The sequence below is a fragment of the Papaver somniferum genome, chromosome 1 (genome assembly GCF_003573695.1).
Source record: "Papaver somniferum cultivar HN1 chromosome 1, ASM357369v1, whole genome shotgun sequence".
Taxonomy (NCBI): Eukaryota; Viridiplantae; Streptophyta; class Magnoliopsida; order Ranunculales; family Papaveraceae; genus Papaver; species Papaver somniferum.
Window position 1 is genome coordinate 234,465,207 of NC_039358.1, and position 72,089 is coordinate 234,537,295.

General features: G+C 37.2%; 3 protein-coding genes across 3 annotated transcripts in view; all 3 read right to left on the reverse strand.

The window, feature by feature from the left end:
* The window catches only part of LOC113319421 (ankyrin repeat and SOCS box protein 2-like), a 5,371-nt gene extending 4,175 nt beyond the window's left edge, over positions 1 to 1,196 (reverse strand). The window contains exons 1-5 of the mRNA XM_026567679.1: positions 1,144 to 1,196; positions 978 to 1,028; positions 695 to 879; positions 131 to 262; positions 1 to 30 (exon numbers count right to left, since the gene is read on the reverse strand). The exon at positions 1 to 30 is cut by the window's left edge and continues 110 nt beyond it. Coding sequence (XP_026423464.1) covers positions 1 to 30; positions 131 to 262; positions 695 to 728 — 196 coding nt within the window. The 5' untranslated portion in view covers positions 729 to 879; positions 978 to 1,028; positions 1,144 to 1,196. The remainder of the gene's footprint in view (positions 31 to 130; positions 263 to 694; positions 880 to 977; positions 1,029 to 1,143) is intronic.
* A 26,930-nt stretch (positions 1,197 to 28,126) lies between these two features.
* Positions 28,127 to 30,216, reverse strand: LOC113272772. The gene is made up of 8 exons (XM_026522571.1): positions 30,162 to 30,216; positions 29,863 to 30,094; positions 29,530 to 29,626; positions 29,104 to 29,451; positions 28,953 to 29,023; positions 28,772 to 28,862; positions 28,510 to 28,624; positions 28,127 to 28,461 (listed from the first exon to the last, which is right to left on the reverse strand). The coding sequence occupies exons 1-8, from the start codon at positions 30,214 to 30,216 to the stop codon at positions 28,127 to 28,129; spliced, it is 1,344 nt and encodes a 447-aa protein (XP_026378356.1).
* A 16,850-nt stretch (positions 30,217 to 47,066) lies between these two features.
* On the reverse strand, positions 47,067 to 48,500 carry LOC113272775 (aspartic proteinase CDR1-like). Its single transcript, XM_026522576.1, has one exon. It carries the CDS (start codon positions 48,498 to 48,500, stop codon positions 47,067 to 47,069), a length of 1,434 nt encoding a protein of 477 aa, XP_026378361.1.
* Between the last annotated feature and the right edge of the window lie 23,589 nt (positions 48,501 to 72,089).

Sequence of the window (72,089 nt, forward strand, 5' to 3'; positions counted from 1 at the left end):
AAAGTAACAAGGGTATGACATCTGTATGTCCTGGAACACGAAAGAAAAAGCATCACGATCTTATTTACGCACTCTAAGATGTCCAACTAATACATTGAAAAGTTACCACATCAATTGGCATGCAACTTACCTCTCCCAGCGACATAATGCAAAGGACTTCTATTTGAATCATCCAGTACTTCAGGATTGGCACCCATTGCAAGAAGATATTCTACAGCGTCCAAACGCCTTTCCATAGCTGCATGGAATAGGGGAGTTTTACCTGCGACTCACCGCAAATTGCAGAATTACTCACACTTGTATTAACATATTTTAAGAATATCAACCTCAACTTCAATTGTTAGAATTTAGAACTACTCCACAAGTTATTATGGTCATATACCGCCTTTTCTTACCATTCAGTTACAGTAATCCACTCCTCCTCATACTCAAATTTAAGCTTATCAACAAAGAACATTCACCCAAACATTGATTTCTTTGTAAACATAATAAAAATAATTCTTAGAAAACTGAAACTAAAAACACCCACACATTTACATCACAGTTATAAAAGAAAACTGAACACAAAACAGAAGAAAGATTGTTGAACATCATGCAATAGTCATTTCAGAAAACCCCTAAACGTTACAGCTACATGAACCAAAAAGAACAATTTCCAATTCAACTCTTAAATTCCTAAGAGACTATTTTATACCTGATCCATCTTTGACATCAATTTCAGCTTCCATATCTTCAATCAAGTACTTAAGAACGTTCACTCTCCCTCCAGAAGCAAAGCAGCATGATGAATAGCACGTGTACCACCATCAGGATCCTTAGTATTGTTAACTATTCCTGGAATTCCATCTTTAACAAATTGATCTATCACTGCTGCAATTGCTGATCCAAAACAAAATTATCAACAAAACAAAAATTAATAAATAAAGATCATCAAAAACAAATAAGAAATATTTTAAAATAAATAAATTGATGTTTACTTTTGAATCGATCGAGTTCGCCAACATGAGCAGCAAGTAGTAGCATCTTAGCTGTAAAAACAAAGAAGAAACAAATGGATTTAGTAAAGAGGTAACTGAAAAAAATGAAGAGAGAAAAAAGTGTGAAACAAAAATAACTCTGATTAGGGTTATAGATGGTACGGACGTGCAGCTTGAATATACTCCATGTCTGAGACAAGAAACAGGAAGATGAAGAAGAAGCAGCAGCAGCAAGGAGATGGTTTTACTTTACTTCCGGAAATGAAGAGAGAAGAAGAAAAGGGTTTTTCATGAAAAGGCGCGCCAAGTCTTTGCTTACCCCTAGTTAGTAAGTTCGCGAATCATTCGCGAATTTTTCCGTATCACGAATTTTACCGTCTTATTCACGTACGTTTGCAACTCCGAACCCAAATCGCGTATTATGTGGCATTCCCGGATTATTCGCGAATCGTTCACGAATTTTATGTATCCCGAATGATACGTCCGCTTAATTCGCCATAAATTCTTTAGCTTTTACTTTTCAAAGACTCCATTTTTTGGGCTTTACTGCCTCCCGAACATACACGACCAAATATTAGACGTGTTGTAATTTTTATGAAACAAAAACGACTGAAGAGATTTGAAGGTGAAGGTGAGAGAGATCTCAAACTCACTAACCAAGCATCTAAACCACCATACGACGTCCTCTTGGATAACTAATGTTGTATATATTATTAATATCATCATATTGAGTTTATTTTTTCCTTAAATAACTCACACATATGCATAAAAATTGGTCTATGACCTTATAAATACAAATTATTTATTATATATAGATACCGAATTTTCAGAGCCGAACTCACATTTATAAATCGAATTATACACGTACGTATGCCGTTCCGAATTAATAACGAATCACGTCCCGTTGACCGAATTTTGGACCGAATCTGGATTTTACAAAACCGTATAATACTCGTACGTTTGTCGTTCCGTACATTTGCCGAATCCCGAATTGCTAACTAGGTGCTTACCTAGACGGTCTACTACGACAAGTCTTTACGGAAGAGGGTGGTTGGGTTTCGTCACAGGAATACGTAACGTGGGAATATTTTTTATTCTTCTGTTAGGCCTATTCCTATGAGTAAGTCAAACACTGATTTTTGGCGTACAATAGAACCTCTATAAATTAATACTCGTTAAAATAATAATTTCGTTAAAATAATAATAATTTTTGGTTTCTTTTTGGGCCTATAATGCTAATATAATAATTCGATAATATAATAATTTAATACGTTTCAAAAATTTCCTTTAACTATTTATATGTCCCAAATATTATATAAATTAATAATTACTAGTAAGAAAATTGATAAGTTTTTTATATACATCAAACTTTAGGAAAATATGAATCAATAGTTGCTTGTTTTTTTTTGAAGTTCAAATCCAATTTTATTTCATCCTTAATTACGGTGATTGACCGACCAACAATGTAAATGGTTTAATTACGGTTAATGACCAACAATTTCCAATGGATGAATGTCTAGTTTTCTGTTGTCATTAGTCAATAGTAGAATACTTCAAATTCCAAGTCGTTCAGATTAAATGAGGCAAATTCAATTTTTGACGTTATCAGTACGAAATATTCTCTAAATTAATATATTATTAATTTATCCTTAAAATAATAAATTATTAATTTATGATAATTTAATATCTCTTTAAATTAATAAAATTTAGTAGCCCCAAGGCTATTAAATTATAGAGGTTTAACTGTATATGCATCCACTATGGGTATGCCAAACTGCCAAACTCATATGTCTATATGTCACGAATAACATATAGGCATACACGACAGAATCCAGCGAGCGATAAAGTGTCCATCGCTTGATGGTCAATCCAGCGCTAGCGTTAGTCAAGCTGTCGCTCGCTAGTCTGATCAACGCCTATCAGATCTTCATCCAACGGCTACCATTTCCCCCTCTATAAGTACATAACTTCTACCCATTTCAACCCAACTTTAAATTCAAATTCATTTCAATATGCCTAGTGCTCGCATAACCAAAGTGGATTTTACTCCAGAAAAAGATGTTTTCTAATTCGAAGTTGGGTTTCAGTTGCAAGTGATAGAGATTTCAACTTAGAGACTTTTAACTTATGGGAAACTGTGTTTCGAAGGTTCGCGACGTTAAGTCATGTAAATCCAAGAAGAACAAATGAGTGTCTTCAAAATCGTTATTGTTCCATCAATAACAATGTTAGAAAATTTCAGCAAATTATGTGGTTGATAAAAGGGGATAATCTTAGATTGTCAAATGAAGAACTAAAAATTAGAACTCATACCAAATTTGCCGAAGACAACGGAAGATGGTTTAGTCACGACGAATGTTATGAACTTTACAATGTTCATGTGTAGGGATTCAAATTATAAGTTTGTATTTACAATCCAACAAGATGATAATTGAAACTCAATATTTGATTCTCATTCATTCTGGCCTACCAAAATCTGACGTGGAATACACTAGTGAGAGTGTTATGAAATAAAGCTCACACATTCATTCTCGCTCCGAGAGCAGTTACACTTTCAACTTATTTTGCGCAGTGCCTTCCAAAATTTTTTTTAACCCCCACTTACTCGATCCATCCCGAGACGATGATCAAAACTAATCCCCACTTCTGTCCCGAACAAAGAAGCCTCTGATCAAAACTAATCCCACTGCTTTTTTCCGGTGTTTTCTTCTTCATAATTTTATTTATTTATTATTATTTTTATAAATTGGCAGTATTTAGCAGGGGGTCTTTCCATTTGAAAGGGTATTGGCAGATCTCGATTCTCTTTTATCAAGTTCACACCATTCATTAACTAAACAAAACCCATCTTTGTTAAATTCATTAACTGAAAGTGTTAGAGTTTTTGGTATAATGCCTTACCCTCTTTTGAGAGATAATGGCCATATATATTATTATTATTTTGGTCAATTAAGGAGAATATCCTGTGACCGTAAATAAGGTAGAGTATCTTCTATTACACCCCCTTAGTCTGAGCGGGAGAGGAACAAACGTTAAGACTAAAACGAAAATTAATAAACAATTGTCTTGGAAGACCCTTGGTGAAGATATCAGCGTATTGATGTTCGGAAGGAATGTGTAAGACACGAATATCACCAATACGAACCCGTTCACGAACAAAATGGATGTCAATATCCACATGTTTTGTACGTTGATGTTGGACCGGATCACCAGACATGTAGACAGCACTCACATTGTCACAATACACTAGAGTGGCCCGTTGTAATGGCATATGTAACTCAAGAAGTAAATTCCGGAGCCAGGTCGTTTCAGCCACAGCATTAGCGACACCCCTGTATTCTGCTTCAGCACTGGAGCGAGACACCGTTGCTTGACGTTTGGAAGACCAAGAGACAAGATTGTCTCCAAGAAAATGCAGTAACCAGATGTTGATCGGCGTGAGTCAGGACAACCCGCCCAATCAGCATCAGAATAGGCGGTGAGGCCAGAGTTCGAAACCGAGAGAGACAAACCATGATCAATAGTGCCCTGTAGGTATCGAATAATGCGCTTAATGGCTTGCATGTGTGGCTCCCGAGGGTCATGCATAAATAAACATACCTGCTGAACCGCATAAGAGATATCCGGTCGAGTGAAAGTGAGTATTGTAACGCTCCGGCCAGACTACGATATAAAGTAGGATCCGAAAGTGCTGGTCCAGAAGTAGCACTGAGCTTAGAGTGCGTGTCAACCGGAGTTGCTACTGGTTTGCAGTTCGTCATGGATGCACGAGCAATGATGTCCTTTGTGTAGAGTGACTGAGATAAAAACAACCCTGAGGAAGAACGAGAAGCAGTAATACCCAAAAAATGATGTAACGGGCCAAGATCAGTCATAGAAAATTCCAGTTTCATCAGGTCGATAAACGGGCTAGGAGAGCATCAGTAGAGGCAGTGAGTATGATATCATCAACATATAGTAATAAGTATGCAGTTTCCCGGCCGGACCGGTAAATAAATAGAGATGGATCACAAACACTACCCCGAAAACCACAACCTGTGATGAAAGTCGCAAACCTCTGGAACCACGCCCGAGGCGCCTGTTTGAGACCATAAAGAGAACGCGAAGACGACAAACATAATCAGGTCGAGCAGGGTCAACAAATCCCGGAGGTTGATGCATATAAACTGTCTCAGATAAGTCCCCATGTAGGAAAGCATTCTTAACGTCCAATTGGTGAATCGGCCAAGATTTGATGTGGCAATGCTGAGAACGGTACGAATGGTGGCAGGCTTAACAACCGGACTGAAAGTCTCAAAACAATCAACCCCAACCTGTTGAGATTTACCATTGGCAACAAGACGGGCTTTGTATCGCTGCAATGTACCATCTGCATTAAACTTGTGACGAAATAACCACATGGAACGAATAACATGAGATCCAATAGGTCGTGGTACTAGATCCCAAGTGTTAGTTTTTAACATAGCAATAAACTCATCTAGCATGGCCTTGGTCCAGTTGGGATCCCTAAGAGCATAAAGGTGAGATTTTGGCAAGTTGGAGATGTGCTGTTGTGTCTGAACATTGAGTTCAATCTGTGAATGGGACGGAAGATTCCACGAGATGCACGAGTGACAGGACGAGAGGAGTTGGCTGAAGTGCCAGGCTGAGCAGAAGATGAAGGCGTGACGCCTGGATAGTGCAGTCAGGCGCTGAAGTGGTGCAGTCAGGCGCTGTTGCAGGTGTTGAAGAGGTCAGCAGGCGCTGTTGCAGGTGCTGAAGTGTTGCTGTCAGGAGCTGTGGGAGCTGACTGCTGCTGTGGGGGAATGTGGAGGTGAGGTGCTGTAGTGGAACGACGATGAGGAGGTGTGTAGGCTGTATTGCAGGAGACGGAGTATGTGCAGTGGCGGAAGATGGTGGAGCAACGTCAGGGCTGCTGTGCAGTAGAGGAAGGAACTGATGTAGCGGAAGGAGGCTGGACAGTAGGATTAGGAGATGTTGGGTAACAGAAACGAAAGGGAAGGAGAGTGGAAGATGGTGTAGGGAGAGTCTTGACAGTTTGATGAAGTAGAGACAGTGTTCTTGAATGGAAACACGTTTTCATCAAAGGTCACATGACGAGACAAGATGATTTTGTTAGTGGCTAAGTCGAGACATCGATAGCCACGGTGATGGTTGGAAACCAAGAAAAACACACTTAGTGGAACGAGGAGAAAGCTTATGAGTAGTGGTAGCGGAAAGATTGGGTAGCAAAGACAACCAAAAGTACGATATGAGAGTAGGTTGGTTGACGTTGATAGAGAATGGACACCGGAGAAGAGAAATTTAGGATTTTGGAAGGAAGAATGTTGTGGAGGTAGACGGCCATGTGTAAGGAGTCGGCCCAATATTTGGGAGGGATAGATGCATGAGACATAAGTGTGCGAGTGATGTCATTGACACGACGAATCATTCGCTCAGCTTTGCCGTTTTGAGAGGAGGTATGAGGGCATGAGAAACGGAAAACTAACCCATGTTTGTGAGCAAATTCATGAAACGATGAGTTGTCGAATTCACGACCCATGTCACATTGAAAAGATTTGATTTCACGTTCGAACTGAGTTTTACGAAGGAACGAAATTCCAAGAACTTGGTATAAACTTGGGATTTTAATTTGAGAGGAAAGATCCATAGATAATTTGTGAAGTCATCTAACAAGATAAGATAGTAATTAAAACCAGTCTCAACATGTAATGGTGAGGTCCATAAGTCGCTATGAATGATATCAAAAGGAGCAAAAGTAACAGAATTTGATTCAAAAAATGGCAGACGAACATGTTTACTAACTTGACAAGAATGACAAAGTTTGGTAGACTGAGTTTTATTACATTGAATGAAGAGTTTGCACGTAAATTATCTAAGATAGCTTTCCCTGGGTGGCCAAGACGGCTGTGCCAAATGTCATGAGAGCACACGGCAAGGGATATAGGATGAGACAGAGACGATGTTGAAGGTGATACGGCAGAGGCAGTAGTAATAGGATAAAGCTCCCCGGAACTGTTACATCGAAGGAGAATCTTCCTCGAATTCAAATCCTTCACAGAAAAACCAGACGGATCAAATTCAACAGACACATGATTATCAGTGGTGAATTTACGAACAGAAACCAAGTTTTTGATTATGTCGGGAGCAACAAGAGTATCTTTGAGTTTTAGGGTGCGGGACGGAATATCTATGAACTTGGTACCGGAGGCAGTGACTGGAATACTGTGACCATTGCCAACTAAGATGGAATGAATATTACTAGTGTTAAAAACAGTATTCAAAGTACCTGAATCCGCAGTGAGATGCGATGTAGCACCGGTATCCATATAGACAGCATCGTCAGGTGAGTATAAACTCATGGAGCTGTATGCTTCGGCAATGTCGCTTGGTTGAAGATATTCCGTGGATGGAGTAAGGTATGCCTGTGCACGTCCAACGCCAGATGTTCGACCGCGTGACTGACCAGAACGGCCACGGCCGTGGAAGGAACCGCGGCTGGAAGGTTGCTGCCAATGTGTTGCCGGAGGTGCTGTAGGATATGGACAAGGTGGTACTGCCCATTGTGGTGGACAGTGGAGGTTGTACGTAGGATGAGGTGCACCGTAGAGCTGATAAGGGGACGGAGGTGTTGGCAGCAAGGGTGGTTCGGTGGCTGGAGCAGATGAACGATGACCACCACGTCTGGCATGACCACCACGCTGTGAGCGCTGGTTGTTGCGATCTTTGGTTGGATCTGCAGCTGCAAGAGCCGTAGGTGCAGACTGTGATTGCTGTTGGGAGCGTCGAATCTCTTCGGTACGCAGCTGGGATCGAGCGGCATCAAACGTCGGCATTGATTGTTGGATAAAAGAGGCTACCGTGTTGTATTCCTCCGGAAGGCCGTTGACAAGTTGGATCACAAGGCGTTTGTCATCCATGGGAAAGTCAAGATCAAGTAATCGATCGGACAGGGATTTTAGCTTATCGCAGTAATCATCAATACTATTGCTATCAATAAACTTAAGATTGACAAACTTACGTTCAAGAGTCGCAGCGCGGTTACCTTTGTTGTCTTGAAATAGTTTCTTAAGATGATCCCAAAGCTCTTTAGCAGTTTTGCCAGATTTGAGGACGGTAAGCATTAAATCCTTGGCCATGGTGGAGAACATCCACTGTCGACAGAGAGCGTCGAGTTGGAGCACGGTGTCGGCGTCAACATCTGCAGGGGGTTTGTCTTCATTGATGAGAAAAAGAAGGCGATGAGCTTGAAGATGGAGTTCAAACAGAAAAACCCAAGATGAGTATTCATCCTGTTTGATGTCTAGGATAATAGGGATTAGGGTTTTGATGTTGTTGATAGCAAACGCCGGATGGATTGTCTTTTTATCTCCTGCCATTGTTGATTTTGGTGAAGTAGGTGAAGAAGAAGAAGAAGAGGATCGGCTATTAGGTCGATACCATGTTAGAGTTTTTGGTATAATGCCTTACCCTCTTTTGAGAGATAATGGCCATATATATTATTATTATTTTGGTCAATTAAGGAGAATATCCTGTGACCGTAAATAAGGTAGAGTATCTTCTATTAGAAAGTTTGGGTTTTTTTGTTTTTAGTTTAAAGTTAAACTATCATTGTTGTAGGATAAATGCTTCAGATGGTATTGCCAGTTTGGTTGGATGAGTTGTTTTCTTACGACATCTAATATACTTCAGGGACATATCACTCTTGATTCACTCGTTTAATCTTCAATTAGAATTCTCAAAGCATTTGTTGGTTATTTGCAGGGAGCAAACCTCTAATGCACGCTAATTGTTTGTAGAAACTCCAAGCAGAAATTCATCAAGAAAATTTGATCTTCAACTGAGGCTATGGTTAAGGTTTTTTTTTTTTTTCTTTTCTTTTCCTCTTAGTTATTGTTTTGATTTATGGTTTCAGTTGCAGAGTTTGATTTTGTGATTTTCGTTTCTTTGCTGCTAATACCTAGACTATGAGTAACTGTGAGTCCATTCCTTTCAAGAAATAATCAGTTACTTTTAGTCTTAATATCCTTACTTGAACAAATATGGTTTGCAGAATCTTTTAGTCCAATTTGTTGTTTGATAATATAATAATATATTAGATATTGGTTTATGCATGTGGTGATGAAAATGAAAGAGAAATCCTGAATTATAATCTTTCAGTTGTGCATTGTACCCACTTGCTAATGTCATTTCTGTTTATTGGTGTCATAGTTCTTTAACCAGGACAACCCAGCAACATTGAGAAGTTAGAACTACGGTGTCGGAAAACAAGAAACGATATCACGTAAAATCCACTACTATAATTTTATCATTAAAACTGTCGTTGTTGTGGTTCATACAATTTTGGACTGTAATTCAGTACAAGTGAGTTTTTGGTGCTGAGTGGCTCGGAAACAGTCCACCATTAACGTTTTTTTTATGTCTTATTTATCATTCTGTCACCATCAAATCAATGAATCAAGTGATGGATTGTGTGTTACTGTCTTATAAAGTTATCAGGTTGGAGTATTGTAACGTGTAGTGGGTGATGCCCTGGACTTAACATGGTGATTTGGGAGGTTGTTTGGTATCTCAAACACACGTATGGTTTCACAAGAATATTAAGAATAAAGGTAAAATTATGGCATTATTTTGTAAGTGGGAAAGAAAACATTACTCATCTTGATGTCATCAGTAACTCTGTATTATATTAATGGGTATGACTGGCTAAGCATTTAAGGTTGTGCATGATTTTAATAGAATCGCCAATTGATAAGGAATCTGCTTATGTAGGGTAGATACATGAGTTTTTGTTTTTGTTTTGTGATTTTCAGTTACAGGGGTTGATTTTGTGGTATTCTTTTAGTGTTGAGTATATTTTTCTTTTTCTTTGATCATCGCAATGCCTAATAGGTGTTCCGTTTTAATGGAATTTCAGGCACCTACTAAAACGAATTATTGGTTTCAGACAACCAAAACTTAAATTCATCTGTTTGGAAACTTCTTTAATTCTCATGAAAGTCCACATATATGTAGTCTCTCTTTCCATAAATTTTATAGCATGGGCAATTATAATAGTTGGTCCTGCTCTTGCAGATTTCCTTGCACATCTTAAAACAAATATTTCTTCTCAAAGGAACTGCAATCATGGGTCTCTTCTGGCGTTCGTAGATTATGGAGTTCAGAGATATCAAGAAACTCCTAAAAAGAAGGTAATGATTTGACAATCGGGTTAATTGCAATGGAGGCAAAGGAAGACTCTTCTACACAACAACTGCAGATGGCCGATGGGTGTGAAATATGGGAGTCCAGTGGAAGATGTGATGACCAAATTAGCAATACAATGTAGGGGATGGGAGTCGGTGTATAGTGAGTTGCGTTTGCATATGGCTATAGAGAGCTTACCGCAAGGTACTGTCCCTTCAACATAAGATATGGTCTAAACGTTTATTTCAGATTTTCTCTCAAAGTACCCTTCACATATGGGCTATGAAATCTTGCGGAAAGGTACCATCACAACCAGGTAATACAGGCTGTAATTGGACCCTAGATTTTTTTTAGTTCTATTGGATTGTGATATTCCTAATGTTTATGTATTATTTGTTGGACGAAATGTGCATGAAAGATATGTATTTTCACAAATTATACAACCAGATATTCATGTAAATGCAAAAAACGAACTGCTCATTTTGGCACAATACATGGATACACAGGACTCCATCCACTGCACAGATGCCTACTGAAACTTGCCATAACTTTGATACACGATCACCAGTCATTTATATAACATCATCATGATTCTGAACATAGTCCTTCACAAAGTTGTGAAAGGTAATAACACAATGTTGTACTGTATGGATTCTGTCCCTCTTTGTTGTTCTGGAGTTTCGCCAATTTTTGCTATCAACTCCGACCACAGTCCTTCACCTACAGTGTAATTGGTTTGTGCTGCACTGATAGGATTTATATCTGGCATGTGAAGTTCCACTAACTTTTGTGAATTTTTGCTATCAACTTCGTCTCTTTTTTTTCCGGTTTTGAGCTGTACTAATAGGACAAACTAAACCATATGCTGATAAGTGACAACCAATTATTTTCGCCTTACATCATACTGTATGTGTTAGATTTCTCGATGTGACGTTACAACAACATAACAAGACATATCAAAGTTGCGATAGAAAGCAATGGTGCTTACAGGGGTACCAATTTGCATGGGGTAATACCAAAATGTAAGAGTTCCTAGAAAATTTGGTACCCGTATCAGCAGACATGAAAGAAGAGCCGTAACCGAGCTAAAATGGGAGAAGGGAGGGGTAAAAAGTAAAATGAATGCAGAGACAAAAGAATTGTAACCGGGGGTGGACGGGTGCAAAATATTCAACAACAGGCCTGGTGCGTAGCACAGGTTACTTTATAGTCTTAATTTATAATGAAATGTAAAACTAGTTTGTAATTGAATATTAACCTAAAAAAAAAGTTTCAATTAATTTTAAAAAAATAATTATATTTCAACTAAATTGCTTATATTTCAACTAAAAGATTACATTTAAACCGCTCATTACCTTGTCTATTTCCTCCCTGACCAAATATCCAATTGCCCGCGTTTTGTGGATCAAGAGTGTTGTTTAACATATCAGTTAGCGAGCCGGTTTGAGACTCACTTGGTGCTTGAGTCTCATCAGAATCACCATAACCTTGATAAGCAATGGGTTCAGGGCGCATGGGAACACGATACAAATCTTGAAACACGTGTTGTTGATATTCTTGAGGAATTTGCTGCAATGGCTGTTGGAATGGTTGAAATGCTAATGAGGTTGAGGCAATTGGGGGTATACAGAGTCGATTGTCTAATTACTTCCATGTTCACACCACCACCTGAAGTCATTACGTCAGCTAGCATATGACTAAACATACGTGCAGGAGTTGTATCCAAGCCAATGTTTTCTTCACCACCACGTACTACTTGACTATCTTACACAATATTTGGAGTAGAACTTTCTGGTAACTCCTTCATAGAATGATGTCTCATTCTTCTTTCACTTCCACGACTTTGCTGACTTTCAGTTGGACTCATTCCTCCACCACTGGGACTCAAATGAGTCATTCCTCCACCACTGGGACTCAAATGAGCCATTCCTCTAATAGCTCTACCACTGGGACTCATTCCTTTAACATCTCTACCACTGGGACTCATTCCTCTAATATTGGGACTCATTCCCCTATTACTACCTGAACCATCATTACTAACAAATCCTTGACTCATGTCAAACATCATGTTGTCCCTTAGTTTTTGCAACTCATCCAAGTGCAATTTCTGGAATCCCTGAAGTAGGAAATGATAATCGTTCAACTGGGTCTGATACTGCAACTATGTAGCATTGATCCCCAAGTACGGATAAGTCTGATCAAGTGCACTAGAAAAAATTGGATAAGTAACAACCTCTCCAGATGTGCTGGATATAATTTGTACCTCCTAAGAAAATGGTGGCATGTTTGACGATGAACTATGAGAAGGATATGCAAATGCGGCACCTGTCTCTGGTGGAGGTTGGTAAGGAAGAAATTCATCGGCAAGTGGCATCCTACCTAAAGCTGGGAAATCCATCCGACCCAAACTTTGCGGTTGCATATCAATATTGGGATTGAAAATAGTGTTATACCAAGATAGGTAGTCATTTCTGTCCATTGGCTCCTGGATCAATTGATCATCTTCTTGCCAATGATGACCTTCCCTTATCAATTTGAAGTAATCGTCTCCTGAAACATCTGAACTGGGATAAGGGTTGACGGCTATCACTGATCTTCTTTGCAACTGAAGAAGTTTTCTATCAGCATAATACCAAACACCCTTTTCAGAAACATGGCTGTATAACTGAAAAAGCGGGGGTACAATAATCACACCCAACAATTCGTTTGGGAATCTGTATGGACTAACTCCAATATACTATCAAGAGAATCAACTACACAGTCAGACTCAATCTTGAGAAAAGTATATCAAAGGGTTATATCTCTATTTCTTAATTCAATCTGCAACCATACAAATAGGAATTTGCGAGCCTGATTGAATATAAGAAATAACTTGGACGGTATCAAAAACCAATATCCAAGTGTCAATAAATTTAATCAACAACCAAGGGTTGGATTCCCAATTGATTGAACTTACGTAAAACATGTGATATTTCAATTATAAAGATAAACAATATAATGCCGAAAAAAATAACACAGACACCAGAAATTTTGTTAATGAAGAAACCGCAAATGCAGAAAAACCCAGGGACCTAGTCCAGAATAAACACACACTGATTTTAAGATGTTACACCAAATTCCTACTACCTATTCGGACTAGATGTAATACCTACTTCAGCACAAATAGAAGTCCTAACACAACGTTTGTCTTTAGGAATTTTTCTCGTAAATCTTCTAGCAGAACCCAAGGCTCTCTTTAGAAGATACTACAACACGATTGATGCAATTAGATATTTTGTTTGCACAAAATACCGGTTTGATTTCCCTTTAGATATGAATCAAGGTTTTGGAAATCTTGTGTTTATTTTGATAAAAACAATACTAGGTGAAAGTAATATCAAAACAAAATTGTAGATTAGGGTTTTAACTAACAATCAGTATGCGTACACACAAGGAGTTTGTGAGCCTGATTTTTGTGAGTGAACTTGGGTGATTCCAAAGATCAATTTCCAAGTTAAGAAAACCCTAATAAATCTACAACAAGAAAAACTAAAATAAATCTAGAGATATCCATTTTAAAACTTCTTAAGGATTTTTACGAGATACCTTACTCGAAGTTTTCTTTCTAGCTTCCGATTTCGACTAACAAGTGTTGGTATACGATCGGAAACTGAAATCTATCAAAACCTAGGGTTTATGATCAACAACTCTTAAATGGTTTCATATCATAAGATAAAACCTTAGAATAGACAAGAGGTAAAAAACCTAGATTACAAGTTGTATAACCAATCACGAAGATGAATCCAACTCGGCTTTGTGATCCAATACAAAGACTTTTATCTCACTCTTGTTCACGAAGAACATAAGACATGGAAAACAACCTTATGAGATTTCACCAATTTTCCAAAGGGGATACAAACGTGTAGCACTCACGAACCCTTTATTTATAGTGAAAGGTAGCTTGAAAGCTAAGCATAGCTATTTTCCTTTTTCAAGACTCACTAGTTAAGTTTCATTAAAGGAAGACAAATTCTTGATGGAGTATTGATAGCAAAAGAATGTGTGGATTCTAGACTTGATCTTCTCAAGTCAAGTTAGGTGCATTTTCCTATGGGTATGCCAAAAAAAATGTTGTTTGGCATTCCAGGTGGCATGGCAAACCATTTGTGCCACTATGGGAAAACCAGTGATCGACCTACTTTCTAGCGAGCGTATTGTCAATATCGCCAGCGATGAAGTCTTTATCGATGGCGATATTAGCAATAACGCTCGATTAACTCCAGCACTAGCGTTATAATCAATTTCGCCAATGTTTGACCTTCTGACTCCTATGAATACCGCATGCACCTTATTCTCTACTCTTCTCAAGTCTTCTCAATTCTTCTTCTCAAATCTTTTGATTTTCTTGAACTGCTGTTCTTTAAACTTAAACAATTTCTTTTGATTTTCTTAAACAAATATGGAGAGAAGAAAAAGAAATAGAAAAAAAAAGAACGTACGAGTACCCCAGCTAGTGGAAAAAGTTTTGTTGTTGATACAAATTATGATTTTGGTCAGACAAGCAGCCGGTGAAGGTATGTATATTCTATAATCACATATATCTGATCATGAGGAGCGAGCTAATTCGGTAAATCTAAGAGGTGGATGGACTGAGTTACATACGATTTTTCAATTACTTCGCCATGTTGTTCAAGAGAGAGTTAGAAGGTATCCTTGGCGATATCTATATCAAATACAACCTAGAAACCACAGGACTCAAGGAGTTCAAGTTATATTAGAATGATGGTGGATATTCTCAAGAACTAGTAATTCACATTATCAAACGCCAAGGATACCTTTTAACTCTCTCTTGAACAACATGGGGAAGTAATTGAAAAATCGTACTTTTGGAGTAAAAAAGAACGTGTTTGTATCAAACGCCTTAAGAATGGAGTTAAAAATCGTAAGTTATATACTTGCAATACACGTGTTTGTAAAAAACTGCAAAGGAACTTTTTTTACATGGGGAAGTTAAAAAAGAACATGTTTGTAGTCTTAGAAGATTACATGAATTGCAAGTTTCTTTGAGATGTAAATTCTTTTTTGAGAAGATCACTGTCAAATTGGATCTTCTCAAGAACTAGGTGACTTGAGAAGATCTCAAGTCAAAAGAAAATGCACCTAGCTTGAGATCTTTTAGTTTCCAAAATGCACTCTTGATTTAGTATACGAAAGATAGTTTCGGACTAGATTAGGTCTAAGATGAACTACTCTTAAGGATGAAGACTGAAGATTACAAGAAGACATCGACAAGGACTTCATCAACAAAGGTATGTGGTAATTGATTTCATTTGGATTCCTGTTCAATTCTACCTTTCTAATCTATCAATACAAAAATTCTCACTCTATGGAACAATTCCTATGACGGTTAATGTACATTTATGTATATATACTCGAGGTTATTTGAGCCACGACTTTTGTGACAATAACCTTTATCCCTGGAAAGGTTCTCATGTTATAGTGAATGAGCTTACGAATTCAACGAACCAAGAATCACTCAATTCCGAGTTATAATGATGAAGTTATGAGTGATTTATTAAAGTAACAATTATAAGTGTTCACTACACCATTTTCCCCGAATTGCAACTAAATTTTGTAACGGCCCAACATCCGTTACAAACCTTTATGTTACAAATGGCCGTTACAGCCTAGACGTAACAGGGAGGAGCCGTTACGAAATTTTTTCCAGATTCGTAACAAGGGGAAACTGTTACGAATAGTAACATGCTAATTTTTTACGTGTGTCAGTCACACGCTTGGTGACACTAGAGCCGATAACAGATATTATTGCGCGTGTGCCATTCAGCCGTGTGCCCCCTTTTTCCACCCAAGTTCACTAAGCTAGAGTATTATTCCTCCCCTGAAGAGATAAGCTCGTGAAGAGATAAGGGTTTCATCGAGTACACTCATTACATTTTTTTTCACTTTCTCTTTCTCTCTTCGTTTCTCATCTCGTCGCCTCCGCAGAAGATACCAGAAATTTATCAAAGACATTTTTCGATCTGTTATTTCAATCGTAAGTTTCAAATCAGTTAGTATTCAAATTTCTCGATCTGTTATTTCAATCGTAAGTTTTTCTTTTTTTATTATTCATTCAATCATCGTCTGTTTTTTTCATTGGGGTTTTTAATTTTAGGGTTTTTCCATCTGATAAATCTATTGTGATTTCTATTTTTGATTTCGTTTTAGGTTTATTTTTATCTGATATAAATCTGATACGATTTCTTTCTTTTATTTCAGGGTTTTATCTGTGGAAGAGCTGAAGAACTTTGAAGGTATTTGTTTTATCATCTGTTAAATAAAGTTTTAGGATTTGAAGAATATATACAAACTGATATAATCAACTCTTAAGATTAGGGTGTTTTATTTGTTTGTTTCTATAAACTAGCATGTTTATATTTTTGATTTGTTGAAGTTACATTGGTGATACAGTAGTTGAATGGTTCTGGAAATGACCTAGTTTTTCCAGTGAAAAGTACTAAATGTCCATCTGTAGAAACTAAACATATACTTGGTTTGTAATGTAAGGATACCGAAGCAACAATTTTTACTTATTCGACGATTTTGTATTCGCTTTATCTGCAAATATACCATCATTCAAAAACTGTGCTGTGAATTTTCAATCATGATGTTTGTTTATTTACTTCAGCAATTATTCCTTGATTTGTTTGTGAGCTTTGGCTGATTTGATAATCTATAAGATGAGCATTTAAATTCCCTGAAATCATATGCTATCCAAGGAATAATTGTTGATGTAAAGTCTAAAATAAGGTAAGGTAGGAATTTTGGCACATACATGAAAGTCTATCGAAATCGAGAAGTTCCAATGAAAAGAAACTATGAGAAGACTTTACGGATAGAGACTAGATGGCATCTGAAGAGACGCAAAACATAAAATGAGGATACAAATTTAGTAGACATAAAATAGCTTGCATAGCAGCATAAACCATTAATTTTACATCAACAAATAGAACTACTGTATCATGACCAATATTGCCATGCCCTGTTAGTATATATATATATATGTTGAACCTGCCTAACTATGCATGCCTTCCATTAATGAAATGGATTTCAAGGTAGTGTGTCTCATGCCATTACTGGTGCAGAGTGTATAAATCCAGCTCGTTATAGTTGGTAATTTGAACTCTTACTTTTTATATGAAATGGACGAATAGTTTGTTTGCCATTGTTGATGGCTTGTTAGTTCTTATTTAACCATTTTAAAATATTCAACAAGGTGGTCATAGACTTCTGACCCTTTGTGCTGGGATGAGATGGTATTGCTTTGTTTTATCTTGTTTTGGGGTTAGTGTTAATAATCAATGACATGGGTGTATGCAGCTGCTAACTAATTAGTTTGGTTACTTAAATTAATAATAGTGTTGTGTGGTGGTCAGTAATGTTTATTAAGGTCAGATGGTAGTGGACAAAGGATGCATGTTTAGGATCAAGGTTTTACATCCTTACTTCCTCTTTATGTTTATCATTGCGAGACTTGCTAAGAATGAGGTCCACCAACAATTTAACTCCAAGAACTTGTGTGCGGTGGACGGTTATAAGAAAATGTAATGTATATGCTAGATACCTAAAGTTTCTTATGGTTCAATAATGTATATAAGCTTGCAAAAATATCTTGGTTAAACTAAACAGTTATTGTTGTTTCTACTGTTCTTGAGATATCATTGCATTTGCTCAAATATGGTATTTGTTTGACGTATACAACATGGCGTCATCATGGTGAAAGTTCAGTAGAAGCACGGTCAAGACATAGGGATAACACTACATCAGGTATGGATGGTAATGTTACAGTAGGTGTGGATGTGGATGGGAATGTTACATCTGCTATGGATATGGATGTGAATGTCACAACAGGAGTTGATGTGGATGAGAATGTTACAGCAGGTGTGGATGTGGATGAGAATGTTACAACAAATGTGGATGTGGATGAGAATGTTGGGACCAAGGGGTGTTGTAAGAAAAAGTTATCAGTGGCCGAGCGAGCAAGAGTACCATTGTATCCTTCGTGTCCTAAAGGAAAGTCGACATTGTATGTAGCGATAATGGTGAACAACATAAAGACTCAGTATGCGATTTCAGATAATGGTATGACTGCAATGTTAGAATTGATGAAAGAGTTGCTTCCCGAAGAAAACACCCTGCCAAGTAAATTTCCAGATGTCAAGAAGATAATTCAAGAGTTGGGGATGGATTATGTAACCTACGATGCTTGCGTGAATGATTGTATACTCTATTGGAAGGATAAGAGTTCATTGCTGAAGTGCCCTGTATGTCAAGAACCGCGGTATGTAAGAGTTTTCAATGATGAGAGAAAACTTACTCAAGTTGCGCAGAAGACGTTGAGACACTTTCCAATAATTGCAAGGCTGAAAAGATTTTACAGTATACCATGGATAGCAGAGGCGATGCTTTGGCATTTTAGAGCATAGAAAGATATCAATGTAATGCGTCATCCCGTCGATTCTTCAGCTTGGCGTTGTGCGGATAGTTTTTATCCAGAGTTTGCTAAGGAAGCACTGAATGTTACTCTTGGTATAGCAACTGACAGCTTCAACCCCAATGGATGCTTTGGTCTCAATTACAGCTGTTGGCCGGTAATTCTCTGTCCGTATAATCTTCCTCCTTCGATGTGTATGAAGAGGTAGTTTTCTATGTTATGTTTGTTGATATCAGGCCCGAGAGCACCAGGTAAAGATATCGATGTTTACTTACAACCATTGATTGAAGAGTTGAAAGAGTTATGGAATGATGGTGTTATACTTTCGACAGCTTCACCAGTTCTCAATTTCTGATGAGAGCTAGGTTGTTATGGGCAATTCATGATTTTCCAGCATTAGGGACTCTTTCTGGATGTGTAACTCATGGGTATTTTGCTTGTCCAAGTTGTGGAGAAGAAACAGATGTTGAGTGGCTGCCATATAGTAAGAAGTTGTGTTATATGGGACATCGAATATGGCTGCCAACGAAACACAAGTTTAGAGATGATAAAACAAACTTCAGTGGAGGAGTTGAGCATGGTAAAGCTTCATGGCCACTAACAGGATTGCAAGTTCAAGAGATGGTAGCTAATTTGAAAAGCAAACAGGGTAAAGGAAAACCACCATCAAAGAAACGTAAAAGAGGGACTGAAGGGTATGCTGATGAAGAAATTTCCGATCACTCTTTATTTTCTCGAAGGTCTATTCTTTATGATTTGCCGTATTGGGGAGCGAACACAGTTTGTCACTGTACATATGTGATGCATACCGAGAAGAATATAACTGAGCACATTGTTAATACTGTATTGGGAAATAGCAAGTCAAAAGATGGTCTTATTGCACGTAAAGATATGGAAGCTATGGAGATTAAAAAGAGGTTATGGTTGAAAGAGGATGACAACACGGGCAAGACAACAATGGAAGATGGGTCTTTTGCTTTACCAAAGGATGAAAAAGTTGCTTTCTATACAGTTTTGAAGAATTTAAGGGTTCCTTCAAATTTCTGTTCCAATCTTCGCAACAACGTTGGTATAAATCCACCGAAGTTGAAGAATTTAAAGTCTCATGATTACCATGTTATGATGCAGTCTTTGTTTCCACTGCTTGTTCATACTGCAACTTCATTTCCTAAAGATCTGCGAGTTGCTCTTCTCCGGATTATTTTATTTTTCAATATCTTATGTGCGAAGGTTATTAACAGAGAGCATCTTTTACAAGCTAAAGCTAGTTTGGTGGAGGCGATGTGTGTTCTAGAAAAATACTTTCCTCCATCCTTCTTTGTCATTAGTATCCACCTGATGATTCATCTGGCAGATGAACCTTTAATCTGCGGTCCGGTCAGATTTAGGTGGATGTACCCCTTTGAGAGGTAAATTTCCCACTTGACTATTTCCCCTGTTTAGCAATTTTGTTTATTGTGCTGTCATGATTAATTTCTTTTATGCTAGAGTATGACTTTATTTCGTGAATATACTATTTGCGAATCCGTAATGTCCTTATTAGAAATTGCTAGTGTTGTAATTATTTAGTGGAACTCAGTTGTTAAATGCATGATTGGACTAACACAGTAGTATAAAAATCCAATGGTAACCATAAAAAGGAGTGGAACTGTTAGTTCTCATTATTGAAAGGTTGTGTCTTTTAACATCTTACTATGTGTGTTATGCTAGTGCTGATATGGAGGGTACAAACCCTTGCTTTATAGATTAAATTGAATTTGAGAATGTTATATGGAATGTCAGGTGCTGAGTGTAAGATACTTTGATTAAGAAAGTTTATATTTGAAGTTTTTTTCTTCAGAAATTTTATGAAGTTGACAACTTAGTATAAGAATCATGCTTGATAAGGCCTTGACAGCTTCTACACTTTACTATTCTTTGTAGGTTAATGAAAGGCTTTAAAGGGTTGGTGCGCAATAAAAGTTACATTGAGGAATGCATTGCGAGAGGGTATTCGTTGCGAGAAGCTAGCTTATTTTTTATGGATGGCATGTCAGATGATGGTGATGGTACTCATAAACATACTCCAACATGTTTATTTTTTGCGAGAAGCTAGCTTATTTTCATCCCAACTTGTTATGTTTTTGGTTGTGATACTAACTCCAACATGAACTTTTATAGTTAATAGAAGACAAAGAGACTGATTCAACACTTTGGAGACTCGTGCAAGGACCCCTCTTCAAGGCACGATCCTACAGGAAATACCAAGTCAATGGCTTTACTTTTAGCACACTAGGTTGTGAGGCGAAGAATATATCGCAAAACAGTGGCGTATCAATGAAAGCTTTTACAAGAGTGAAAACGAAGTCGGCCGAGGAAGCAGAAATAACTTATTACGGAGTTATTAAAGACATTATCGTCTTGAATTACATGTAATTTGAAGAAACTGTTTTCTGTTGTGATTGGGTTAGTGTTGGAGATAAAAATGCGTGTAAGGTTGATGCAGTTTCAAAGGTTATAAAGGTCAACTTATCCAAGATGAAAAACAAAGTTAGAGTGTCCTATGAGCCGTTTATCCTTGCATCTGAAGCGACTCAAGTGTTCTACTCGAAGGATCTTACAGATGAGGGATGGTCCGTGGTGTTGCACTCACATCAGGGGTTAACTTGTTTAGTAGATAAATTTGAAGTTCATACAGCTTATCAATCAGTTCTTACTGACAATGAGAATTTCAAAAAGTTACTTTCAATTGGTTCTATTTGAAATGAAACTGATGCCACCTTTGCAATGTGTTGCGATTCACGAATATCTATAAAAAGAACGTCTGCCTTTGTTTTTCTCTTGTTTTTCTTTTGTTTTGTTTTATTTGATCGCTTATTATTTGAGAGGTGCTATTTGTTTTATTCGCTTGTTCTGTGATCTGTTTTCTCTTGTGCAATATTTTCTTTCATGATGTTTTTTTTTTCCAGGATATGGCAGCAGTAGTCGTCAATGAGTATGGACAACCAGTTTCCAGGAACTGCACGACAGTTGGTCACCGGAAGGGCTCATTGGTTCGTACACATGTGCCTGTTTCATACAAAAACTGGAAGCTTGTGCCTCAGAAGTATAAGGATGATGTTTGGAATACCCTTAAGGTACAAAACTTACCTTAATGAGGGTTGTATCCTCAGTTGTTGTTCACTCCTTTAACTTCTTTTATAGTGGTTGTATCCTCAGTAAGCCATTAATGAGATCTGACTTTACAGGACGAATTTAATATCCCTGAAACATCGAAGGATATTGTTCATAAGTCCATGGATGGTCCATGGAGGAGATTTAAAACTGAGTTACGTACCAATCATTATGATTTGTACCCTACTCATGAAGAAAGGATTCTACATGTTCCACCAACTGTAAGAGAAGAGGATTGGATAAAATTTTGTGAGAATGAAAAAGAAGAAAAGGCAGACCAAAGTAGAATTCACCATAAGCGGAAAAGACAACAACATGGCTACACACATTGTTCTGGTCGCAAACCTCATTGTTTGGTCAGAGATGAATTGCTACGTAAGTTTTCTCGATCTCTTCTACATTCACAATTTTCCCCATCTGTGTTGTATTTCAATAATGCCTCAAACTCTGATATATTCACAACTTGTCTCGATCTCTGTAAATGTAGGAGGCCGAGAATCCTGATGTAGAGGTCAGTCCTGAGGATGTGTGGCTTAAAGCTCATACACAAGAGAGTGGTTCAATCTTACCTAGTGCCCAGCCATATGCTGTGAGTCAGTTCACTTTTCAGTTATTTCAAGTCTTCTCATTGTTTTTAGTTAAACATATTATAATTTTCTCGATTGTTATGCTTGGCACAACAGGATAAGCTGAAGAAGGCGCAAGAAGAGATCAAAGAAAAACTGGATGCAGGTCTTCCAGTAGAGGAACTTCGTGCACTTGCTGCGGCTTTTGGAAAGGATACTAGAGGACATGCTAGTTCTCTTGGTCTTGTATCTCGTACACAAGTCCAACTTTCTTCTCCTGCGCGTCACAAGGTCAATGAGTTGAAATAGAAGGAGGGTGGTGTTACTCAAATGGTGGAAGAACTAGGTGGAAAGGTGGGGGTTCTAATCTAAGGACTTGGAAAATTATGCCACATAGTTCAAGATATCCAATCTGCAATGCCAGCATCAGTTGGCTCAAACTTGGCCAGCACCTCAAAAGCTCCATCTCCACAGGGTGTTTCTGTTTCACCTCTATCATCTCCACATGGTGTTTCTGCTTAACCTCTATCATCTCCACAAGCTGCGATGAGTTCACCAGCTGTATCAGGAGTACATGACATGCCACGTTGTTCATTACTGAACTTCGAGGGTCAAGTGGTTGCAACTGGTAACATCTGTACTGGTGGTTTAGGAGAAATAATTCACGGAGATCATATACCCTTACATCTTGCCAAGGTGTGTATCTATACTATTTCCAAGCCAGATGCAATAACTGTGAGTGCCAACAAGTATGCAGCGACCTTCAGAGACGTTGGAATTGGAGGATATGTGCTTCATCCAAAGATGTGCCTCTCAAGTTACGACACACCATCTCTTTCTTTTTGATGTGTTAACCTTTTTAAGCATCGCGTAGTATCTGCCTCAACTCATATGGTTCTTTTTGGTCTTTTTATGCAGTTCAAACTTTTTTACGTATGCTCTTATGCTGTGGTGCATAACAAGTTTTTAGGCTTATTTTCCCCTTTTTTTTCCAGTTCACACTTTTGTATGTATGCTGACTGATACGCATACTCTTATGCAGTTGTGCATAAGAATAGATTTACTTGAAGCAACTTCTGCAGTGTTGCATAACAAGTATTTAGGCTTATTTCCCCCTTTTTTTTTGCAGTTCACACTTTTGTATGTATGCTGACTCATACACATACTCTTATGCAGCTGTGCATAAGAATAGCTTTACTTGAAGCAACTTTTTTTGTCCGATGTAACTTTTCCTGAATTATGTGAACACAAACCGTATTATGAATGGATATGCACTTTCAGTTCATCATTTATTTGTATATGTATGGGTGGCTTTTGTTCTGTTATATGTGAATGCACATGAGACTTCTCGCAAGGTTAGCTGAAGCAGCAGTAGCCAGCTGGGGAAATATCAATCCCTGGTAAGTACTTCACTTGGTTATATTTGTACTATAAAGTTTAAGAGGCGTGGTTTCTGACCTTCAATTTATACTTGCGAGGTATTATGCTGGTGGGAAGTGAACTACAGCTAGATTGGCATCAACTTGTGTACCTGCTAGAATACCGGGTAAGTACTTAACTTGTATATTTATAGATTCCATGTTTCTTACGGGACTTTTGTTTGTTGCGCTTGCGATAGAGCTTATGGACTTTGGTTTGTTTCAGGACCAATTGCAATGATGGCCTAGATCAGTGGTTGCATTTTCAGTTGAAGCTCTTGATGACTAAATCATGGGCTTGTTCTTATTACAAAACCACAGTAAGTATTTCTCATTTTTCTTCTCCCCAATTTATATTTTTTTGAAGTTTTGTCTGCTTTTAACATAGGTTGGTATATATGCCTAGGAAGTTTAAACTTAGCAGATACTTTTCATCTATAACTTTATGCATGGATTTCGAACTTGAAGTCTTAAAATTTGCAGCTTCAAGTTGGTTTATCAGCTCTAGCTGTGAACATAAAAAATTTGCAGTAAGTTTCTATGTACGGTCTAAGTTATATAAATTTGTGAACATAGGAATTTCTATGAACTGGTACTTATGGGAATTTGTATACATTCCCCTACTATTTGATACTTAGAAGAATTTAAGTTCTATTTTGTATGAATCCATTTGAATGTGATAAGAATTGATTGAATGGACATGAATTTGATTGAAAAAAATATTGTTGATTGTGAAGGATAAATGAAAGGTGTATGCAGGTGGTTATTTTGAATTCCGGTGTATTCCGGCCGAGAATGAGCTGCCGGTCAACCTTGACCTGGTCAAAATTGGTCATTGCTGACTGATTTTGACCAGGTCAAGGTTGACCGGCAATAATTTTTTTACTGCTGCAAAAAATTCGTAACGACTCCAGCTTGTTACAACGTTCTGTTACTAAATAAATTCGTAACGGCTCTCGCATGTTACGACAGTGGCACGTAGTAACGGCTTTTCGCTGTTACAAGCGCCGTTACAAAAAAAAATCGTAACGGCTACTGTGTCGTTACAAAAAAGTTCTAGCACCCCTTTTCGTAACGTTCCGGAACAGTTACAACGCCTATTCGTAACGCTCAATAACCGTTTCGAATCGGAAAAAATGGTGTAGTGGTTGCTATAACTGTTACAGTTCGTTAGTAGGAAACAATCCATGGACTGCTTGTAATGGTTCACGGACTTGGGCCCAATTACGTGACTAAAATGCATTTTTGTTCAAGTTGGTGATGTTTCCTTATCTAGGCAAGATGACTATTAATCCAAACATATTTTATTACCATACTAAAGTGTTTGTGATAACTTTTAATTCCTGTCTAAGTTAAAATGTGATTTATTCACATAAATACAATATTTGCTAATTAATTATTTATTTAATTATTTTGGTAAGAGTTGTAACTTGGGAAGATGGATAATTGTAATCCAATTTTAACACCAATAGAAGAAAGATTAAAGTTGACAAAAGATGGAACAGGAGAGCTAGCGAATTCAACAGATATCTAACTGCTACAAGACCTGATATCATGTATGCAGTTGGATTTGTTAGTAGATATTTGAACTTTTCTTACTTAAAGAACTCAGTTCAACCTTAACACATTAACTTAAAGAACTCAGCAATGTGTTAGTCATGGATTAAGAAAAAAAAAGTTGCCTGCAATAGAAGCTTCACCATCTATTCCTCGGTCGCCCCTTAGGGCACCACCTGTAACATGTAACCGATCACCAAAGAAGACCTGCAATTATCAATGTAAAAGGCATCAACTGAAAATCTTAGAAGGATGATGGAAGAACGACAGTCAGTAGGAAAAAATTATGGTTCAAACGAACAAACCTTGGTCTTGAAAATCTTGCTTACCGCTGAGTGTTGATACCTTGGGAAAGGAGACACGGCACCCAGGTGCAAGAGTCCATTCCCATTGACCATTCCCATGCATGAAAAGCCCATACACATCGGACAGCGGCTGTATATACATTCAAATAATTAATGAGATCTCTTCCACCGCAGAGAAAACACATGCCATCAAAGCGGACACTAGCTGTCACATTCCTAGAAACGAGGTGTAAAATGAACACAATTAAACATAAAACCTCAAAAGGTATAACTAAAATTGGAGAGCATCATCCAATTAAAAGACGCAATCTGACTCCAAGAACTACTTAGCCTGAGTTTCTTATAAGACCCTCAGTAACCAGCATACACGCTTACTTGTGAGCAAACAAAAGCATTAACAGACTTGTGAAGAAACAAGAGACTAACTATTGCCTCAAAAGCATTACTTGCAAAATCTATTTCTACTATCTCCTATATTGAGACGTAAGTCGTGTTACGATATAATTTTCTCTATACACATTGGAGATTTTGAGCTCAGTATATCTTGCTTACATGTTTCTCGAAATATGTGTTGGTAAGCTTTCGCTTCGATCAAATTCATCTTATATCATGATAAAATTGTCGAGTAACATCTTACATGGTTTGTATGATGCAATCATTTGATGTAGGCTAGGAATGTTTAGATAATGATTATTTCAATATATCTTGAAAATTGCTTAGATGCATCTTATATCATGATAAAAATTCCTTCTGCTTTGATATAAGAAGATCCAAAGTTAGGTGACTTGATTACAAATCTTCCAATGCTTTTACGCAGCTAAAGCAATAATCTTCCAATGCTTTTTTACTATAGACTATATTACTCTGCTGGCGTTCAACTTTTTTCCAGTAGTTTTCATATACTTCAGCACTTTTTGTCCATTTGTTCTTTAACTTTACAATCAATACAAACATAACTCTGACCCTCTAGATATCGAGTTTAAGAATCAAATAAATTTGCATATGTGTTTCAATAATAAGAAAATGGGAATAAACTACGATAACCCAAATCCTAGAGGCATTTGCAACGACTTATTAACAAAATAATCATTAGTTTATTAAATTCCAAAATAAAATGATCAACATGGATGTTTATTCTTGATCAGCGGAACACTAATTAATTAAAATCCAGGCCTTAGATTGAGATTTCATCATAAACCTATTTATCATATCTCATCAGCAAATGAGAGTGCCATATCCATATTATTAAGTAAAATCCTCTTATTAACTTGTTGCACTGCTCCTAAAATGAAACTTGGCGATTTCGTTCGAGTGATATATAAACAAACATGGGGAAATTAATAAAATGCCCATGAGGGGAAATCTAATTAAAAAAATGCCCATGAGTTGACCTTTTCCGTCCCATTTTTTCAAAAAAACGGCTAACGGACGTTACATGACATGTGGCACTAAATCTGCTATGTCAAATGACATTGTAACCCCTAAATCAGCTGGATTGGCCCGCGTTGGAACTCTGACTCAGCACGAACTCGACTCATGAGTGACAACACGTTATCTACACGTGCGAACTTCAGTAACGGTCGGCTAACACGTGTCACTATCTTGTAGTAAACAATGAATGTCCCAGATTTAATCCCCTTTTGTAACGGTCATATCCTCTTTCAGCCTGTATAAAAACCAATGATCATACCCAAGTTCACCCAAATCATCAAAAAGAAACCAACTACACACATAGTCATGAGCAAAAGTATGATACATTCTCCTAGTAGTAGTAGAAACAACAACATCAAGGCTAGTGAAGAGAACCAACCAAATCTATGTTCAATCTGTGATGTAGGAAGCCATGAATCAAAGGTTTGTCCTTGGATGTATTCTAGGTGTAAACACATACCTTGTAATGGCATAAGGCAATTACTCAGATCAAAGACAACTGAAACAGAAGGTGAAATATTTTTCAAGTGCTCAAATCCTACCTGCACATACTTTGAATGGTTTTCTTTAGCCATTCATGCAGTCAGATGTGTTGATATCAAGCTTCCATTTAAGATTTGTTGCTTTGCTTGTGGAGAAGCTGGTCACTCCTACAACAAATGTCCACTGCACAATCTACAATGCTTCAAAGATCACTGCAAATCAGAAATGAAACTGAAATTATGTAAGAATAATCACAACTTCAACATAGCTTATCTTACCTGCACATATTGGGAAGCTTTCAGATGGGTTTCTGATCACATAGTCATTGCTGCAAGAGAAAGTGTTATGCATTCAAGTATTCATGTCAAAGAAATATGTAAGGAAGTGAACAAAAAGCTTACAATGTAATCTGAAGTACTTTAAACTAATAAACTTGATTAATATGAAAAAGTACTTCAAATCCATATTGTTTTGTCATCCATAAACAAGTTCAGACACCTAAAAGCAGTTGAAACAAAAGACAAACACTGCAAGAAAGGATCACAGATCCAACAAAAAAGCAAAATAGACACACACATTACTTCTTCTTTGCATTTTTCTTTCCCTGCTTTCCCTTACCCTGTGTAACAGTAGCAATATTCTGAGCCACATATCCAATACCAGCAAAAGCTTGACTGAAACTTTGTGTGTTACTAGGCCCTGCAGATCTTTGAGTGTTTGGTACTGGAGGTGGTTTTCCATGTGAGGATGTTCTTGCAGAGGACTCACCAACATATGATGATTTACCTTTATTCTTTGCTTTTCCCCTTGCAGTGCTAGTTTCAGCTCCATCTATGTTTGTGAAAGTGAAGTTTGTAGCATCACACTCAGTTCTTGGCCTATATCCAGTTTGATTCTTACCAACATCACCACCTTTACAAGTTCTCTTGTTGTGACCTTATGTAGATCCACACTGAGTACACTTCCTTTTCTTCTTCTCAGTTTGAGGTTCATCATAACTTCTTCTCCTCTTTGAATGAGGTCTGCCAGGCTTTCTTTGGCTGGGAGGGTGTAGTATCTTGTTTTCCATTGGTGGCTGCAACAAGAAACAAAGAAAAGAAAAGTTCAGAGAAGAAAGAAGAGATGAGATGAGAACTGATGAAACCCTAAAGTGTTTTTAAATAGAAAATAAAGTTAAAGTTTAAAGTAACTGCACAACAACCCATAAAGTATATAATAGTACCTCTGGATAGTCAGAAATGTCTTCCAATGGAAAAACATTTGGAGCATATATGGTCCTATAATAATCCACTGAATAGTAAGGAGAGCAATAACTGTCAAAAAAAATGTAAATAATATTGTTAGAATATTCCCTTTAATGTTAAATGCCACAATAAATGCTAAGATGAAGACATAATACATACTCAGCCCAATTTGGTGAGAATGTCTTCAATGAAGACACAACATGTTGACAGGGGAATCCCCTAAACTGCCACTGCAAACAAGTGCAATTCTTCTCTATAAAATTCACTGTGAATATTTTTTTCTGGTGGACCTGTTGGTGACCAAATAAACCTCCCCAACCACACTAGCCTGAACATGAAATTTTTCACTAATGGCAAGCATTTTTTTGATAAGGTCCTTAGCTTTAGGAACCAAATCTCCAGATTTCCACTTTGTACATTGTTCCCTTCTCTTTGTAAACATTTTCATCACCAACTCACCATACAACATGCCAAGAATAACTATAGGTTTATCTCTCAGTTCAGTAGCCATTGAATTAAAAGATTCAGAAAAAATTTTATTGAGATGCTCACAACAACTAATGGGATCAAAAAAATCCCTAGCCCAATTCTGGTAACCTTGTTTCATAAGATACTCTGCAGCTTTAGCATTTTCTTGGTACATAACAGTCATATGTTCCTACATTACCCATTTGTAAATTAGTATGTATTTACATTACCCTAGAAATGAATACAAGCAAATTTAAAAGAAACAAACCTCAAAATGCTTTATCTTGTAGGCTTTGGAAGCATTCCACATTGAGCTGTGCAATGTGGGGGACTTATAAGTTTTCTTGAAATTCTTGTAATTGTGCCTGCAACATAATTCACACACAGACAAAATGTAAAATTAATCATTGTAAATAAAGAAGTTATTATACAACAACAAATTTAAAAGTAAGATAATTACCTCCAACAATATCTATGGGGCATACCAGGAAACACCTATGCAACTGCTTCCATCAAACCTTTCTGCTGATCTGATATGAAAGTGACTTTTCCAGAATGATGAGCTAAGATTCCTGGTGCCAAATCTTTGAGGAATATTAACCAGTTTTCTTTGGTTTCACTTCTAGCCACTCCAATACCTAGAGGCACTAATCTATTCTCACCATCAAGTGTTGTTGCAGCCATTAAGACACCACCCCACTTGCCAGTAAGATGGCATGCCTCAAACCCTACAACACATCTGCAAGACTCCTGAAAGGCTTTCATTGGTGCAACAAATGATATTGTCATAGTCTCAAACTTGAAATATGCATATGCAGGTTTCAACATCAGTTCTTTCACAAAAAAAAAGTACCAATACAAAATAAAGAAGAATACAAAACTGAAATTAAAAGAACCTACCTTTTCTTCCATATGTAAACTTGGCAACAGATCCTGGGTTAGTTTTGGCCACCATTGAACAGAACTTAGGTACATCAGCATAACTTTCTTTATAATCTCCAAAAAATTCCTCTAGAACCAGATTCCTAGCTTTCCATGCACAAATATAGGGAATGTTGATGTTGTGAGTACCTGCGAAGTTTTCTTGAATATTCTTGGGCTTTGGTATGAAAGCCCCGGAACTTTCTTTCAAACTTTCAAGTACAACATCTTTTACAGTTTCTGGATCAGCACTCCTATTCCTACCTTTCTTATCCCCAACACATGTGTGTTCCAAGTTAACACTTCTAACAACAAAAGTTGACTCATTTTTTACTTTACTAGCATAAACAAACCATTTACAGTCATATTCATCCTTAAACCTACACAGATCCCTAACTTGCATAGAACAACTTTTTTTACATTTGAACTGCCAATTATGAATGACACAAAACTTTTTAAGATGATTTTTAAAATGTTGCTTGTTATGAAAAGCATACTTTACCAACATCTTACTAGGGTCCACTGGTGGTATTACATCTTCTTCAGGGAATAGATTTGGATCATCTTCCTCAGCAATGTTGTTGATATTTGGTTGGTATTTGTTGTACCAATCAGGTTTTGCCACTAACTTTATTAATCACTACTTTAGGGCCACCATCATCTTTATCTTCATCTTCAAGACCACTACCATCTTCATCTGAAAAGTACAAACCTTAGAGTTATTATACTTACATAAATTAACATTTATTACTATTACTATTCAAGATTTAGCACTTTTCATACATTCACTGCTACTTGATTCCTCATTGTGAGCTAGGACTTTATATGTCTTTAAATAATCAGCATAATCCTTCTCATCATCTTCATCACTATCAAATATTAGAGGGGCATCTGGATCTTCAACTGGGTTACACTCATCTAATTCAGTGTTCTCTAGCTGCACATTTTCCTCATCTTCAGATTGATTCTCATCATTGTACACAGTGCTTCCTTGTGTTACATTAAACCAATAATCATGGTTAAAGCTCTTTTGGCTTGGTTGATCAATCTTCTCTTGACATGGTTGAATTCTACCCTGTGTTGTATTAGTTCCAACTCTACTGGCTTGACTCAAACATGACATACTCTGAACTTCATTCAATAAATCCACAAAACATAATTTTCTAGATGCTCCTCCTTGTTGATCAAAGTTCTGCACTTCAGGTGGCTTAGTCTTTTCCTTTGAAACAGGCTTCTTATTTATCTTCCAAGTCTTCTTTGGTGTCTCATCATTTGTTATCACTGGAAGCTCCATTGCAGCATTCAAGAAGTCATCATCTCCAAATTCAGAATTGGTTATAGACAACTGAAGATGTATAAAATCAGCTTCATCAGATATATAAGTGTCCCAGAACTTTAAGAAGTCATCATTTGTTAACAAAGATTCAGGGTAACATGGATCATCAGGTGTGTAATACAAGTGAACTATTTCTTCTTTTTTCCAGACCCAACCTAAGATGCACCATTTTCTCAAACTTCTTCAAATCTATTTCTTTTCTGTCTATGTGAGGGAAATCCACTCTCAACTTACTCATGTGAACATACACACTAATGTTCATGTATGGATAATAAACATATCCCCTGCAACAGAACACCAATTACCACAAAATTAGTAATTGAAATTTCAATTACTGAACAAACTATTTGAATTGCAATTTCAAATTGAAACCCTAATCCCTTACAAAAATCAACAAATTAAAACACTGAAACCCTAATTAAATCAGATACCCAAATCAAAGTCAAACCCTAATTACATATAAAATGGAGAAAATATTTAAAAAACAAAATCAAATATTTGTTTTTTCTTGTCGGGATTACTGATTTTGTTTTTAAACAAAAAAATAAAAGAAAAAACCCATTAAATATCAATCTTCACAGCACCCATGATAGATTTGATTCCATTTTCAAGTAAAACCAAAGAAATCTAAACAAATAAAACGAACAGAAAAAACAAAGTTAGGGTTTATGTAAAAAAACTTACGGCTTTAAGGACATCGGCTTCTCTTTTTTTCTCTTCATCGTCACGGTTACAGAAACAAAGATATAAAAAACCTTATCTACCAATACGAAGAACAAATCATCGATTTCAATCACTCATCTCTTGTTTTTCTGCTTTCTTCAAACTTAGAGAGACAGATAGAGAGGCGGAGAAAACTGAGTGCAAATGAAAAACCCTAACTCGTGTTTTGTTCTCATTCTTATCCCCTAAACACGTGTTGGCTTCTGCTGGTTTTAGTGTTTTACCCATCGATTAACATCACGCGTGTACGGTGAAAGATTAAGACAGAGATTTTAGATCTTTAGCCGTCAATTGAGATGAGCGGTGGAAGATTAAATTTATATTCGTCTGGCCAATGGGTATATTTGTCATTACGCCCACCATTTTCTCATCTCGTGTGGTGATAAATTGACTAAGTAAACGTTTTTTTACCAAGATTATGGGGCCAGACGGAAAACCAAACGTCATGCGCATTTTTTTAATTTTAAAAAAAACGTGGCTATTTTCTTAATTAGATTTCCCCTCATGGGCATTTTCTTAATTTTCCCAACAAACATTTCCACCTATTTGTGCAAAACCAGTCTCTGAAACAACAAAATCGGCCTTGTTTTGATAATGAAATGTAAACCCTTCTTTCGGTATAGAAAAACAAATGCCATCTACCGTGGGTGCCGCAACAGGAATTCCAATCTTTTGAAAATATGCCACTACCAATGCTGCAACTCTATCAAAGTGATCTTTATACATTATGCTATACGGAGACCCGTATCTATGGCACAACCGTCGCATCCATCATATTTAAGATCAAAATCTGTTCTAGCAAAACCAACCTTCTGTTTACCTACACTGGTATCCTCTAGACTTAAGTAATAAAGTGATGTCTGGAGCAGAAAGTGGGGTTTTACTATGGGAGTTATATGAACTTGTTGACCACCCCCTCCAATTATCGCATCTTCACCAAATCTTATATATGCATCTCCTTCATTAGGCTTGTTAGATCTCTCCAAGCAGTAGAAAAATTTACGTTGTCCATCAACAACTAATTTATTCAGAAAAGACATTGGTCCTCTTGCCAAACCAAGCATTCCAGCAATAAGATCAGGCTTTCCGATTTTATCGTTATTACCTAAGTGATCAAAATTTTCTTGGTGGAAACCACCATGAGTAGTTGAAGACTTTCAAGGCCATCACCAGTATCTGAGTTCATAGTGAATGTTACAAATAACTGTAACATCAATGGATGAGCGTTTCAAAACTAAGAACCTCGAAAAGGAGAATCAGAATTCATCATGTGTAATTCCCGGCGATATCATAATATCTGATATCCTAACAAGATTTCCACCGAAGAATTTGGTCCGATTCAGGTGCGTATGCAAGTCATGGTCCAAATTATTCTTCAATAACCCATTATTCGTCAAACTACATTGTCAAAGGAATGATGATAAATCATATTCATCGGGTTTTAAAGATGCTTAGCATCAAGATGATCCAATTAGCCATGAATATACATCTAGTCTCGTCTTTATAAATCACACAGAGAAGGAGGATCATACCATTTAACTTATCCAGTTCATTGTTCAGTATAAAAGTCCATATTCTGCACTCTTTAAATAGTGTCTTGCTTTTATGTTTTGACCATGATGATTCTCGCAAGTACTATGTTTATAATCTGATCACGTGTTTTTCAACCATCATACCCTTACCAATCAATGATCTTCCACCCGGTGAAAGACATTGCTTTTGTTTGTGCTATGACCCGTTAATTGAAAAACACAAGGTGGTGTTCTGTGGAACTTACAAGAGCAAAGAATCATCTTTATGGAAGATCAGAATTCTCACGGTTGGAGATGGGTTAAGGGACGGTGGTGATCCGTGGAGAGATATAGTTGTTCTGGAGTTTGAGCATGAGATGGGTGATATTGCTGAGTTGTTACAAGTGTTAGGTGTGGTTACATCTCATTCTGATGAAATTATTGAAGATTGCAGGAAATGGCAGTTTGATCCGGAGTTTTCAGTGAAAAACTGTTATGCTTCCCTAGATGTGGATGGCTTGCTAGTCTTCCATCCACAGCAGGTATGGAACCCAAGAGTACCTTTAAAATTCGTTTTTTTGTGTGGACTATGTGTCATGATGGTACTCCTACTCTTGAAGTTCTGCATAAGGATGGTAGAGTTCAATCTAGTTTATGTCTTTTCTGTGGTGTTGAACAAGAATCACAAAACCATCTTTATCTTCATTGCTCTGAAACAAGGAAGCTCTGACATTATTTCCTAGATAGTTTTAATATGTTATGGGTTTTCTCTGACACGGTAAAGAAAAATGTTTATGAATGGGGAAGAAGGAAGAAGGCTAAATCATTCATGTACCAGTTGCGGAGCTTATTACCATTTGCTATCTGGTGGGCTATTTGGAAAGAAAGGAATTACAGGTTATACAAGGGTTTCAAGAGGAACTTTGATCAGTTAAAAATTTCCATCAAGTGTACTCTGTTTAGTTGGTCTGTTAAAACCAATTTATTTCGTTGTTTTTCTTTAAGCACACTGATTTGTTATTGGGATGCTGTAGTTACCAACAGGTAACCTAGTTCTTTTGTTTTTTTCTTCACTATTTTTCATCTTTCCGATGAAATCTAGTCTTTTATAAAATTTGCCCCTTTGCTCCCAAAAAAAAAAAATATAGTTGTTCCGGATGCTTTTCATTTATCTGATATTAACTTTTATGTGGACAAATTATATTTATTGCCCTTAGGTCGTTTCAACAAGAGACGTAAACCATGTGATTATTCATATCGGGTGGTTAAACCATGTGATTCTGATGAATATTACATACTTCGTCTTGATGCTACCAGAGAAGTATATGTTCAAATTAAGCTCCCCAACGAGGTTTCAACTTTGAAGCTCAAATGTGTTCTTACTGAGACGGAATATTATGTTTATCACATTATACTATGAACACACATGTGTTAAGGATATGGAATTTGAAAGACTATAATTGTGACGAAGATGAGCATGATTGGGTGGAGATCAAGTTCAATTTTAGTATGGAGAACAACATAAGAAAGTGTAATGGGTCTTTTATTCAGTTGCTCGTATTTGCATATTACTCTTATATCCATTTGGATAGTTATTACTCTTACGAAATTGAGTTGAAACAGTTGGAGATTATCCATGGCCCAACAAGTAATCCTGTTCCACTGCATTGGCATGTCAACAGCTTTGCAAATTGTTAGAATCCTTGAATTGAGGAATTGAGCTGAAACTACTAATACAATACAAACATAACTCTTTCAGGACTCTCTAGATATCGAATTTATGAATCAAATAAATTTGCTGTTGCAAACAATATAGAAAATTCACAAAATAAATTTCAAACAGCTGAGTCGCGGACTAGGTCGCTATCTTTAAGGTATTTCGCGACTCTGCCTCTTCGATTGTGCTAGCAGTCAAAATTGTCGAAAAACCTATGGGATAAAACAGCTGATACTCTCTTGTTCGATTTCTCTGCACTATGAGAAATCGAATCACAATACTTTTTCTACACTTCTCAGAACTCAAAAATAGATGTAAAACTCTGTTTTTACATCCTCTGCAAAACTAGTCTAATATAGCTCAAGAGAATCAATCAAATTTAATGAAAATAAATTTTGAGTAACTCCCCTCAATGAACTTTCCGTAACAGTAAGAAAACAGGCAGAAAAGACTGTCAAAATTAAAGACAATTAATTAGAGAATAATTACCATAAACGTTTTTCAAAACCAAAAGTCAGATGTGCAAAAAAAATAAGTTTTTGAATCACCGACCTCCCAAGACTCCCAAGGCCCCGCTCTCCTGGATTTTATTAAATAAATATAGATATATAAATATATCTGGTCAAATGCATGGGTGAGACTTGAACTCAAGTCTTTAGTGTGGGATCCCAAAATAATACCACCACACTATCTCTCTAAGTTTGGTATAATATTACAAAATTATGTTTTTAAATATACATACCCCAACAATCGCCCACTTATATTTCAAAACATTGAGCAAGTGTTGTATAGTTGTGCATCTGCAATGGTGCCTTTCGACTTGAACCTCTGCATAGTGTTAAACTTTCTAAGTACCAGGTGACTAGAGTGACTTGCGTCTTGAACTCTAACTAATAGTAGATTATTTAACACACACAACTATATCTAGAGTAAAGTCCTTAAATTCGCACATTCAGGCTATGTGCTTATCCTTTTTTTTAACAAATGATCTAGAGAAATGCCCAATTTCTCATAAAAGGCGGCCACACCTTCACATTTGTATAGGTGAGTCTATCAAGAATACTCATGTGTATCCCACTCTAGCTTAAGAGCTATAGACTTCATTAAGAGTTAAAAAAAAAAAACTCAACCTGTTTCCCACTTCAGGATATCATGCTATGGGAATGCATGACTCTATCATATCATTTATAACTTCGTCTAGTCGATTTGAACCTATTTATAGGTTGGGTATCCATTACAAATGACTCAACTTCTCACGGGCAAAAGTCCCATACTTTTAGAGATATTCCATACCTTTTATCTTGCTAATCCTTTCGCCAAATTATCAACTATATTTCCTTCAGACCTTACATGATCTACTCTAATAACACCAGTTATGAGAAATTCTCTAACGGTGTCGTGCTTTCGACGTATCTGTCGATTCTTATTGTTATTATAACAATTCTCTACTACTCCGATAGCCGCGGTACTATCGCAGCGGATCAAAGTGGCTGGTATCGGTTTTTCCCATACTGGAATGTCTGACAACAGACTCTTCAGCCATCCTGCCTCTTCACTAGCTGCTGCTAGTGCCATCAATTCAGCCTCCATCGTAGATTGGGCTATAATTGTATGTTTCTTTGATCTCCAAGATACAACGCCCCCAGCAATAGTAAAAACATATCCACTGGTGGCCTTGGAATCATCTGAAAGAGTACGTTCCAATTAGCATGGCTAAATCCTTCAAGGACCGCGGGATACCTCTGATAGTGTAATCCTAGGTTTGTGGTTCTTTTCAGATACCGCATAACCCTTTCAATAGCATCCCAGTGTTCCAAACTAGGATTACTGGTAAACCTGCACAAAACTCCCATTGCATAGGAAATGTCTGGTCTAGTACAATCAGTTTCATAACGCACACTGCAATTATACTAGCATATTCAGATTGTCTAACACTTTCTCCAGTATTCTTAAACAATTTCACATTAGGATCAAACGGAGTACAAACAGGTTTACAATCAAAATATTCATACTTCCTCAGAATTTTTTCAATGTAGTGAGATTGATCTAAAGAAATACCACTATCAGTTCTAGTTATTTGATTCCCAAGATTACAATAGCTTCACCCAAATCTTTCATGTCAAAATTCGAACTAAGCATGCTTTTAGTTTCATTGACAACAGATAAATTGGAACCAATATCAGCAAATCATCCACATACAAGCAAACAATCACACACACATCATTTTCAGATTTATAATAGATGCATTTGTCACCCTCATTTATTCTGAAGTTATTTGAAATCATTAAATTATCAAATTTCTCATGCCATTGTTTAGGAGCTTGTTTCAAACCATAAAGAGATTTTTCTAGCTTACATACTTTTTGTTCTTGTCCAGGAATTACAAAACCTTCAGGTTGTTCCCTGTAAATTTCCTCTTCCAGTTCACCATTCAAAAAAGCAGTTTTAACATCCATTTGGTGAATAACAAGATTTTGAGCAGCAGCAACAACAATCAAAACACGTATAGATGTTAATCTAGTAACATGAGAATAAGTATCAAAAAAATCAACATCAATAGATTCAATAATAACCTTATTATTAATATCAAAGAACCTATAAGCTTTACTGTTTTGAGAAAACCAATAAAAACACATTCATAAGCTCTACTTTCTAACTTATGTCTTTTAGGATCAGGTTTTCTAACAAAAGCTAAACAACCCCAAACTCTAAAATAAGAGACATTAGGTTTTCTACCTCTGCAGATTTCATAAGGAGATATTTTGGTTTTATTATTGGGAATGCGATTCAAAACATGGCAAACAGTCAACAAACATTCACCCCACCAATGAGAAGCAGCACCAGAACTAAGCAAACAAGCAACAGTCAATTCAGTAAGAGTACGATTCTTTCTTTCAGCTTTTCCATTCATTTGAGGATTATATGGAGCAGTTCTTTCATGTATTATGCCATTAGTTTGATAAATTTCAGTAAAGGGAGAAGAATCATATCCAGTGACTCTATCACTATGAAACCTCTTAATTTTTCTACCAAATTGATTTTCAATTTCATCAATAAAGATCTTAAAATTTTCAATAGCTTCATTTTTATGGCTCAACAAATAAACATAAGTATAATTAGAACAGTCGTCAATGAACGTCATGATATACCTTTTTCCATTTCTAGTTAGGATACCTTCATATTCACAGAAATCATAATGTATTAAGTCTAGTGGTTTGGATTCTCTTACAACAAATTTATGTGAAGTTTTGGTTATTTTTGCTTGACTGCAATATTCACATTTTTCAAATTCATTTTCAGAAAATTCAGGGAGGACACCGAACTTGCTCATGTTATTTACTAACTTTTTACCTATATGACAAAGACTACCATGCCAAACATTAAAATTGCAAACCATATAAGCAGAAGATTCAATTTTATTCATAGCATCGGCATTAAGCTTAAACATTCCATCAGTAGCATAACCTTTTCCTACAAAACTCTTATTCTTAGTTATAGTGTAAATATCAGACCCAATAGTTTGATACAACCCAGCCTTGTTGAGAAGATATCCGGAAACAAGGTTCTTTCTCATTTCTGGAGTGTGAAGGACATCTTTCAGCATGAGTATCTTCCCAGAAGTAAACTTCAACTCTACCGTACCAGAACCTTTCACCATAGTGCTGTGAGAGTCTCCCAACAACACTTTCTTATCCTTGGTTTCAGCATAAGTCTTAAACATGGACCTATCAAAACAACAATGACGCGAAGCACCACTGTCTATCCACCACCCATCAGATCCACCAACCATGTAGAACTCTGGATCAGAGACCATGGAAATTATAACGTCACCCACAACATTAGCTTGTGCCTTATTCTTTGTCTTGTTAAACCTGCAATTCCTAGCCATGTGGTTTGGTTTATTAAGGTATAACAAAGAAACTCAGAATTGGAATTCTGTCCATTTCTTGATGGGTGTTGGTTCTTGTTTTGATTAGGCATTCCTTCTTTCTTTTGGTTCGGATTAGGTTTCAGGTCCTTCTTCTTAGGTTTCAAACTAGGATGAGTCTTATTGTTAGAAACAATGAGAATCTCTTCCTTCTTATCTTGTTTCCGAGCTTCTTCCTCAACCCTGAGCTTAACAATCAAACTTTCAAGAGAAAATTCTTTAGTCTTGTGACGCAAAGTATTACGAAATCTTTCCATCTAGGTGGTAACTTGTCAATCATTACAGAAACTTGAAATTGTTCATCAGTTTTCATACCTTCGGTCATAATTTCGTGGTAAATTTTTTGAAGTTCATGAGCCTGTGCAACAATTGACCTATCATCCACCATTTGGTATCTCAAATACCGGCTCACAGCATACTTCTTTGAGCCAGCTTCCTCAGTGTCATATTTTTTCTGTAATGCATCCCACACATCTTTAGCAGTTTCAAAAGTTGAATAATACTCATATAAATCATCAGATAATGCGTTAAGAATGTAGTTTTTGCAATCAAGGTCATCATCGACCCATTTGTCAATGACCTTCTGTTTCTCCTCAGGAGTTTGAGAAACAACGTCTTTGGCACCACCGGTATGAGGTGGATCAGTAGCAGCAGCACCAGCATCAGCAGCAGGAGCAGCATCTTTATCAGAAGCAGCAGTCTTATATCCATTTGGATAGTTATTACTCTTACGAAATTGAGTTGAAACAGTTGGAGATTATCCATGGCCCAACAAGTAATCCTGTTCCACTGCATTGGCATGTCAACAGCTTTGCAAATTGTTAGAATCTTTGAATTGAGGAATTGAGCTGAAACTACTAATATAATACAAGCATAACTTTTTCAGGACTCTCTAGATATCGAATTTATGAATCAAATAAATTTGTTGTTGCAAACAATATAGAAAATTCACAAAATACATCTCAAACAGCTGAGTCGCTGACTAGGTCGCTATCTTTAAGGTATTTCGCGACTCTGCCTCTTTGATTGTGCTAGCAGTCAAAATTGTCGAAAAACCTATGGGATAAAACAGCTGATACTCTCTTGTTCGATTTCTCTGCACTATGAGAAATCAAATCACAATACTCTTTTTACACTTTCTCAGAACTCAAAAATAGATGTAAAACTCTGTTTTTACATCCTCTGCAAAACTAGTCTAATATAGCTCAAGAGAGTCAATCAAATTTAATGAAAATAAATTTTGAGTAACTCTCCTCAATTAACTTTCCGTAACAGTAAGAAAACGGGCAATTATTGGGAATAAACTACGATAACCCAAATCCTAGAGGTATTTGCAGCGACTTATTAACAAAACAATTATTAGTACTTTATTAACCTTGCGTTTTTAGGGGCCACCCGAAAGGATTTAGGGGCCATCAATTTATACCCAGCCAAAGACTCTAGTTAAGGGGTACCCTATATGATATTGAAGTTACATAAATGCCCTTCTGGTAAAACTGTATAAAAACCAAATCAAAAAAAATTCTACTCATTTCAACTCTTCTTCTTCCAGTTTCATATTATCTTCCGATTGTGGAAGAAAAAAAAACTTTCCCTCGTTCTTGTGTTCAACCGAAACATCGCCGCGAATCGTAAAATCAAAACATCGTCGATTCGTTTATAAAACAATGGATAAGGGAAATGAAACCCACAGACCTAGAACCAAAAACGTTGCTCGGGGTATCGATCCAAAGATTGGGATTTTAGCAAGAAATAAAGAAATTGTTGCTGCAAATGAAGAAGAACGCGAAGAACGCGAAGAAGAAGTACCCGTAGATGTAGTCGGTGGTTGCGATTCCGATAGTCAAACACTTCGTCAACTTCAAATGGCCCCAATTAGGTAAGAATCTATCATTTTTGGGGTTTATTTCGCTTTAATTCGACGAATCGAGAAAAAAATATTCAAGGGTTTTCGCTTATTTATCCAGATTCGGGCGATATTCATGCTTATTTACTTCCGAATGTAGTCGTGTTCTTCATTTCTCAAGAACATCGACAGTATTCGGGAGAAATATTTGATGGTTATCGGCCGAATATTGTTGGCCATATCTTCCTGGATACAAACTGGTAATAATCGGTAGTTTAATGAATTTTTTGGCTCCCGAATATGTTTAAGTAGACACACAGTATTCGGAAGTACACTCACTACCGAATATATATATATATATATATATATATATATATATTGAAAAAATCTCAGAATTTCTGATATAGGAAAAATCCCATTTTGGGGCCAGTATTTATTCGGAAGACAATATAATGTTTTATACCTCCGATTGTGTAGGATAAAATTTTAGAGTTTCTGAACTCCAGTTGATGAATATTCGGTTGTAAACATGTTTAGTTATATTCCGATTGTTTTTCATTCGGGAAAAATATGTGTCTTCTTACTTCCGAATTTGTTTATTCGGGTTATAGTTGTGTACTTTGTCTTCCGATTGTGTAGGATGAAAAATTTAGAGCTTCTGAACTCCAATTGATGCATATTCGGTTGTAATTATGTTTAGTTATCTTTCGATTGTTTTGTATTCGGGAACAATATGTGTCTTCTTACGTCCGAATGTTTACATTCGGGTTATATTTCCATACTTTGTCTTCCGATTGTATAGTTTGTAAATATTGTTCCTTTCTTTGTTGTTTAGACAAAGTCGAGAAAGGAGGAAGAAAGTGACAGCTACTGCTAGGAGGGAAAAGAGTGCCAAAGATAATTCAAGTGCTCAACAAAGCTTACAAGAACAAAGCAGTCAACAAGGAGTGCAACCAAGTGCTGAACAAAGTGTAGAACAACAAGGCAGTGAACAAGGGGTGCAACCAAGTATTGAACAATCCTCTAAACAAAGTGCAGAACCAACTGCTCCACAAGTTACACCCCACCATGAAATTGAACCAGTTGATCCAGTGCCAAGAGTATAAGAAGAAGGACAACCAAGTGGTACCCAAAAAGCCAAAAAAGGAAAAGATGGTGTAAAGAAGGATATTGCTAAGAAAGCATCACATCTTGTCCCTCATCACTTGAAGAAGAAGGGTATTCCAACAGGCACAATCCTTGGGCTACCGGCGGATGGAGGAAAATTGCTATTTGGATACAAAGACTCATGGGCCAGAGAAATATACGAAACCGAGGTAATAAAATTACTATTTTTTATTAATGTATTGTCTATGTGTTATATCGTAATATTTGTATTAAGGATTTTTTTATGTACTTTAATAGGATCATCAAGATGCGGTCCGTCTACTCAAACCTACCGCCGCACCAACAAAAATGCTTGCGTGGTCTTTATCAGGTGAATGTGAAAGGTTCAAGTCAATTGTTGCCAACTCGGGGTTAGCTAATGCCGCCGAGAATTTATTGTTGGAACATGATCGTGTGGACATATCGGTGTTCGTGGAGAGAATGTATCCTGAGACCGATACTTTCCATATGCCGTTTGGGGAGATGACGATTACTCCGGATGATGTTGTGCAGATTCTTAACCTTCCCGACCAAGGCACAGTTGTGAAGTTTAACTACACATTGCAGTTAAGTTGGGCACACCTTTATTCTCTAACTAAAAAGTGCTTAGGTTGGGATGAAGAGACAACAACAACAGAGTTTAGGAGGCATGCAAGTTACAGAACAAGACAAATCAACATTACAGCTTTGATGAATATATTCCGAGGCACCTTGGAGAAGGAAAAGAATGGAACGTTAACTGATGAGCAAGTGAACCACGCTGCCACCGCATATCTCCTTTGTGTATTGGGATGTGTCATATTCCCCAATACTTCTGGCAACCGGATCGACGCCAAACTTATACAACGTTTGGATCCTCTCTATGAAGTCGGTGACTATTCTTGGGGCACGGCATGCCTAGCATTCTTGATGGAAGAGTTGAGAAAGGCTTCGAGGCTAGGAACATGCCAAGTTGCCGGGAACGTGGCTCTATTGCAGGTTTTTTCTTTAACTCTATAACTCACTCTATAGTTATTCGGTAGACAATACATATGATGCATATTCATAACTCCAAATGACGCATATTCGGTAGGAAATGATCCATCTCGTTTTCCGAATGTTGGTTATTCGGTGTCTAGGTACTTAGTTTTATTTCCGATTATATATAATCGGAAATATTCTTTTGATATTACTACCGAATATACAGGCCAGAAAAACTATAGGTTACTGAACTCCAAATGACGCATATTCGTTAGGAAATGATCCATATCTATTTCCGAATGTTGGGTATTCGGTGGTCCACTTTGATCATGTCTTGGACGACCTCTTTTCTTAGGTTCCGGCTCATCTTCAAATTCGGCTTCCGAACGCTCGTGCCTAGACAATAATCTTTTATTAGACAAATACTCCTTCAACTCTTTTCTTTGGATGGTCCTCGACACTTCGGTGTTCGGCCTACCGGTGTTCTTTTGCTTAATAGGTTCATCAACCTCCCTTAAAAAAGGGTGAAGGGCTTCCTCCAAATTATGCATCAATATTTGCTTTTTGGTGTCGTTTGATGTAGCGTAACGCTCGGCTATTCGTGCACACAATTCCGACTCCAAGAAAGACGGACCATCTACTACCGGGGTGTTCGGAGTGAAATTTAATTGCTTGCAAAATGGATGAATATCATTGATGTCAATCACTTCAACATACCTACCGAAATTATGACGACACGGGAGTCCAATACCTATCATATCCTTGCAAACACAAACCGTATTCTCGTCATCATAAGTTTTATATAACTTCAATTTTCATCATGCGATTTATTGCCCATCTTGAAACTTTATGAACAACTCCCCTTAGAAGCAATTTTTCCTTAATATGTTCCATCGGGAATTGGATAAATTGCATACATTTCCTAATCTTTACGAGATCACGATTGGTGAATTCATGGATTGCTTCTTGGATCGACACAACTCCATTTTGACTACCAATTAGTATTTTCTTTAGTCGACCATGAGACCCCTCCGCAATGCTTGTCGCCTCGTTCTTGAAGTTACGATATTCATATGTCCATGCAAACACAAACCTCTCCTTAATCGTTAACCATTGTTTTTTACAATACTCAACCGGTTTTGGGTAGTCCGTGCCGTATTCATCCTCAAATTTCTTCAAGTTACATTCGTAAATTTCCTCGGTCATCGACCAAACGATTTTGTCCCATGCTTTCATGAACATTTTCCAAATAATTCCATCCTCCTTCCACTTTTCTTCAAATAACCTATCCTCTTCCTTACGTTCTTCCACGGTTAATTTACTAATGCGCTCATCCTCTTCCTTTGACCTCTTGGTACCCTTCCTTGGTCTTTTAGCTTGGAAATGATGATGGCAATTGGTTTTGAGATTGCATTGAATGTGCCACGTACATTGCAAGTTTTGGGCTTCCGGAAACACTACCGCTATTGCATGCATTAAGGCTTGATCGTTATCCGTTACAATAACCCTTGGAAAATTATCACCGTTATAAATGGACCTCAACGTCTCCAACATCCAAATGAAACTCACATTGTTCTCATGATCCATTAAACCCCATGCAATCGTAAACGTGTTTTTGTCCGAAGTATGGCAAGCAATGTTCAACAACGGCATGTTATACTTGTTTGTCTTATAAGTAGCATCTATCAACAAAATTTGATGAAAGCATTGAGCCAATTGGATCATTTCGGGATGTGCCAAGAAAATACGAACCACTATACCATCCTTTTCTTCCCTTCTCAAGGTGTAGCCGTGTAACTCCGCTAACCACTCCGATTGTTGCATGACCGTTCTACCATCCCATTCAGTCCTTTTGATCGTAGGTAGGGCTGACTTAATTGTAGACAAAGAAGACAAGTTGTCGGGGTCGTCCTCCTTTATTTTACTTAAGATCGCACTCGCTTTTTGGATCCGCATAGACCTCACCGTCTGCATTTGATGTGGTTTTAACTTGGCAACCATTACATGTCCAATTAAATCCAACAGATCATCATGGTTGTGACAACCGTTATCAACTTTATACATTTTATAGTCTTTACCTTTAATACCATCGGGCTTAAAGAAGACAATCTTAAATGGACATCCTATCTTTTTGGTATTGCTTCGGTATTTCCTATTCGTCTTCCGTACATACTTACTATTCTTTCCCTCGTGACTCTTTCGCGTCCCACCTCGCTCACAAATCATTTCAAATCGAGTGTCACTAACATGATTATTTTGAACTACCTCGCACATGTTATCTTTTGCCTTGTTCATAAGCCATTCCTTTGCCTCCTTCTTACTTCCAAATGTCTAAACGTGCATAAAACAAAACAAATCTAATAAGCATAACCATTTAGCATATAAATTTTGAAAAAAAAGAAAAGTAGTAATGAGTATACCAAATCGTTTGCATAGTATAGGGAAGTGTCGGGGCCTCAAATAGAAATCATCAACAAACTCTTCAACGACATGCATATGAAAGCAACAAATTATTATACAATAATCGGATGTTATTAAATAAGTCAAACTGCCGAATATACTATATTCGGAATCCTATCGGTTACCCAAAACACCCGATTTATGCAAATGAATGTACACAGTTTACTGAGTGCAAAAAATGATATAATCGGAATCTAAAATATATAGTAAAACAGCCGAATATAAATAACCGGGAGATAACTTTAATCGATAAACATCCGATTTTCAAGTTTTCGGAAATTTTATTTTGAGGCCACTGTTATATTCGGCAGTCAAATAATGTTAAACTATTACCGATTGTAAAGGATAAGAATACTGAGTTTTGAAATTTTTTGAGGAATTCGTTTTTGGGGCCATTCGGAGGTAAATAACTCTACATAACTACCGAATGTAGATTTTTTTGGAAAACCAGTTTGGGGTTTTTTCTCATATTCGGCAGTAAATTACTATCTTGGAACTGCCGATATACATATTTGGTACTCAGTGTGTTATATTCGTAAGTTTATTCGAGAAATTATCTACCGAATCGGGGTAGTTCATGGCATTCAATGCATGCAATAATCGGTTTTTCTTGTTTACAAAAGCACACAAACGCATGCAAATCGAGTATTTGAGTTTCTTAACACAATACCTGTGTTTTACATGCATCGTTAGCTTCAATATCAGGCGATTCCCCATTTTCTTCCATGAAAGGGTCGTCTAGGTTTTCCTCTCCACAAAAGTTTGGATCATTCAACATATACCCCAAATCGTCTTCGCCATGATTCTCACCTTCTTCTTCATATCCATCCATTTTTGTAGTGATAAAATGGGTTTTCCCTTTTTTCCTTCACCTTCTTCTCTATAACTTTAACAACTCAAAAATGAAAAGAAATGGAAAAATGAAACAGAAATCATTCTAATACTGCACTGACTACAATCGGAAGTCTGGGTAAATTTTTGTCTTCCGATTGAAATCGGAGGATAAAAATGTTATCATATCCTCCGAATATATAAGGGTAATTTTGCCATTACGAATTATGCGAGATAAGGGCTGGCTACATTTTCCCTTCGGGTGACCTTTTTTGTTTTATTGTTGGCCCCTAAATCCTTTTGAGTGGCCCCTAAAAACGCAAGGTTTATTAAATTGCAAAAGAAAATGATCAACATTTCTTGATCAGCAGAACAGTAATCAAAACCCCGGCCTTAGATTGTGAGTTTCATCATAAACCTATTTAATTAGCATATCTCATCAGCAAATGAGAATCTCATATTCATGTTATCATGCAAAATCCTCTTATTAACTTGTTGCATTGCTCCTAAAATGAAAGCTGGCGTCTTGAATTCTGATCGGCTAATAGCTAAACAAACATTTTCGCCGATTTGTACAAAACCAGTCTCTGAAACAACAAAATCAGCCTGGCTTTGAAAATGAAATGTTATGATGGGAACTGTAAACTCTCCTTTCGGTATAACAAAACAAAGGCCATCTCCCGTGGGTGCAGCAACAGGAATGCCAAACTGTTGAAAATGTGCCATAACCAACTTTGCAACTCTATCAAAATGATCTTTATACATTATGCTAAACGGACTCCCCGTATCTATGGCACAACCGCCGGTTCCATCATATTTAAGCTCAAATTCTCCTCTCGCAAAACCTACTGGGTTTAAACCAACACTGATATCCTCCAGAGTTAAGTAATAAGCCGATGACTGTAAATGAACGGGGGTTACTACTATGGGAGTTTCATATACTTGTTGACCTCCACCTCCAATTGTCGCATCTGCGCCAAAGCTTATATATGTGTCTCCAGCGTTAGGCTTGTTAGATCTCTCCAAGCAGTAGGAAAATTTACCTTGTCCATCATCAGCTAATTGATTCAGAAAAGACATTGGTCCTCTTGCCAAACCAAGTATTCCTGCAATAGGATCAGGCTTTCCGATTTTGTGGTTATTACCGAAGGAGGAATCAAAATTTTCTTGGCAGAAACCACAACCCATGAGTAGTTGAAAACTTTCAAGGCCACCACCACCCGCAGTATCTGAGTTCATAGTGAATGTTTCTTTAGCAATAACACAAGTCGTAACTGCATCACTCATATAAGCTACTTTATAAACACATTCGCCGTTGATATTGCAACTATCGACCGTGCAGTATGGATGACTAAGGCAAGGAATAGGATGATATGTTTGTGACTCGTCCCACGGATAAAGAGGGGCATCTTGATAGAAAGTTTGTGTGGCACCGTTGCATTGAAGCCAAGTAAGATCACTACCTGTATCAACCATCAAAGAGTATGTCATGAATGTTGGTGATTCATCAGGAGGAAATGTACCTATACCTACCGATCCAACGTACCATCCTGATTCTTCACGAGCTAGTGGCATACGAACAACATCGGGGTTCATCGTTCTATTGTTATTGAGTAATATATGTGAACCAATGTAATGCGCTCGAGCTTTGGATTGGTCGATGAGTTTTTGAAATCTTTCCTCTGGTGTCATCAAATGAATTTCAGCAGGATCATATAAAGGCGAGTCTTCGGAGTCTTTGTGAACCATCCTCAATGTAAAACCTTTGGGATTAACTGCAATGACTGAGTTAAACAGTAGTGAAACATGAGTGACGATTGTTAGAAGAAAAATGAAAAGTGTGGGTGTTGTTTTACCCATTTTTGTGATCTAGAAAAGATTTTGATGAACACAACAATATGGAATTCTGAACTTCAGTTTATACATATTGCATATCTATATTGAAACATCATGGAATCCATATTTAATTTACTTATTTATCAATCAAAAAAAGTTAATATATGATATGAATTTAACGTAATCTAGTCAAGTTAATATTTTTTACTGTATAAAATCTATAAAGCCTTATTATGTTCGATTTTGGACCAAAAAAAGTAGTATAAAAAATCGTATTAGATCTTATTACTGTAATGTTTTATTATAAAAGAGAAGAAGCATATTAATGTTTTAAAGGAAAGCTTTCTAAATATGGAGTGTTACGGATATATTTTAGTTATATATACACAAAATCTTTTCTTATATTAGTAAATTAATTCTGTATTAGGTTTTATTTGCCATATATAAATCAGTTACTCTTTGCCGTATCCGTAAGATTCCTTATTTTGTGCAGGAAAACCAGACAGCAACATGTTCATAATAATGAGAAGAATCAACAGTGACATCTTTTCTTGGTTTTTCATTTTCATACACTTTTAGCCTTATTGATGTTTTCATTTAACAGGTGTACTAATTTGGTGAAGTTTCCAATGGATGAGAACTGTAAAGGTGGCCCAAACAAGTCTACAAAGAGTTGGAGATGTTCGATTCTAAAGCGGATAACGAGGCTGGCTAAAAGATACTTCAATATTTACCAAAACGGAAAAGGTCCATTTTTCCTTCCAACTACAACTGCCAGCTATGGAAATCAAATTTCTAAGTGATATAGATTGTTGTGTAAGTGGCTTTTACTTTTTTCACTAGGCATTGATATCTTGCGTCTCCTTTTGACTACCTCAAATGGCACGTTGGATGTGTATCACTCTACGATGTGGTATCTAGTACGTGATACTTTGGTAGTTACGCTTGAGGTTGTTCTGATAGGTGTACATGGAGAAAAAACAACCCTTGTTTAATTAGCTCATGGAACTGATAATGAAATGTGTAAAATATAATTACTGAAATCACAACTAGATTACCCCTTTGATTTTATTGTAATGTCTCTTTTGTTACTAGAACTAGTAACATGGTAACTGACTGTGTTGCATATATAGTTTTCTAGAAAGATGAAGTCTAGTGAAAAAACCAGATGGAGATAGGAGAATTGGGAAAATCAATTAAATGGTAAGGTTTAACTCAGTTGTTTTTGTGTTTAATTGAAGTTGCTGTCTTGCTGCATTTGTTTATATCAATTAGCAAAATCAGAACCGAAGTTAAGCACGAGCATATCTTAATAAAACTCATCCAGATTCTAGTGGTAGATTTTAATTAAGTTTCATATGATCATCATGATCTCCAAAGCCCCTGAAACTTGGCCCCAGATTTTGAAATAAGCAGATTAGGAACTGTACAAAAAAAACAAAAAACATTTACGTACTGACAAAAAGAGGAATTAAGACTTGAACCCTATTTCGTTCCAAAAATTAACCACTATTAAAACCTCAAAAGAAACATAAATCTTGTATTTACCTTTTTGTCAAAATTCTAAGAATTTGCATGCTTCATTGTTCCATTTATGCTCCAGTCAACGTACGATGGAATTGGAGATGTCACAGGAAAAAGAAACTCAACCGCTCGGGGGTTACAATTAACAACTGCGATACTTCTATTAGTTTTAGTCACAAGAAAAAGTTAACCCAGACAATCATAGTTAACATCAATGTACCACCGCTTCTTTTCCATATTAAGAAAACGCAATTTGAAGCAGCTCGGCTCTTCTAAGTCAGACGAGAACGTTTCCATGATTTGGGTCGGCATTAGGCAAGCAAGATTTTGCATTTTCTTTGCTGCATTGCTGCTGCTGTTCTTGGCTGGAGAGTCATGTGTACATGGATTGGATAATGCGTTCTCGTTCTTGTTCTTTTTTCTTCCCTGATATTCAGAACCCTTCAAGGAGCTCAAGAATTTTTAGCTTCGAGCATGTAAAGAAAAGGACATTGTAGGCGACTTGAGAATACTTTTGAATGAGCAAGGTGCCGAGCCAAGGGTCGAGCTCTAGCCCCCCTAAAATTTCGAAAATCCATATTTAGTCCTTAGGTTTCTTCAGTTTTTAGGTTTAGTCCTCTAGTTTTTAGGATTTAGCCCCCTAATGTTTAATAATTTAGTCCATCAAGTTTATCAATTGTTTTTTAGGCCCCCTAAAACTTAAAAGCCGGCTCCGCCACTGAATGACTAGCACATGATGGACTCAAGTGGTAAGGAAACAAATTGAAATATAATCTACCCCCTAGCTGAATTACCCTTTTATATATCAAGGACTGCTCATGATGCCCGACCCGTTTAACAAACAACAGAAAAATTGAGCACTTGCGAGTTAGGTTGTTGATGTCCCAGGACCCAGCTCTATAAAGTCGAGAGGAGTCTTCACTCTTAATTTATTTATTCTGCTTTAGGGTTTAGGGTTTCACAAAATATAACTTGCAATGGAGGAGCGTTTCAAAAGTAAGAAACCCGAAAAGGAGAAGACGATATCATGTGTAATTCCCGGCGATATCATAACATATGATATACTCACAAGAGAGTTTGCGTATGCAAAACATGGTCCAAGTACTATGTTTATAATCCGAGCAGTCGTTTTTCAACCATCATACCCTTACCAATCAATGATCTTCCACCCTCTGAAAGACGTTGCTTTTGTTTGTGCTATGACCCGTTAATTGACAAACACAAGGTCGTGTTTTGTGGACCTTACGGTTGGAGATGGGTTAAGACACGGTGGCGATCCGTGGAGAGAGATAGTTGTTCCGGATGCTTTTCGTTTATCTAATTTTAACTTTGAAGTGGAGAAGTTATATTTATTTCCCTTATTTCGTCCAAGCATTTATGTCAGCAAGAGAGGTAAACCACGTGACTATTTACATATGATAGTTAAACCGCATGATTCAGATGAAAATTACATACTTCATCTTGATGCTACTAGAGAAGTTTATGTTAAAATCAAGCTCCCCAACGAGGTTTCAACTTTGAAGCTCGAATGTGTTCTTAATGCGATGGAAGGGTTATTATGCTTATCACATTATACTATCGAGACAAATGTATTAAGGATAGGACTTTGGAGAAGAAAGATTATAATCGTGATGAAGATGAGCATGAATTGTCGGAGATCAGGTTCAACTTTAGTATGGAAGAGAGCGTAAGAAGTCCTTGTGTTTCATATATTCAGCCATTGACGATTCTCACAGTTCCTAAAATGAAGCTTATATTTGCACATTGCTATATTGTGGGTGCGCCCAGCTATATCGATGAGTATAGTTATTACTATTATGACATTGAGTTTAAAAAGTTGGAGCTCATCCATGGCCCAACAGAAGATCTTTTTCCTCTACATTGGCATGTCAATAGCTTTGCAAAATTTTAAAATCTTAAATTGGGGAATTGAGATAAAACAACTAATACTAATACTAGTAGTAGTTTTTATACACGAAGAACTTGATTTTTCCAAAGATGAGATGAACCTCGGGCATGATTTAGCACAATTCATGGGTATGCTTAGGTTGGTGATCAGGTAATGGCATTGTTTTCTACTATTATTAGTTTTATTCATAGGTTTTAATTCATATGCTCATTGCTCGAGAAAGGGGAACCTTTTGTAACTAGATAGTAAATATCTAGGAACGCTGTCCGCTCCTAATTACTCAAAGCTCAGCTGCATCTTTCTCTAGTTACTCTCCATATATCTTTTTTGTCTTTGTTTTTGTAGTTTGAACATTGAACAGAAAAATGGGTTTCTGTTCTTATATCATGCCGGGAGTGTTGACTGTTGTGTTTAGTTTTATTATATGAATCATAAGACCATATTTAGCTTTACTTAAACCCTAGAAACCATATTTAGGTTTACTCCCTCTTACTGTGATTGAATCATAGACCATAACTATTAATGAGAGTCGTGGATATAAAAACTACTAGTGCTATATCGTCTTCTAAAATTGGGGTCGTTTCTACCCCAGAAGAAAGAAAAATATGGACAAAAAGAATCCATCCAGAGTTAAGGCGGAGAAGGTCGCCGGAGTTACGTTAACCAATCTTGACTTCGATGTCTCGCCTCTTCAATACCCAACTGACGGATGATTCTCCAGTGATCGGGGTTGTCACAGATTTAATCCACCCACTTGTGCCAAACACTGCAAGGCTTTCCTGTAGAAAATTCATCGTTAATTTTACAAGATTATAATATATATTTCATCTCTGTGTCATTTTGTGGACAAGAAAAGGGCTTCGGCCTAGAACATTTATGGTAGTGGCCAGTAGGGGGGGAGCCTGAATTTAAAATACTGGGGCTACAAAAATAATTTGATTTGGGTGGAGTCCGGTGGACTAAACACAAATCATAAGAAAAAATCGAAGGATTTTTACATAGATTTAATTATTTTAGGGAAAGGTGGAGCCAAAGTTAGTCAACCCGTCACTGGTAGTGGTGTTTGAGAATTCTTACGACTGTGATGGACCTCTTGGTCCATTTTAATACCATGTACTTGGATGTTGGAAAAAGAAAATTTTGATATCATCGTATAATGTTGTTTCTAAAGTACTAAGATTGCAGAAAAAGAACTCAACAAAAATAAAAAATCGGCAGTGCTATTCAAATCCATCTTTTACACCTTCCCATTTATCACCCTACAATCGAAACCTCACATTTGAGAAATGGTGAACCCTACCTATACATAAATGTGAATCTTAATCTAGATGTTTAGATTGTAGGGAGGTGAATAGGAAGGTAAAATGAGAGTTAAATAACATTTTCGATAACTGTCATGTGAGTTAGTACAATAAAAAAATCACATAGAGTTGATGTTGGCGACTTGAGTTTGAACCAAAACCTTTATAGACCAAAAGAAGATAAAAAGAAAATGTTTGTTTAGGACCTTGTTAACCATTTTCAAGAATCTGGTTCCTATTAGAGCTATTAATAGAATCTCGAAATCCGATAATCGTTTCCAAGAATCCGATATCCTTTAGGATATTTTCCGTAATAACGACTATTAGATATCGGAAACGAAAAAATTAAAGAAACTTTTGGGATTATCGTAATGGAACCGGCTGAGTCAGTTTCCGCTACAATAATTTTCGATAACGTTAAGATATAAATCCATTAATCTGTTTAACCTTTATCCCATTCATTTCCACCTTCATATCTATTTCTTCCGACAGAAAACTTACCTCTCCATCATATGTTCTTATTCTAAATTGTTCTTGTTATGAATCCAGGTCGTCTTCCTCTGTTTCATCTCATAATCGCAGTACCATCATCATCTCCTCGTCTCTTTTCATTATAATTATTTTCACGCATGTTATAATGCTTTTTCTAAAATTGAATTTTGCGTTTTTCTTTTTCTTCTAAATGACATTTTAGCGCGAGTTTTTAGACCATTTTTCTCGTTTTCACGCTAGTTACAACTGTTCTTTTAATTAGAAAAAGGAATGTGATAATATTTTCTTACTATTCTTTTTTTTTTTAAATTAAAGATTTTAAAATTACAATTAAAATTTTAATAATAAAATAATAATCCATAAAAATGTTGTAATAGCGATATTAGACCCGTTAAAACTGTCTTTGCACGTTATAATCGTTAGATAGGAATTTCAAACCATACTTTTTTTTGGATTTAACAGTTATAATCTTATAATGCTGTTATTTTAAAAAATGACATAGAGAAAACATGTTTTCTTCCCTCAAAAAATGCATTTTTTACCCGAACCGTGCCCACACCTGTCGAAACGCGCTATAATGGTCACACATCAAGCGGCCCTGACCTGAGCCATGACCCGATTTTCAAACCTTGGTCCATTTTAATACCATGTACTTGGATATTGGAAAAATAAAACTTTATCATTCTCTTATACTTTTGTTTCTAAAGTATGAAAATTATAGAAAAAGAACTCAACTGAAACAAACTTTTTTTTTCTCTTGCCACTGTCATGCGAGTTAGTACAGTAACAGAATCCACGTGGAATTGATACAGGTGATGTGAGGTTAAAATATGTCGATACTAAAAATTTTATAGACCAAAAGAATATAAAAAAGAAATCCCTATGATGTGGCACGAAAGTGGTACCATGTGGAACATCTTATTTTACTTCACTATTACGGTAGTAGTAAAAGGTGTCATATTATCATCAAAAATCTTGTGACTAAAATGCCCTTGGAACAGTGAGAGGAACATTGCAAGGGTATGATAGCCAGAAAGAAAGAAAAACCCCACCAACCAATCCCTACTTCAGTTGTACTTGAGAGAGAATTCTTAAATCAATTTTGTCAATCGTCTTTTAGGAACAGTGAAGTCTGATTTCTGATTTCTAGGGCAAAATCGATTTTTGTTGTTGTAATGGAGATGGAGACTCATCAGGCAGCTGGTGGTGGCGGCGGTGGTGGACAGCAGATTTGCAGAAGAAACAGCGTGAAATGCAAGAATGTTAGTGGTGATAATAAACTACAATTTTGTGATTTTCATTACATAATTCTTACTGATTCTTTAACAAACGGCTTCACTTCAAAAGAGATTGAACCTCTAACCAAGAAGAAGTATAAGAAGAACTACAAGGACAAGGAGATGGAGATGGAGAAGAAGAATCTACCTCCAGATGAACAGCGTTGTTGTCAATCTAATGGTGGATGGAGATGCAATAATTTCAGGATGGGTCATGTTGATGATCTGGATAGAGTTCTTAAGAGGAGATATTGTCAAAAACATTATTATGCAAATTTTTATAAGTATCTTAAAAAGAAGAAGAAGAGAAGTGGAGATGGTGAAGGTGGTTGTAGTGTTGCTACTGGTCCTATAGAAGAAACTAGGGTCTCGAAAAGGAGGAAGAAGGTATTGGACGAGGAGGAAGATCACTGCTCCCTTCAAATTCAACCACCTACTAGTAAGTAATTCTTCATTTACTGATTTTTTATGAAAAACATTACAAAAATTTTACTTAATTTTTATCAGATGAACAACGTTGTTCTAAAAATAATGGAATGGAGACGCAACAATTTAAGGATGGGTCATGGTGATGATGATTGTAGTGTTCCTAAGACTAGATATTGTCAAAAACATTGCAATTATCGTGCAAATTATCTTCTTAAGAAGACAAGTGGAGATTGTCAAGGTGCAGGTTCTAGTGCTTACTGGTCTTAACGAAACAAGAACAAAGTAACGGAGGAAGATGACTGCTCCCTTGATGTTGCAGGAGGAATTCGACAACCTGCTGGTGAGTAATTTTTACTACATCTTCATTTTAGCGATTTTTTATGTTTTGATTTGCTTAGATGCTTATGGTTGGGAACAAATTTCATAGTTTCATCTGTTCGGAATTGAGAAATTTCATAAGTTTAACTAATTGTAGGTGGTGATTCTCCCAATATTGGGTCTGGAGAAGCAGAATCATTGACTGGAATTAGGGAAAGTGTTGTTCAATTGGAGAGTTTGGAGCATTATAAGAGCAAACCGGAGTGCACTAAATTCAAGGTTAAATTGGTGGAGGTAGAAGAAACTAGAAAGACTGCTGCTAAAGTTGAACCAGAGGAATGGAACAAGTGTTCCGATTTGGAGAGTCCAACTCTGAGGGTGGAAAATGAAAATTCAACAAAGAGATGTGTCATTTCGAATTTGGAGAGCTTAGGCCTGAGGAATGGAAAGAAAAGTTCAACATTAAGATGCGTAGAATTGCGTAATTTTGAAAAGGTAGAGTCAGAAGCTTGGGGTTTGCAGAATGAAGTTACCCAGGATGGTGAAAATTGTTAGGTGCAATAATTAAAATAAAGAAAAAGTTATTGATACTTATCTCCTGTATAAGTAAAAGTTATTGATACTTATCTCCTGTATAATGGAATTGATTGATTGACGAGACGAACGAGCTTCTCATATCTCCACAACATCAACAAGGCAAAACTTTGGAAAAACAGAGTGAGTCACGTGTTCAACACATTGCCCTTAAGACATTAGCGCCCGGCTACAGTCAAGAGTGATGCTATAGTCCTCACAGGACGGATATCTCCAGGATAAAACACCCTACTACACCTAGTACTAGCATATGTAGTAGATGCTCAACTTGAGCTTAGCAACTCCGAAAAAATCGTTAAGGAAAATCGCGAACTCTTAAGAAACGCTATAAAATATTTTCCCTTAAGGGTCCCTCTAAAATATAGAGCAATTCCTTTCCCATAGATTTTACAAAAGTAGTGAATTTCTTTATATAATGGAATAAAACAATTTAAGAAGCGGAAACTCGACAATGTGGGACTAATAAGTTTTTCATTCACAAAAGAAAACAATAAATTATTATTTTTATTAAAACCATTAAAAATAAATTTTTATTAATCGTTTTCCAACAATCCCCCACATGAATGAAAACTCAATTAAACACAAAAACACAGATAGATCTTGGTAAATCAACAACCCAATCTCACGAACCGAACTGAGTGAACAGACAGACAGATCGTGCATGTTAAAGTCATACTAGCCATTCCAACACCATCTCCCAAACACAATAGTGTGTTGACCCCAGGGTCATACTATGGATCGCAAAAATCATATAGTATAGAGATCTTTCATCTTTAGCTCCTTTCATCTTTAGCTCCTCACAAGTGAGACTAAAGGTTCCTTTCACCAAAGTAAAAAAGCATGAATTAGTGAACCCTTAGTGACCCTTAGCTCCTAAGTTCCAGTAATACCAAAACCATCAAAACGAAAATCACATAAAAAGCGCAGGAAATACCATTATAGGCAGAGGTGTCCATGAGGTCTTGAACCTTTGCTTAGTGAGATATTACCGGAATTACTTGCTAGAGAAAGTGAACTATGTCTTGAACTGCTAGCATTTTATGTAAATTGCGATAACAACCACGGATGATATCTCCAAGGGTGCTGCCACGCTCGTGCCGTTTTGTCCAATTTGGCCCTGGACATATCCTGTTTCTCAGAATGCTCTAGCAAATCATAGCTCATATTCTCATAGGAAGCGGTCCACTTCCTCATTCAGATAGGTGAGTTTCCATAAAGAGTGTTACTGCTACACCCCCACTTCAATCTTAAATTGACACTATAGAACTCATTAAGACTTCTTAAAAGTCATCCTTCACATGCAGTCACACTATCACGTCTACACCATAGGGAAGGGACAAAGAATGAAATTCTCTGATAGTGTTTACCTTTACCCACCACAAATTAGTTGTCTCATTCGAAACCTTGATCTTGGGATCTCCAGTCAGCAAGGTTGAGTACCCTTCATGGAAAGTTTAATTTATGAGCTTAAGCCCCATCCCCTTCGATATGTTTCTAACAATCTCTTTGGATGAACCTTTCGTCAAAGGTTGCGCGATATTCTCCTTGGACTTTATCCAATCAATGGAAATAACGCCAATTGAGATTAGTTATTTTTAGCTTTAGCTATTATAGCTTGGCTAACACAGTATATAGATATAGCTGGCACAGGCCTATGCCAGAGAGGAATGTCTTCTAAAAAGCATCTTAGGCACTCAGCCCCCTCTCGTGCTTTATCTATCGCAATACTCTCAGATTCCATAATGAATTGAGCAATATATGTATGTTTGGAAATCTTCCAAAACAAACCTTCATGCTAGAGTGAAACATATCCACTCGTAGACTTAGACTCCTCTGAGTCAACTATCCAGTTTGCATCACAAAGTCCTCAAGGACAGCAAGATACCTTTCATAAACCAAAAAAAGGTAATAGAGTATTTTAGGTACCGTAATACTCTACTAAGTGCATCCCAATGCTCTTGCTCTGGACAACAAGTATATCTACTTAACTTACTCACACTATAGGCAATGTCTGGACTTACAGTTCATTAAATTCATCAGACATCCTATAACTCTTGAGTATTCAAGTTAAGATACTCCACTATCCTTAATTTTCTTGAGTCTACAAGAATAATCGTACGGAGTACAAGCAGGCTTACAATCACACTGATTGTATCTCTTAAGCACAAATTCAACATAATGAGAACGACTAAGACATAAATGCAGATTATCTTCTAATCCTCATCCCTAAGATTACATCAACAGGGCCTAAGTCTTTCAAGTCAACGTTCTCATTCAGCGCATGTTTTTTTAGTGGAATTAATCACATCTATGTTTGTATCAAGTATAAGCATATCATCAACATACAAGCATACAATCACACAGGCATCCTTAACAAGTTACTTGTAAATATACTTGTCAGATTCATTAACTTAAATCCACTACACATTATCACATGATCAAATTTTCCATGTCACTGTTTACGTGCTTATTTTAAAACCATACAAATTTTTCAACTTACAAACTTTGTCATCATAACCTTTCACTACAAAGTCCTCAGGTTGGTCTATGTAAATTTCTTTATCTAATTCACATTTTAGAAAAGCTGTCTTAACATCCATCTGATGTATCTAATTGTTTATGACAGCAATAACAATTAGCATCTCAAGAAGTAATCTCGTCACATGAATAAGAATCAAGGAAAATACACTTCTTTTAGTTTATAGCCTTTAGCTACCAACTTAGCCTAATATTTTTCTACAGTTCATCTACCTAATGTTTCCTCTTAAAGACTCATTTACATCTCATGGTCTTACTCCTGGAGGTAAACTAGCAAACTCCCAAGTCAGGTTCCGACGGACTGAGTCCATTTCACTAAATGAAGCTTCTTACCAGAATGGGGTTTCAGTAGATATCAAGGATTCTTTACAAGTACGGGCTTAGACTAAGCTAGGCATGTTATGAAGTCGGCTTCATAAGAAGTCTCAAGTCTAATTTTTTTTACTTCTCTTAGGCTCAACCTAACTTCATCTTCCTTTAAGATAAGTTCTGACTATTTGAAAATAAATCTAGGGATCAACAACACATCTCTAATGAGGTACAGGTTTAAGAATAAACATGTTCAAAGAACTCAGCATCCCTAGATTATGTAATAGTATAAGTCAGAAAAATCACACCAAAGTCTGAAAAATCAGAACACACAACCAAAAATCTATATGTAGAAGTATACTCAGCATACCTTATATGAAGACACAATCAACATTTTTGGTTTCTATCTACTTCTTTTAGGAAGACGAATGGCAAACTTAGTCAAACACCCCCACACTTCGACGCATTCATAAGAAGGTCATCTACCTATCCATAAATCATATGGAGTTTTATCTGATCCTTAAGGGTACTCTATTCAGGATATACTAGTTAACATGACTGCCTCCCCCCACAAGGCCGCAGGTAATCCTGAACTAATCAACATGACAATTATCATCTTCTTAAGGATACAGTTGTTATGTTCAAGGATTCTAATTGGTTTTGAACTTCAAGTTTATACATCTTAAGGCTTCTAAGGCATCATCCTTATCCCTAAGCAAGTATACAAGACAGTACCTCGTACAATCATCTACGGAAGTTATAAACCATCTTTTACCACAGTGATTTTAGGTCGAACTCATGTCATCTAGGCCTAACTGAATTAATTCTAAAGGCTTAGAATTACTCTGAACATTTGTGTTAAAAGGTTTTAAAACAAATTTGATTCTTCACAGATTTCACTTTTGTGTTCAAAGTCCAAACTAAATTTGGGTACACAGCCTATGCTATCCAGTTAAGCATTGACTTATAAGTTTACAGTTACAAGCTTACCACATAAAACAATCAATCACATAAAGAAAGCACAAGAATCAACTATGTTCACATCATCAGTTTTTTCCGTTAAGCTTATACAGATCCAAAGTCCTATAACTCTTGCTTAAAAAATAACTGCCTTGTTACAACAAGTTTTCCAGAAAAAAATTAAGATCTTAAATCTTTTTCCATCTACAATAGAATAAGATACAAGATTCTTGCATATGCTTGGAACATGAAAACTTCATTCAATGTGAGAGTATTACAGATATGAGCTTCTGCTCGACCTTTTCCTTTTATGCAACCTCTATTGCACATGAGTTACTCAAAAAGAGTTTCTCGACATCCCCTATCCTCTGATAGGAGGTGAACAGGTCTCTGTTTCAACAAACATTCTTGGTGGCTCCAGAGTCCACCTTCTGGTGTCTCACATTGGTTGTTAAAATAACTTCCGAAATCATGTCAATGAACTCGTTCTAATTTGTTTCAACTAAATTAGAATTAAATTTCTACTTATTAAGGTTTTATGTTGTCTACACTTTAATACCGTATAGCGCGGAATTTTACAAACATAACAATCACCCTTAATTAAAGTAACGCCGGATTCAGTTTTACGAAACATACCTTTCTTATGAAGACTAAGGTTAGAGTTGTGTTTGATATTCCCGCCTTTGTCAGCTTTGGAAGACTTGTGTTCATCCACATGCGCCTGGTAGCCATGTTCCTTTTCAATTTCATGTCACAATCTTCGTTTATACTTTGACCACGGACACGGTAATTTCCCAATCACCTAATACACCACATCTCACAAACCTTAGTTCCGAAACGGAAGATAAAATATGAGTTTTGAAGATAATATCTAGATTTACAAACTTCGTTTGAACCACCATATCAAAAAACTCATGATTACCCCATAAAAAATACTTTAGTTAACAACAAAAGTTTGCTCGTCAGAATTTTTCAGGAACATTTGTCTGTTTTGTAAAATATCAATAAAATACTTTTACAACTCCAAAAATTCTGAAATTTTACGTGGGTAACTATCAGGATGTCTACTACGTTGTGTCAAAAGGGTTCATCGACATTCCTTCTAGGTTAAGAGATAATCTCGAAACTCTACAGCTGACCAAAAAAATGTTTTTGTTTTTCACTCCACAATTAACATCCATGATTCACAAACCAACCAACCATTTTCGATTATTACAAATTCGAATGTCTTAAGATTGTTGGGTGCAATAATTAAAATAAAAAAAAAATCAAATAAGCAAAAGTTGTTGATAGTTATCTCCTTTATAATGGAATTGATCGATTGACGAAACGAACGAGCTTCTCATATCTCCACAACAGCAACAAGGCAAAACTTTGAAAAAACAGAGTGAGTCACATGTTCAACACGTTGTCCTTAAGACATTGGCGCCCGACTACACTCAAGAGTGATGCTATAGCCCTCACAGGACGGATGTCTCCAGGATAAAATACCCTATTACACCTACTACTAGCATATGTAGTAGATGCTCAACTTGAGCTTGGCAACTCCGAAAAAACCGTTAATGAAAATCGCGAACTCTTAAGAAACGCTATAAAATATTTTCCCTTAGGGGTCCCTCTAAAATATAGAGCAACCCCTTTCCCATAGATTTTACAAAAGTAGTGAATTTCTTTATATAATGGAATAAAACAATTTAAGAAGTGAAAACTCGACAATGTGGGGCTAATAAGTTTTTCATTCACAAAAGAAAACAATAAATTATTATTTTTATTAAAACCATTATAATTAAACTTTTATTAATCGTTTTCCAACGGAAAATCAGAATACGAGTAAACCTAATGCTGAAACCAGCATTGGATGGAGGAAGGTGGTAGGCTTCTAAAAGGTCCTAAAAATTGTCCCCGGCAGCGGCGCCAAAAACTTGGTAGGCTTCTAAAAGGTCCTACAAATTATAACCGCAAGTGCACGGTCGTCAGTTGTAGCTCGTGCAAGTACGGGTCGATCCACAGAGATCGGGTGTGTTTCGGAAGTGTTTTAGCTAATTGGGTTCCTAAATTGTTGTTGGGTTTTGAAGCCTTTTGGCTTAAATTGGGCTTTGAGTGCTAATGGGTTTGTTCACAATAAAAGGAACTGAGCTTGGGCTCAGTTGGTCTTTGAAATGCAAATGGGCTTTGGCCTTAAACTTAGGCTTTTGATTAAGCCTGAATTGGATTGGGCCTTAATGAATTTGGGCTTTGGTCTTAAACAACTGGGCTTTGGTTAAGCCCACAGTTGACTGAATTGGGCTTCAGTTTGAACTTGAGCTTTGGGTTGGCAGTGAACTAGGCTTTGGCCTTAACTGGGCTTCAGAGGCTTTTGGGAGTGAACTGAGCTTTGGGCTCAGCAGCAGCAGGAGGCAGGGTCAACAGCAGCTTGGCAGCAGCAGTTGCAGAGGCAGCTGCAGTGTAGCAGAAAGGAAGGCAATGCAGCTGCACAAAGTAGAGAAAGCAGCAGAAGTGGCAGAGAAGGCAATGTAGCAGCTGCACAAGCAGTGCACAACAGCACAAGGCCAAGAAGAAGGAAAAGCAGTGCAGCAGTGCAGTACTGCAGGTGAAGCAACAGCAGCAGTGCTGGAGAAAGAGATGGCAGCAGCACAAGTGCAGCACAAGTAGTAGCAGCAACAGAATGCACAAGCAATGGAAAGGAAAGCAAAACAAGAGAGTTGCAGGGCAGATGGAATAAGAGAAGCAACAGAACAAAAGCAATGGAAAAACTAAACAGCAACAACAGGGTGAACAAAAACAAAACAAAACAAAACAAGATGAACCAAGGCCTAAGGCCAAGGGCAGGGTTGATAAAGAAACTGAAATGAAGCAATACTAAGGCAAGAATACAGGCAAACAAATAGAATGGGAAGAAAACTAGCTTGCTATGAGCACTAGTTTCTCCCAATGCTCAATCAAAGTGCAACCTAAGCATACACAGGGAATGGCAAGAAAATCAGCTTGCTTTAAGCACTGATTTCTTCCATTACACAATCAGCACAAAGCTTCTAAGAAATCTAGCCTAGCATTCCTTCAAATGACAGTAAAACAAACATGACAGGAACATTTAACAGTGAAAAACATTAACAATGAACATCAAGCATAGCAGCTAATTGAACTAAAAAAGAAAACAACATTAACAGAACATAATGAACATGGATTGGAAGCAAGGTGACAAACTAAAACATGGTAACACTGAAATTAAAAGAAAACAACAACAATAACCTCACAGTAACAGTTAACAGTGGATGAAACAAGAGCAAAATATGAACTGAACATGGAAATTAACAGGACTTGAAAGTCCTGGATGTTGGCTAACCCCAAACATGGTTTCTAACACAACCCATCAACCTAATTTATACACAATATCTTTTTCCCCCAAAACAGTGAACTAGGGTTTGGTAAAAATTGAAATTGGGTGTTACCTAATCACTGATAGCACTCAATAGCTTCGACCCAATCTTCCTTGTCATCTTCTCTTGCTTCCCATACCTCCAATTGATCTATATCATCAACTAATTTCACCAACTCACTCTTAGGGTTCAGTGGTGAGAGAATAGGCGAAATTAGTTGTTTGATAGAGATTAGAACGTGATATAGGTGATGGGTCGAGTGTGTATGATGGTGGAGGTGTGGTGGTGGCAGTGGAGTTGGTGGTGATGATGGTGGTGCGGTGGCGGACATGGTTTGCAGCAGGGTGATGGTTCTGCAGAGGGGTGGGTGGAGGGGAAGGTCGACTGGTTGGGAGAAGGGGTTGTTTGGTTAGGTGGATGGTGCTCGGTCACTAGGGTGTGAGGCGGGTGTATCTAGTTTTGATGTTCTGTGACTCTGAGCTGCGAGATGCGAAGATGGTAGGTAGATCGGACGGTGATGCGGAGGCAAGCGATGAGCGACCGTTGGATTATATGATACAACAAAATGAACGGCTCTAGATGGGGTTAGGTGTTGTAGTGTTAGGCGGAGATATCAAACTTTGATGCACAGCAATGGAGCGACCGTTGGATTCAACTACCATCTAATCTGAAGGCTTGGAATTTCAGCGCTGTGGTGCTCGGCAGAGACATCAGATTTTGATGATCTATGAAGGAGCGACCGTCGGATGCTTCTGAGAACTGATCTGATGGCTGAGAACGGAGGCGCTTTTGTGTGTAGAAAATGAGGTTGTGCGCACCATTCTTCGCGGCTTCCTTGCGTAATTTCTCCCGGCTTTTCACTACTTTTCTGCTCTTTTCGCTCCGCGACTCATCCGAACTTTATTTACTACCTAAAAATGCAAAATTAATTAATAAAAATATTTATTCATGAAAACAATAAAAATACAGAATATGGGGTAAAATGTAGAATTACTGCACAAAAGATGAGTTAAAATGCCAACAAAAAGGGATAAATATATACAATATTTGGCACTCATCAAATACCCCCAAACCTGAATTTTACTTGTCCTCAAGTAAAACAAAACTAAGGAAATCCTAACTATACCACTGTCGCTGGTCTCTCGAATGCATTTAGCGTATGCACTAAGCCTTTTAAACCACTAAGTGTCCCTAGTGGACGAGTTGAAGTCTCGTGAAGGTTTACCAGAGGTGTGCCTACAAAACCTAAGGACAAAATATGAGCTCATATTCCATCAAATGTGACATGTGCAAAACAGTTAAGCTCACAGCAAAATGGAGATGTCAATCTAGCTATCGAAGGCACAATCCTAGCACTGATAACAAAAAAAGACATGTGATAAGAGTGTAAAGTGTATCTACACAAGTGTAAAGAAAGATCTGAAGTTATGACTACTAATCACCAAGAGATAGTTTCTCAGGCTAAGAACTGAGGTCGAAATCTAGCTAGCTGTCCGGACTTTACGAGAATTGTGAATGAGTTGGAGGTATTTCACAATTACTCGCGTTGTACATCAATGGCATACACCCTCCTTGCTTATTACAACGAAACAACAAAAGATGACTATTTACATGACTCTTATTTACATTGACAAATCTCTTTTTATTTTTGGAACAAGAGATGATGGAATTGATAAATACTTGATTTTTTTGGTATTTTTTTTTTTTTTTTTTTTTTTTTTTTTTTTTTTTTTTTTTTTTTTTTTTTTTTTTTTTTTTTTTTTTTTTTTTTTTTTTTTTTTTTTTTTTTTTTTTTTTTTTTTTTTTTTTTTTTTTTTTTTTGAACAAGGAAACACTTTTGATACATAACAAGAAGAAACAAAAAATTACATGACACTTTGCAAGAGGTAGCCCTTTTTGATGCACCCAGTTAAATTCGATGGTTGTCTTTCTTAATGTAACCTCCACCTTCTATCCCAACCAACCAAAGAACAAGCTAGTCAAGTTTCGTTCAGTATTCTAAAGTGATTCGCAATCGTAACTTCCTATCAAACACCTTGAAGATCGAGGCCATACATGTATTGGTAGATCGTGCGCGTGCAAATTTCTTATCACTATGTGAATTGTGCTAGAATCAGGGTGCCTAAATATCTAGACTAAGACTCCTAATAAAAATACATATTTGCACAAGAGTCAACATTTCAAGGTAAATGAGCTCCATTTTTTATGATTTTTTTTTCAATTTTTTTAATTTTTTTTTTTTTTGAATTTTGATTTTTTAATTTTTTTGGAATTTTTCAATTTTTTTCAAAAAGAAGAAGGAGTTCGTTTTCAATTATGGCAAATTATCATGGTATCTACTCTATACCCCCAAACCTAAACTAAACATTGTCCTCAATGTTTCAAAATATGGAAAGAATTAAAATGCAACATATGGAAAGGGACATGCTGAGTAGAGTAAAAGGAGAGAGAATACCCGATTTCGGCGAAAGCTCGATTAAAACTCCGTTATTCAAGGCAAAAATCCATCATATTAGGAGTCACAATGGATGAGCACAAAATATATACAAAAGGAAATTTAACTAACACATTATCTACAAGAAAATTTGGTTTTTAATGGGATTGGACTTTTTGGGAAAAATTTGGTTTTGTCGGGAGACATTTGGCTTTGATGGGAAAAAGAAAATTTTTGGTTTTTTAGGGAAACATTTGGAAAACTTTGGTTTTTATGGGAGAAATTTTTGGTTTTTGAAATTGGGAGCAAGCCCACTGTTGGTCCTCTAATGGAATGGGAGGAAGGCTGCGGCCCACGAAACACTAAGTTTTAATTTTGAAAATTTAATTTGGCCCAGTTGGTTAAGGCCCGACGTTTGTTTTAAAACTTTGGTTTCGAGGTCCACTCTTGAGTGGAAACAAGCCCACAATCGGTTACAAGCTCAGCTGGGTTTAAACCCAGAGTCCAAAATACAAGTCTAATGAAAGAATTTAAACAAGCCCACAAATTAAACAAACAAGCCCACAAATAAATTATTACAAACCCAACAGAAAATAAGAGAAGCCCAAAAATTGGCTTTAATATTACAAGCCCACAATTAAAAAATTGGAAGCCCACAATTCGGGTTCTCTTAAATGGGTTACCTTTTAAGCACAGCCCAGCTGCTCTGATATTGTTGCAAAAACCCAGTTGGGTTTTGGTTCTTTTCCTTGGTGGCGTCCCAGCAGAGGAAAACAGGTTCAGAACAGCAGGTCCAACAGCAAATGAAGTGAAGCAGATGCAGATGCAAATGCTATGCAGTGAAATGCAAAAATAGCTAATAAAACAACAAGAAAAACACAGCACCAATCCCCGGCAGCGGCGCCAAAAACTTGGTAGGCTTCTAAAAGGTCCTAAAAATTGTCCCCGGCAGCGGCGCCAAAAACTTGGTAGGCTTCTAAAAGGTCCTACAAATTATAACCGCAAGTGCACGGTCGTCAGTTGTAGCTCGTGCAAGTACGGGTCGATCCACAGAGATCGGGTGTGTTTCGGAAGTGTTTTAGCTAATTGGGTTCCTAAATTGTTGTTGGGTTTTGAAGCCTTTTGGCTTAAATTGGGCTTTGAGTGCTAATGGGTTTGTTCACAATAAAAGGAACTGAGCTTGGGCTCAGTTGGTCTTTGAAATGCAAATGGGCTTTGGCCTTAAACTTAGGCTTTTGATTAAGCCTGAATTGGATTGGGCCTTAATGAATTTGGGCTTTGGTCTTAAACAACTGGGCTTTGGTTAAGCCCACAGTTGACTGAATTGGGCTTCAGTTTGAAATGAGCTTTGGCTTGGCAGTGAACTAGGCTTTGGCCTTAACTGGGCTTCAGAGGCTTTTGGGAGTGAACTGAGCTTTGGGCTCAGCAGCAGCAGGAGGCAGGGTCAACAGCAGCTTGGCAGCAGCAGTTGCAGAGGCAGCTGCAGTGTAGCAGAAAGGAAGGCAATGCAGCTGCACAAAGTAGAGAAAGCAGCAGAAGTGGCAGAGAAGGCAATGTAGCAGCTGCACAAGCAGTGCACAACAGCACAAGGCCAAGAAGAAGGAAAAGCAGTGCAGCAGTGCAGTACTGCAGGTGAAGCAACAGCAGCAGTGCTGGAGAAAGAGATGGCAGCAGCACAAGTGCAGCACAAGTAGTAGCAGCAACAGAATGCACAAGCAATGGAAAGGAAAGCAAAACAAGAGAGTTGCAGGGCAGATGGAATAAGAGAAGCAACAGAACAAAAGCAATGGAAAAACTAAACAGCAACAACAGGGTGAACAAAAACAAAACAAAACAAAACAAGATGAACCAAGGCCTAAGGCCAAGGGCAGGGTTGATAAAGAAACTGAAATGAAGCAATACTAAGGCAAGAATACAGGCAAACAAATAGAATGGGAAGAAAACTAGCTTGCTATGAGCACTAGTTTCTCCCAATGCTCAATCAAAGTGCAACCTAAGCATACACAGGGAATGGCAAGAAAATCAGCTTGCTTTAAGCACTGATTTCTTCCATTACACAATCAGCACAAAGCTTCTAAGAAATCTAGCCTAGCATTCCTTCAAATGACAGTAAAACAAACATGACAGGAACATTTAACAGTGAAAAACATTAACAATGAACATCAAGCATAGCAGCTAATTGAACTAAAAAAGAAAACAACATTAACAGAACATAATGAACATGGATTGGAAGCAAGGTGACAAACTAAAACATGGTAACACTGAAATTAAAAGAAAACAACAACAATAACCTCACAGTAACAGTTAACAGTGGATGAAACAAGAGCAAAATATGAACTGAACATGGAAATTAACAGGACTTGAAAGTCCTGGATGTTGGCTAACCCCAAACATGGTTTCTAACACAACCCATCAACCTAATTTATACACAATATCTTTTTCCCCCAAAACAGTGAACTAGGGTTTGGTAAAAATTGAAATTGGGTGTTACCTAATCACTGATAGCACTCAATAGCTTCGACCCAATCTTCCTTGTCATCTTCTCTTGCTTCCCATACCTCCAATTGCTCTGTATCATCAACTAATTTCACCAACTCACTCTTAGGGTTCAGTGGTGAGAGAATGGGCGAAATTAATTGTTTGATAGAGATTAGAACGTGATATAGGTGATGGGTCGAGTGTGTATGATGGTGGAGGTGTGGTGGTGGCAGTGGAGTTGGTGGTGATGATGGTGGTGCGGTGGCAGACATGGTTTGCAGCAGGGTGATGGTTCTGCAGAGGGGTGGGTGGAGGAGAAGGTCGACTGGTTGGGAGAAGGGGTTGTTTGGTTAGGTGGATGGTGCTCGGTCACTAGGGTGTGAGGCGGGTGTATCTAGTTTTGATGTTCTGTGACTCTGAGCTGCGAGATGCGAAGATGGTAGGTAGATCGGACGGTGATGCGGAGGCAAGCGATGAGCGACCGTTGGATTATATGATACAACAAAATGAACGGCTCTAGATGGGGTTAGGTGTTGTAGTGTTAGGCGGAGATATCAAACTTTGATGCACAGCAATGGAGCGACCGTTGGATTCAACTACCATCTAATCTGAAGGCTTGGAATTTCAGCGCTGTGGTGCTCGGCAGAGACATCAGATTTTGATGATCTATGAAGGAGCGACCGTCGGATGCTTCTGAGAACTGATCTGATGGCTGAGAACGGAGGCGCTTTTGTGTGTAGAAAATGAGGTTGTGCGCACCATTCTTCGCGGCTTCCTTGCGTAATTTCTCCCGGCTTTTCACTACTTTTCTGCTCTTTTCGCTCCGCGACTCATCCGAACTTTATTTACTACCTAAAAATGCAAAATTAATTAATAAAAATATTTATTCATGAAAACAATAAAAATACAGAATATGGGGTAAAATGTAGAATTACTGCACAAAAGATGAGTTAAAATGCCAACAAAAAGGGATAAATATATACAATATTTGGCACTCATCAGAAGGATTCTCATGTGTTTGAATTGAAAACAAAAGAGAATGTGCTGAATGTGCATGGTATTGGCATCTATAAACATCATGAATCAGAGTCTGAGTTTCACAATTACTCTGCTGTGAAGATCCATTCTGGAAGTCTGCATTTATCAAGTGGGGGTAAGAAGGTTGAAGAAGAGGAGGGCTGGGGCTGTTCGGAGGGGAGATTATCTGAACATGGATCATCATCTCAAGATCATCTACAAATGAGTACGAAGGCCTTTGTGAACTTGGTCTCAGATGGCAGTGGTGAATGTCTTGACGAATCTGAAGATTTTAATAGTTCAGGTTCTCTTGGGACCGTTACGGACATGATGGCGATGAAATATAGGAATATGAACAAAGACAGAGAACTGAAATGGAAGTTTGAGGCTGATATGCTTTCTTCATTTGAAGAGGAACCTGAGCTCTGTATGAAAGCCGTTTGAGCTCTCTATCGACAGCATATATCCAAAGACGAAATGTCATCCAATGGGTTGTTCCATTACAGCGGCGCGTGCAGGTATTTTAAGGATTCTCTACTTTTTTCCCTGATTTCCAAACTGGATGAAATTATTATTGGCTTGTTCAATGTTACAAAAAGTTGAAAGCTTATTGGCTTATATTTTTGAACTTTCTATGTTCAATTGCTTAATCTATTGCATGGAGTCTTTTCCTTTTCTGTTGCTGAATTCATAGATTGTTTTCTTGAATGGAGATGTTTTTGTTCGATTCCGCTAATATTTGGCTTTACCGCAGAAAAGTATCCTCTAATACTTGGCCTTACCTTTTATCTCCCCTTACTACATTTTCTGCTGCCGAATTCTTAGGTTGAATCGTTATTACTTACATATATCACAATGTCTGAAAGATTATCTTTATTCAAAATGGGTCGGCGGGTATTATTATCTTGCATTGTTTCATTTCTCATATCCCAGTCAAAATATAGCACATTCTATCCCTACTCAACACTTGTGGTTATAAAATCTGAATGTAGTAAGGGGAGATATTCTGCAAATATCCTATCCCCACTCAGTTGTCAATTTTTCTGTAATTGTCAGATAAAGAATTTCTGGCTTCCCCAGATTTTGTATCTGTAGTTGTTAGGTGAATAGTGGGAGTAACTTAGTTTCTGGATTGTGGCTACACCTTCAAAGGTGCAGGAAAGCCAGCCTGCGAAATGTTCTTTGTTATGTGAACGAAAATATCTTCTCATGGTTTCTGTTTTCATACTTCTCGTGGCCTTAATTGATAATTTAACTTAACAGGGCTGCTACTTTGGCCAAATTTCTAATGGATGGGGCCTGCAGAGGTGACCTTAAGAAGTCTCTGCAAGAGTTGGAGAAATTTGATTCTAAAGGGGTGGAAGACTGCAAGAGGCTGGCTCGAAGCTACTCGAAGCAGTTATTCAGCATCTACCAAAACAGAAAAGATCCACATTTCCTTCCAGCTACAACTGCCAGCCATGGGGATCGAAGTGCCAAGTGATGGATTGTAGTGTAAGTGGCCTTTACTTTTTGTGTTATACCACTTAAGACAATCTCTACAGAAGTAACATTTTGTGTTATAGATGTTGAATCTCCATATAATGCATTAATTGAGAGACCACGGTTACATAACATCCTGGGTGTGGCTTCCACATACCGTTGGTGCATTAAGTTCCCATTGTCCCAAGGTATTGGAATCATAAAAGGAGACACTAATGAAGCAAAGATATGTAATGAAATCGATGTGGAGAAAAGTGAAGAGCGTGCGGTTAAGATAAGGAACGTATGGAAACAAGACGCAAAAGAGAGCAAGAGGAGCGAAAGATTGATGGTTCATTTCATAATAAAAGAAGGGGAAGATGATAAGAGTGCAAAATCCTCGAAGGAAGAAGGGACTAATAGTGACCTAACTCAAAAGGGAGTCGAAGGAACAAAAGGGCTTAAGTATGCGAAGCAATCTAAAAGAGAAGACTTTTAACCAGGAGAGTTAGTCATAAGCGAAATGCCACCTTATCGAAAACAAGGAAGAAAGAAGAAAGGAAAAACTATATGGGCTGGACCGTATGTGGTGAAGAAATATGTCGGTGATGGGATGTACCAGCTAATGGATAGGGATGGAAGAAATATGGAGAAAATGGAGAGTCGACTTTACAACAAGAAGTATTTGAAGCGGTATTATGGTTAATATGTTATGTGCATGCGAAGTGAATGAAGGGATTAAAAGAGTGAAGCAGTGACTAAGTTTTAAAGTACTGGTAGGATATTTATATGTGTGCGAATAAAGATGAAAAAGAAAAATCAGACGTGTACGAGCAACAAATATTACGAGAAAAATTCAAATTTTTCTACAAATGAGTATTTTAAATATGCAAAAGGGGTACAAGGAAAAAACAAAAAATCAAAGTAAGACCTCAATAGGGGGCAATGAAATCTAAAACCTCTAACTAGGGAGGCTGGGGTAACCAATTATGGCGTGCACCCTAGTTCGCACTTGTGCAAGAGGTAAAATAAATAAGCCCTAACGCGCGTCATAATTGGGGAAAACCTAGTAATGCATGGCTCAGGCGAAAGCAGTACCAACCCTGAGATCTGAGTCATGGAAGGTGAGGGCGAAATAAAATCCCATCCGATAGAGATTCCTTGGTCGAAAGGATAAGGTACTAAGTTCTCTACT

Excerpts from the sequence above, each read along its gene's own strand:
- LOC113272772 (XM_026522571.1), bottom strand. The coding sequence starts at position 30,216 with ATGGTGGCCAAAACTAACCCAGGATCTGTTGCCAAGTTTACATATGGA. Across the intron at positions 29,627-29,862 it reads AGTGAAACCAAAGAAAACTG|GCACAATTACAAGAATTTCA; the intron begins GTTAATATTCCT and ends ATTATGTTGCAG. Across the intron at positions 28,863-28,952 it reads TTCTCACCAAATTGGGCTGA|TTATTGCTCTCCTTACTATT; the intron begins GTATGTATTATG and ends TTTTTTTGACAG.
- LOC113272775 (XM_026522576.1), bottom strand. The coding sequence starts at position 48,500 with ATGGGTAAAACAACACCCACACTTTTCATTTTTCTTCTAACAATCGTC.